Source organism: Pteronotus mesoamericanus, unplaced genomic scaffold (assembly GCF_021234165.1).
Source record: "Pteronotus mesoamericanus isolate MK-2021 breed Mesoamerican mustached bat unplaced genomic scaffold, CSHL_Meso_final contig_101, whole genome shotgun sequence".
Taxonomy (NCBI): Eukaryota; Metazoa; Chordata; class Mammalia; order Chiroptera; family Mormoopidae; genus Pteronotus; species Pteronotus mesoamericanus.
In genome coordinates this window covers 28219168-28289876 of record NW_026555001.1, presented here as the reverse complement: position 1 = coordinate 28289876, position 70709 = coordinate 28219168, and positions in this window count along the sequence as shown.

Genomic DNA, 70709 nt, shown 5'->3' with positions numbered 1-70709 from the left:
TCAAAACAACAACAAAATAAGTGCCCTTCGGCAAGGGCAGCACAATCCTACCTTGCAAACCCTGCCCCTCCAGGACACCGGGCCGGGCGACTGTCCTCTGGAGAGGCCGCACCTCCTGCCCGGCCGCGGCGGCTCGCTTCCTGAAGGAGGGCGGTGGACCGCGGGCCCTTCCCTGAGCCAAGGGCGCGTCCGTCCGGGCGCTACCTGGGCCTCTGCTCAGAGGGTGTCCAGCGGAGTTGAAAACAATGCTGCCACTTGATACACTTGGCTCACCAAAAGCCTTTTGAAAATGCGACTTCCATAGGAGTTCCAAAACTGGTGAGCGCGGGAGTTGCCCAAGTCCCGGGGACTTTCATTTTTAGCGGAGCCCCAACCCACAATGCCACGAGGGGCCCCACACAACTGCTCCTTCTCGTCCGCACCCTGGATTTCGCAGAGGTAGACACTTCGCTCCTCTCCTAGGAAGACGCACTGTCCGCTGTGCCGCGGTCGCAGACCTATGTCCAGTTGAGCGTCATCAGACAAGCCCGGACGACGCTGACGAGAACGAGAGAGTAATGCTGAAAGCAACAGAGCGGCAACGCTGCGGGTTCAGGTACGATGTCACTCGCGGTCTGGAGTGAGCGGAGCTTGCAGGCGCTGGTCTGAGGTGCAATGTCGTGTCTGCAGGCGACTCCCCCAGAGCCCCAGTTGTGAAGAGGGTTCCACCCCTCACACGTTCCGGAAGCTGGACCTTAGAGGAAGCCCCGGGTAGCAGGGTGCGGGGAGCGCCCCGGAGTGTACCACACAGGCCGCCGCTGCGCCCACCACAAGCCAGACGCACACAGCCTGAGGGCGGCTCCTCGTCCAAACCACGGCTCAAGCGGAAAGGAGGAAAAGAGGAAGAACTCACGGACACAGACAGCAGTGTGGTGGGCTGTGAGGGGGAGCGGGGATGGGGATAAACGGTGGTGGAAAAATACAATAAAAAATAAATAGAAATTACAAAAAAGAAAACCATGGCTCTACGCTAAGGAGCCATGACGTGGAAGACGAGCCGCCAGCCCACGCCTGCGGAGTCCAGAGCTCAGCACACAGCGACCTGGGTCTCAGCCAGGGCTCTGCGCAGCGGCCAGCGGCCCTGGACACCCCGCACGCCCTGCATTGCCTCGGGTGCTGAGGACCAACGAGTCCCGCCCGCGTGGAAGTCAAGGCCGTGGCCCGGGCGTCTTTATCTCTCCCGTAAAACCCCTTCAACTTTCTCTCTGTTTCTTGTTTCTTCTTCATTTCCTTCTATCTTGGGGACTTTGTTTCTACTCCAAAGAATAATAATCGTCAATACTCTTGTCATCTAAGCTAACGTTTCCTGAGCGCTTACTTTGTGCCAGACTCCGTCCTAAAAGCCTCGAGGGTGTTGGCGCGTGTAACCCTCACCATAAACCGAGGGACTCTTTCAGGGTCATTTCAGCCGATCATACGTGTTGCTTCCTGTGTGAGTCCTGGAGAAGCCAAGTGGCCGCTCCCAGTCACACAAGGAGGCCCTGGAGCTGCGCTTCCCACCTGACAACCTGCCTTCAGAGCGTGTCTCGTAAGGACAGCCGCCCCCTCTGCCCATTGCCTCATCGTCCCGACCCAAACGTGTCACACGTGCGTTAGGCCTGCATTCGACAGGAATCCCAGCCTCTCTGGCCCACAGAGCTTTTCAGGTGCGTCCTAAGGCCCGGCCTTTCTCCCGGCCTCTGCCATCGTGGCTGGTTCCCGGAACGGCGAGAGACTCCTTCGTGCGTCGCTCAAGGCTGACTTTCCACGACCCGCGATCAAGCTACCACCCGTGTCTTTGTGAACTGTCACAATGATCAGGGGAGTTTTCAGGCAAATTTGGCTCCTGGCAGCTTTCAAGTGCAGTGAGCCATTTAATATGGACATGACTGTTGCTCACGCTGTAATTTGAATTTTGAGGACGCCTGACAAGTCTTGCGCATCCTGGCCGGGACGCATGCTCTCCGATGGGCAGAAGGAACTTCTGGGATCCCAATGGCTCGCTTCCTGTTGCACAGAGAGGCTTTGCCTTCTCTTTATGGGCAGGCAGGGAGTCCTGACCACGATCTGGAAAGCCTTCGGTCCTTGGGAGCTTCAAATCCAGCGCCACTGAAAAGGGGAAAACGTTGTCCAGATCCACCTACTCCAGGGAGTTGGCTCATGGGTGTGAGAACCATTTCAGAGAAAAACTGGGAATCAATATAGAGAACCACATTTAGGCAACTAGGCTTTGTAGCAACAAACCAGATCCCTGGACAGGCTTAAGTGGAGTGCAGGCTGAAGAGGTGGCCCGGCCCGGCCCCCCAACTCCCCTCCCCCACACACATTCTGCACAGCTCTTTCTTCTGGGTGCCCGCAACCCCGTCGTCCAGCCACGGCCGGAACAGCAGCAGCAGCAGGACTCGACCAGCGCACAGGCTCGCCCGCTCCGCCCCCAACATCCTTAGCTGCTGACGTACTTGTCCATCACTAGCGGGTGGCTGACATCTGGGAGAATTCTGTCAGGCGGCCTTGGGGTGCGCATGGGAACAAAGAGCCACACGTCCCTCTGTGTTGGAGGGGGACTGTCTGCTGTGCCGAGCTGCCCTTCCTGCGGCGTGTCACCTGCACAGGCCTCACCGGGGCTGCTGTTCTCCAGGGTTTAACGTCGCGCGTTGCCCTGCCATTCATCCTGGACTAATTCCTAAGGCCTCTGAAGACAAATGGCAGACCCGGGACTTCTTCCTATTATTCACAATGCCCAGCAGAAAGCTTATTTCGGTAGATTTGTCTTGAAAGCTGCGTGGCAGAGTAGGAAGTGCGTGGCCACATGGGCTCGCACCCTGGACCTGGCTGAGGACGGGCATCGTGAGTAAGCCTCTTGCTTCTCTAGTCTTAGTGTAAAACTTTCAGATGGTAGAGCAGGAAATGAAGAGGGAAGGAGGAGAGCATGTCAGGTGGACATTGAAACTGGTAGACCCAGAAATCTGCGTTTGAGTCGCTTGTCTACAACCTTCTGTCCTCAAAAAGAAGGGTTTAATCCCTCAGAACCGCATTTTCTCCAGTTTCAGAACAGAAATGTTGACCGCATTTACGTCGCAAGGCTCTCCGAGGATTACATGAGGAAACGTGTCGAACGGACTCAGCACCAAGCCAGCACCTAGGACATTGGCGCGTCATCGACAGTAGCTGTCCTGAGACCTTTGAGATGTGAGCGCCAAGAAGCAGTCCCCTAAGCAGCGTTGGTCAGATGGCTTCCTGACTCCGGATGCTGCCCCTTCTTGGGGATGGGTTTAGGGAAAAAAAAAAATTAAACAAATCAATTAACAAACATCAACCTACACTTTCCACGCCGGACAGCGCCGGACAGCAGGCCAGTGAGGGATCGAAGAATGAGCCGTGGGCCTCCCACTTCAGGAGATAATTTAATTAAGAAGATAAGGCAACACATGAAAACTGGGATAAAAATTCAGAGTATTAGCGGATTCTCAATGGGCACCGTGTGCTCTGCGCCTGACAGGCGCGCAGAAGGAGGCTGCTTCCCCACAGAGACGGCTACGGGAAGCGCGCCAGGGAAGGGGAGGGCCCAGCTCCGATCGTCACCACCCCGCCTCTCAGGGCGAGGGGGACCTTCTCCTCCTGCCACCTCATGGAAACAAATGGAAACAAAGCAACCCCTTCTCCCGGACGCCCCCACCTCACCAGAATTCCACGTGGGGGCCTTTTGCTATCATCCTCTTCCCTTCACCTGCCACATCCATTCGGTCCTGAACCTTCAACGCCCAGACCTGGAACCGCTCAAATCTGGGTCTTCGAGGCCACCGGTCAGAGCCGGCCGCCTGGCCGCCTGGCCGCCTGGCCAGTGTCTGCAGCCACCTCCCGACATGCAGAGCAACAGCTGTGTTCCGGCCGCTGCCTGGCCCCGCTGCCGGGCCTTGCCCCAGCGCCTCCGCGGCTCCCGGCGCGTGGCCTGCTTCTGCCAGCGCTGACCCTGCCGTCTGCTTAGGGGCAGGTAGAAGATGCCTCATGCTCAGCACCCCACGCAGCGTTGCCAATTCTGGAAACGCTTGGCGAAGACCCACCGGCCCACTGAGGTGCTTCCCCTCCGGGCTATTCTAGCTCCCTGCACCGAGTTCCATTCTTCCTCGTAACTGTTCCGACAGTGTCTCTGCATTTCTCTCAACTTGTCCCTCTTTTTCCTTAGATGACAAACCATGAGTTTGGTAATCTTGGACGCTTTCTTAAGTGTTATTTTTTTTTTTCTACTTCCAATACATTTCTAGCTCAATGTTAGTGTTGAACGATGCGTAATGTGGAACCGGCTGTGCCGACTTGGAGACACCTCTGCAAGGACAAGGCCTAGGTAGAGGGCCTGGTAAAGCCGTCCCCCTCGATGGTGGCTGGAAGCCTCGCTGCTACCCATCGATGACCGGTCCTGGGACTGAGAGTCTTACCGCCTGGAGGATCCACCCTCACAGTCCCGAATGTCCAGGGAACGCGGTGCCTCATCCTTCCTGGGCTGCTACTGGGAAGAAGGCAGCTTGTCTGCATCGCTAACCCCCACTGAACGCTCGCCTCTCCACTTCCGCGCCCCAGCCCCCCTGAAAGCCCTCGTCCTAGCGTGGGGTCCCAGCTGTGCGCCCACCCTTGGCACTGTTGACGTTCTCATGGCGGAGAGGGAGCGTGCCCGAGCAGAGCACGGAGATGGCTTAAACATTCCTCTCTCCTTTCCCACCCCATAAAGAATATTCTCTGTAAACAGTCTCCAGCCACAGAGCACAGCGCGGCCGCTTCAGCGCGGCCCAAGTGAAGAGAGCATAGCCTTTGAAAGCAATCTGTGTTGCAGGGCGAATGTAAACCAACAGCCACTCCCTGGGAACAAATGATTTCTTTAGTGTTTTTTAATATCAGTTTGATGAGATCTGGCGTCTACACAGGCCTGGTGCCGTGCCATTTGCCACATCATCTCCCTGCCTGTCCCCCGGCCCACCCGTCCGCCCGTTCACGTGTGCGCGGCGCAGGCCGGGGAGCCGGGGTCTGCTGCGCGTCCACCAGTCCGTGTCTGTTCCCAACAACATCTGAATACAAATGTGCTGAAATCCGATGCCGTGCCCGTGTTCCCCGTATCAGCCTCCGCCCCGTGAGGCCTTGGCGGGGGTCCTGTGGGGCCGTGTTTAGTGTTTAACCCCCCGAGTCCTGACTTCCCTCCGCACAGGAAGCCCCTCGCAGAGCGGCTGGAAACGCAGAGCAGGAGGCCCCCTGCATGGCACAGAGAGACACATCACCAGCATGCTGGGGGCGGGGAGGACGGGGCAGGGGCGGGGCAGCCCTGGGGGACAGAAGCCAACCTCAGGACCCCCGGGCGGTCGAGCCGACGTCACCTCAGAGACGGCGTGCCGCGACGCACCGGGTGCCCGCGCCGGGCCAGCAGGTCTGGGCCGCGGCCCCAGGGTCTGCTTTCCTAGTAGCTTCCAGGTGAAGCCCCCACAACATGTCACACAGCCGTCCGGCTGGCCTGCTGTTTCCTGAATTCGGTGATCATTTGATCAGCCGATGGAGGTATGTATCCGCCCAGAAGGACAAAGTAGACTTTTTTCCTGGAGTTTTAGCAGCCAACGCACGTGGCTGACCAAATTTGGGAAACACGGAAGACGGAAGCCCGAAGGAGAAGGCAATCGCTGCATAGTGAACGGAGACTTGAACAGCTTCCCCAGTAAGTGCCTCTGCCCGCGACCTGTCCCAGGAGAAGGAAACGCCCGGGACAGAGACCGGAGCACTGTCCAGAAGCTCAAAGAGGTTTCAGAAAACCGGTTCTCACCGAAGTGGATACTTCAGAGTCGGCGCCCAGGGAGCGTCCGGGACGACCAAGGACGGTCCAGGAGGAGAGGAAGTGTCCCGCTGTGTGGCGAGGGCAACGAGAGAAGGCGGGCCACTGGCAGGGAACCCCGGCACTGCGTCAGGGGCCCCTCCCCCTCCTCCTGCCTTTGGAGGCCGTATCCACGAAGACTCCCGCTGCCGGTTTGGAAGTCCTGCTCTGCAGGCCAGGAACCCGGTAGCGGCTCTGTGGCCTCTGCCAGCGCTGCCCTCCCGCCTGACCACGGCCTTCCAGAACCTTCCCCAGGGCCCACGGCGCATCTCCACCTGTGGTCGTGTGGATTGCCACCGGCCTGAACACAGCGGGGGCCCTGCCCCGGAGCTCAGCCAGGGACAGAGGCGAAAACCTACCTGTTGTCCTCGCTGCTGTCGGTGACCCACTTGCCAGGTGTCCTTCTCTGGACAATGGGATACGGCCCTGTGAGGGGCACGAGCCTCAGAACCCGGGGGGCGGACGGCCGAGCCCTCCACGCCGGGGCCCGCATGTTGGTGCGACCGCGAGTAAATTCAATGGGCAATCTGTGCGCCTCTGTGTCCTTTGGGGGAATTCCTTAAAGGACCTAAGAAACATAAAAGTCCCAATATTTATTAAAAAAAAAAAAAAAGGAGAACTATAGAAACAATGCACCCAACGTGGAGATCACCTGTTAGGAAATAATCACCAGTTATGATGCGCCTTGTAGAGGGAGCTGAGTGCACTCCGCGGGCCCTTTGTGAGCTGCCGAGAGCAAGGCGTGCGCAGCGGCCCAGCCACACCGTGTCCCCGGCCCTGTCCCCAGACAACGCCCGCAGAGGGGAACCTTCCTCAGCCAGGACTTGGCATTTGGATAAAGAGCATCAAAAGCGCTCGGTGTCTGAGAAATTTCTGACAATTTGGCCTAATTCAGAATAATTAGCTTTGTGCATAAAACATATCAATAACGCTATTTTATTGGCAGGAGAAACCTGTGCCCATACCTAGATAATCTAAATATAGGGAATGGCTCAGTATATCCCGATGCATTAAGCGTATGAAGCCATTGAGAAATGCAGCGTGGGAGAAAGGAGGGAACGTATTTTGGTTTAAATAAATTGAATTTTAAAAAAATCTTAAATGGGGTGTGCAGCAACGTGGAGCTGCTCACATGGTTAAGCGGGAAAAGAAGACCGTAAGTTGAAAAAGCGTAACGTTAGTACCTTAAATCCCCATAGCAAAGTGGAGCCTGAAAGGAATATATAAAATGCTCCCTCCGGGGTCCAATGACGAGAGTAACACCTGTGTTCTGGGGCTGCTGTAGAAAGTATAGATTCGCCTTACAGGGAGCCCAGCACGCTGCTCACTAAATTATCTGCATTCTTAAATACAATCAATGGTAATCACGTTAAGCCCCATAATTAACAGCTGTAGTGAATGCTGGAATGAGGGGGTTTTCCTGTTTTCTCTGGGCGTAGTTTTTGTCTGACAGGGTCATCGCACGGTGGCTTTAGAAACAGAGATGTCATTCATTTCGCTTTTGCAAATGTCTGTGGTTGGACCCCTCTGATCTCCCCTTGTCCCGCCCTCCTGAGGCGGGATCCTCAGGACCTGGACAAGCACCCTGTCTCCGGCTTCAGCCCTCGTCCCCTGGCGCCCGCAGGGTTAATGCGGGCCCTGCTGCTCCCAGACAAGCTGGGATTCGCTCTCCCCAGCCAATCCCCAGACACAGAGCCCAGCATTAAAGGAATGGGGGTGGGGCGTGGGCAGGGCCGCCTTTCCCTGCTTTTCAACAGAAAAATGAGACAAGAAAGCGGCATCTCCTTTTGAAAAACACAAACGCCAAATGCTAGGCCTTCCCCCACCCCCCGCCCCCGCCCCCAAGGAGCTGGAGGTGTTCGATTAGGATTGCACACAGTTCATTGTTGTCTCAAGCAGGGAACTGTTTGCTGGGCCCGCGGGCGCGGCTCCATCCAGCTGCGGAGCAGCGGCCCGGCCACCCCTGCCGGTGGAACGCGTGGTGGCCCACTGCACAGGAGGCCCCTTCCCTCCCCACGCCCCGGCTCCTAGGACGACGTCAGTTTGCACTCCCAGCTGCGTGTCCCATGCAAAGCTGTGTGCAGACGCTGGGAGGGCAGAGGAGAGTCTGGTCTCTGCCGCTCTCCCCCCTCGGCACACTCCCGCCCCGTCTGCTTCTCTCTCTCCCCCTCAGGTCTCTGATCTGGGTAGGGTTTCCGGAAGCCCTGCCCACGATGCCCTGGGCTGTGCATATGCATCTCGTTGGGTTTGTTTATATTTTTCCGTCTTGTGAAATAAATACAGGGTCTGGGAGCCACCTCTACTTTGCTGCAGAGAGAAGGCCTTGAATTCCTACTTGGAACAGAGCTTGTTATAATTGGGAAAAGAGTCTCCTCCCTGAGGCGCTTGGAGTCAATTAATTGGGTTTTTTGAAATGTTAATAGGGAAAAAATTTTTTTTGACCTTTATGGGGCTTTTTCAGGGAGTGATTCAAGAAAATTGCTGGGCTATTAACCAAACCAATTCTGGGGCCGCAGAGCCCCCGAGAGCGGAGGAGCTCGGGAGAGGCCGAAATGCAGAACGTGGACGATTCATTAATCATATCAGGAAAATGTCACTTGACTACCAGACGGCCTGTGTGTGTGGCAGGGGTGGAGAGGGCGAGACAGGGAGCGGGAGGTGGTGATGAGGGTGTTACAATATTGTCCTTTGGGGACGAGAGAGGCTGTCACCATGATTTTGTAAATCTTGTAAACTTGAAAATATGTAAACGGGGAACTAAATGCAGCAAGAACGTATTTATAGAAACCAACGCCCTCAGCTTTATGAATTCAAAGAGAAAAAAAGAAAGAAAACTAATTAAAAACCGAAGTTAAGGAAAGAGCGCTGGGGAATGGAGACCTGGGAGGTTCAGCATAAGGCTGGTTTCGGTGTTCCCAGCCCCCGGAGAAGCCTTCAGGGGTTTAAAGGTGGAGCGGAGCGGTTGGCGGATTCACATCAGCAGACCCCTGCTGTTTCATTTTAGCCTCGACTCTGACAGAGGATGAAAGTATTTTCTAATTCTCTTCGTGCTGTAAACTTTCATGAGGACGCTGAGCACGGATCTCCTTTCCCGCGATGGACGCACACACGCGCACACGCGCGTGCGCCCCAGGAACAAAGGCAGCCGGCCTCACGTTCGTGTCCGTGTTCCCCGCAAAGCGCCAGCTCCTGCTCTGGGACTCGGAAAGCCGACGGCCAGAGCTGAACGGAACACGCTGCAGCGCCGGTGCCGCGCGGGCCTGCTGAGCACACTCCCGTGGGGGCAGGCGGCTGCAGATGCCCAGCGCTTGACTCCACCGCAAGGAAGCCTCCCATTCACCTCCCGCAGCCCGGAAAGGGGGAGGCTGGGTCGGTGAGCTATGCTAGGAATAAGCAGAGAGGCCCTGTTTATCCACGAGGGGTTTCCATCTGTGAGAATGTCCATCACGGGTAAGGAAGCTGCATGCCTGCCCCCCGAACACAGCCCAGCCTTCACGGTGCGGCTCCGCCTGGCCCCTGGCCCCGCGGCCCTGCGGCAGCAGGTCGGCAGCGCCGAACAGTGGACGGCCCCGTTGGCGGGGCTCTGGCGCTGACGTCCGGACAGGGACGGAGCTCTGGGGAGCGCCCACGCTGAGTGGGTTCGGAGGAAGACCCTCTTAGGTGCATTTCTGGAACGGGACAAAATGGACATGAGAGAGGCACGGATGAGCTAAAATCTGAATTCTCACGCCTACAAGAAAACGGCGGCGAACATCACAGTGAACGGCCCGGGAGGAAAGCTGCTCCCGCTGAGATCAGAACCAGTGGGGGCCGCTCCTCCCGCCCTTCCTTCCCGGCGTCTTGCTGGGAGCCCCATCCAGTGCAACAAAGTAGGAAAAGGAAAGAAAGGGCACACAGGTCGAGAAGCAAGAAACTGCCGCTGTTCACAGACGACGCGATTGCGTAGGCGAGGAACCTGAAAGAACCGAGACAGCAACCTTGGAACGAACAAGCCGTTTTAGCGGGTGCAGGGTCGCCGCTCAGTGGACCAAAGGTAAGACGTTTTCCTAAACGCCGGCCATGAACACGTGGAATTTGAAATTAAAAAATGTAATACTATGTAGCAGCTAAAATATTAGGTATTTAGATATGCATTTCACTAAATACGTACACAATTTATATGATGAAAAGGACAAAAGTCTAATGAAAGAAATCAGAAAACTAAATAAAAGGAGAGCTATTCCATGTTCATGGATAGGAAGATTCAATATTGTCAAGACGTCAGTTCTTCTCAACTTGATTTATAGATTCAGTGCAATCCCATTCGAACCCCAATGAGTTGTTTTGTGAGTCTAAATAAACTGATTCTAAAGTTTATATAGAGAAGCAAGAGAACCTGAATAGCCAACACAATATTATAGGAGAAGAACAAAACCAGGGCACTGGCTTACTGTACAGTTACACTGATCAAGTCTGTGCTGATGAAGGAACAGACAAGCACATCAATGGAACGGAACAGAGAGCCCAGCAAAATCACAGTTTATGAAAGAAATCATCGATAAGCTGGACTTCATTAAAATTAAAAACGCCGGCTCTGCTCTGTGAAAGGAGTTGTCAAGAGACTGGGAAGAGAAGCCACAGCCTGGGAAAAAATATTTGCAGAAGACCCCTCTGATACAGACGGTCACCCGAACCGTACAGGAAACTCTTCAAACAAGAAAACGAACAAGCCAATTAAGAAATGAACCAACTATATGGACACCTCATCAAATACATACAAATGGCAAATAAGCATATGAAGAAAAAAATCCCACCTCACAGACCATCAGAAAAATGCAAATTAAAACAACAAGGCACCGCTATGCCCTCAAAAAACGGCCGGCGCACAGCCCAGAGCAGATGCTGGCCAAGACGTGAGCCGCAGGACCGCTCTCGTGGCTGGTGGGGAGGCGCCGCGGTGTTTCCTCCCGGAAAGACGCGTCTCACCGAGCTACACGCAGCCTTACCGCCTGATCCAGCAATCACGCTCACTTGTATTTCAAATGAGTTGAAAACTTATAAGATAGCCACGTAAAAATCGGCGCATGACCGTTTATAGTGGCTTCGGCTGTAACTGCCCACACTTGAAAGCAACCGAGATGTCCTTCAATGGGCGATGGGCAGACAAGTACATACGGATAAGGGAGCATCCCGCAGCGCTGGAAAGAAATGACATCTCCAGCCACAGGGCCGCCGCCGCTCCCGAGCCTGGGCCGGCAGCTCAGGGAAACCTCTGCCACACGCAGAAGCACAAGGCACACCGCAGACCCCACGCAGCGCTAGCGGGGGAGTGTGCATGTACGGGTGTGTGAACGTGCGTGTGTGACCATGAGTGAGTGTATGTGTGCGAGCGAATATGAGCGCGTCAGAGTATGAGTGTGCGTGTGAGTGCGGAAGGGGAAGGAACTGAGAGCGCACAGCCCCTCACGTGCCGGAGAAGCGCAAACCCCAGGCAACGTGTGAGGAGGGGGCCCCACGGGGCAGGGCCACGTGCAGATCAGCCCCGAGCACGTGGTCACAGAATGTTCCGGGGAGGAGAGGCTTGTGCCCGTGCGTGGGAACCATGGCCACGGATGAAGGAGGGAAGGCCTTCAAGGTGTGACCCTTGGAAGCCGCCCAGCGGTGAGTCCAGCTCCCCGCAGCGGCCTGTTGCCCTAACAGAAATGCCCAGAATGTTTGCACAAAAGCGCTAGAGAAAGCAGTTGCATAAAAATGGGGTCTGGATCCTTGTTCACCAAGGAAGATGCCAGTATGAGTGGAATTCCCAGGCGCAGGCCCGGGTGCAGAGTCGGTCCCGCTTGGGGAACAGAGAAGCCTTTGCCAAGCCGGGGTCGGCTTAGCGCCCGGTGGCTCCAGGAGAGACCCAGTCAGGACATAAAGGGGCGTCTGTTGGGCGTAAGGCGGCGTGGCCTCGGTGGCGGGGCAGGAAGGTCAGCCTGCACCGGCCATGCCGCCCGCCTGGGAGGCCGTGAAGCCGAACCCAGCTACAACCGTGCCTTTTGTCAAACCTCTGTGGCCACGTCACAAAGACTAATTCTTCAGAAGAGCTGACCCCAGCCTGCGTGGCTGTAGCTAAGCCCTGATGAAAGAAATATAACAATGAAGGAAAAAAGTGCTTTTATTAAAACAAAAAAGAGCAGCGCACAGCGGCTCTAGCGCCCAGGGGAACTGTGGGGGCTCTTCCCTCCCCCCTGCTCGCCCCGCACCCGTACCTCCTCCGCCTCTTCCTCCTCCTTCACCGTCTCCCCTCCCCCGAGCGGAGCAGGTCCCGAGTCGCAGGCTCTCTGTGGCGGCCGCGGGCTTCGCTGCCCTCCTGGGGCGAGCTGCGGGCAGAAACACTGAGCCTTGGTTTTTATTGATCCTGAAAATTTCCAACACCAAAGAACAAGATGTGGCAGTAAGAAGAGCAGGTGGGAGCGTGGAGTGGTTCTAACTTGATGCCAAAAGAGCTGGGGAGCTACCGGGGTAACCGATTCTCCGGGCCCCTGCCACGTGCCACACGTCACCGTGAACTCGCGGGACTTAGTCTGATGCCGTCTCGTCCGCCGGCCCATCGCCCTCAACAACAGCCTTAGGGCTGAGGCCCGGGCACTAATGGCCAGGCCAGGGAGCCCCTCCCAGGGCCCGGGACCCAGACACAGCCAAAGGAGACACATGCACACACGCGAACACGCACACACGAGCACCCAGAAAGGCCGCAGGTTTCCTCGCGTGGGCCCCCACGCCCTCCCAACAGCAAGCGCCCGCATGTCGCGAGGTGCGGGAGCGACTGAGGCTGTCCTCGCAGTCCTCGCTGGGCACACGCAGCCGGGCGGCTGACACGCGGCTCACACGACTCTCTCGGGAAGTCACACAGGCGTTGTCACCCGCACGAGGCAGAGGGGGACGGGCAGGGTCCAAAGAGTCTGACGTGCCCGAGGCCATGGACGGCAGGCGGAAGAGCCGACACCCGCCTTCTGGGGTCGGGGGCGGCGTGACCCCAGCCAGGCCGGGGGCCAGCGACGCAGGGGTGCCCCCAGGCCCTGGGGCCGTGTGCCCCACGTACGGCTGCTTTCACAGCGAAGCACCCCGTACTCCAGGCTTTGGGGGCGCGCCCAGCCGGGCCAAAGTCAAAACTCAGTTCACAAGGCCTCAGCCTCTCACGGACGCCCGTTAGCGGCCGCCAGGTCTCGGAGGCGGGTCGGAGGAAGACAGGGAAGATCCCCGTCACGTCTGGGCCGGGCGCGCCTGCGAGCAGCGTCGGAAGTGCCTGGGACGCAGCGACGACACTCAGAAAGATCCAGACGGGCTCGAGGGGTGGGCTGAACGCACCTCCTGCCGCGGAAAACGCAGGGACGGGACGTGAACTCAGAAAGGCAACGGCGTCAATGCAGGGCGGTGGGAAGAGAGGTCATCGGAGGTCCTTACCAGCAGCCAGGAGGGAGGCTGGCGGGAGCTTGCGGCGCGAGCTGCGGGTCAGAAAGGGGCCTCGGGAACCGCGGAAAGGGGCGCTGGGTGAGGCGCACGCGGGGTCCCCCCTCACTGCTGGACACAGGAGAGCTGTCGACGAACTGAAACGTGGAGGAGAAAACCCCGGGGAGCCGGGCCGCGTTTGGGGAATAGGTGACGGATCCGTTGCTGTTTCTCCCAAGGTAAAAAGACGTAACGGATGGGACTGAGTAAATGTTTTCGGGTGCCTGAGGAGGATCTAACGGTCCTCAGACGCAGACGCTGACCAGCGAGAGCACCCGGCTCCCGGCGGCAGCGGAGGCCGGGCCGGGAGCCTGCGCCCGTGACCGGGGGTCCTGGCGCATGAGAAGGGGAGATGGGCCGTCCACGACCGCCCTCTCAGCGCCCGTCTCAGAGGGGGAGGGCTCCCGGAGGCCGCCGGCGGCCAGAGGTCTCGGGAAGCGAGGAAGAGGGGACCTCTGTCCCGGAAGTTTTTAAAAGCAAAGGACAACCACCCAACAGTGCCGGTCGAACTGAGCTGAGCACAGGCACGTTTTTCAGCCAGAAAAGCAATTCCGCCTTAACTGCTGCCCACCAACCGCGACCCTCCTGTGGCCCACAGCTCCGCGGGCGACCGAGCCTTGTGACTCCCTGCACACAGCGATTTTCACGCCGACCAGGCAGGGCCCGGGGGCTGCGTGTCGGCCCCCTGCCTCCGCACCGGCGTCTGGATTCCCACGGAGCACGCTCCGAAATGCGCGGGCCTGCAGACCCTCTCCTTACGGTCGCCCGAAGCCGCGGAAAACGCGATCGAATGTTACCTCTTCGCATTCCACGCCTGTGCGTGTGTGCGGTGCTGGTAGAGGACGGCCCTGTTCTCAGCTGCGCCAGAGAGCAGTGCAGAAGCTGTGGCCAGCATGACAAACAGGGGCCGCCAAGTTTTCGCCGTTGTGTGTGGAGCATGCGTGTGCATGTGTATACGTGTGTGCGTTCAGGTGTGCACCCAGGAGCAGGCGCACTGCTTTGCCACGGCGCTAGTCATTAGGCAGGGGAGCTTCAAGGTCTGCTAGGACACGTAATGGCTTTCAAACCTTTCTGACATTAAAATGTTCTATAATCACCTTCCATTAGCAAAGCCAGGGAAAGCCTGCCTTTGCTGTAAAGCACAGGACCCATTTGCCTTCCTGTCCCCCGCCCATCCCCTCCCATAATGTCCTTGTGCCTAAAATATTCCAGACCTTCGAGCTCTGACAGAAGGAAATTAGTGGAGGTATTTTTTGTTGCTGCTGTTAGAGAAACGTTCCAGTTTTCACGGCAGACCGTGATGGGGAAAGAGCTGAGTTTTCCATAAATACAGTTGACCTTTAAGACTAAAGAGAAGGGGAAGCGGTAGTGTCTGCTCAGCTCCCTTCGCCGGTAAGGACCCTGCACCCATTCCCTCTCCCCCACGCCCAAGTGCTCGGAGATCTCGAATTCCTTCTGCCCCGCAGACGGGCAAGGGGGCCGCATGCGGGAGAAGCTCGCAGAGCCAGGCACGCTTCTCACGGGCACCGGGCAGCTGGGGCTGGACACGAGAGCCGCCTGCAGGGGCCGGAGAGACAGTCCCGGAGGGAAGAGCGCCAAGGTCGTCTGAGCGGAAAGACCAGAGAGACAGCCCGTCTTGGCCAACCTTGTCGTGCCCCAGCTCAAAGCTCTGGGAAGCCTTTCCATCAACCTGCCCTGGCTGTGTTGCTGGTTACGGAGTACACTCTCTGGGAAAAAAGTCAGCGAACAAATACGTTTGTGAAGGTTGCAAACCACACCCCATGTTTTCTATGATAAATGCATTTTTAAAACTTTTGCAGGAGGTCAAAGAACCACGGAGTAAAGTAAACATTAGATGTTAACCCCATGTTTTCCAGCTGACCCTGCGATTCTGCTTATGCTATTACATCAGTATTTATTTGAATTGGTATTGCAATAAACACACTTTTGGAAAGTTTGGGTTACAGAAAAATTCCAAATGCTTTATAAAGATCTGGTTTCTACCGTGAAACTTCATTTCCTATGAGGTTCTATTATTCCCTATGTAAGGAGCTCCGCTGGTAATGTGCCTTCTGCCTGGGACCACAGAACATCAGACTGGAACCTGGTATGTCCCTGTGCAGGAATCTTGTCCTAGTCTTTCTCAACTAACAGCTACGGCCTGTTTACTTCTTACACTCAGAGAGGCGAGCTTACACAGGTCGCAAGGCAGGGAGATGCGTTCCACAGCCGGCTTGTCTGCCTGCAGCCTCCTCGAGCTCCCAGCGCGCCTGCGCCCACCTAAGGATGGAGCCAAAGGTCCAAGTTACCTCCATCGCCTCTCAAGACAGGGCCCTGCAGGGGGCCCTCAGGGTGGCCTTTGCTAGAGACGGGAGCCCTGGAATGTTCCAGAGGGCAGTGCAGAGCGCGGTGATGGCCTGGCGGCCTGGAAAGGGAGCCGAGTGCCCGTTACCCCGCTGCCGAGAGCCGTGCGCCTCCAGACCCAGGCCAGGCCCGCTGGCCGCGAGGGAGCCGGCATCATGTTGCTAACGGCTGCGGAGTGGGCCGCGTGGCGGGGAGCGGCTCCTGCGCCCTGGAATTGTAGCCCAGGGACCCCGAAGTGGAGATTCCAGGGAGCCGCGCTTGGGCTCCAAAGCAACAGAGTCCAGGAGATGATGGACGTGTGGTGACCTCCAGCCTCCAGGTGCGTGAAGCCAAGGTGGGCGACGGGTCTCCTCCCGGCGGTGGAGCCTGCAGACCAGGGCCCCGCAGGTGGGGCGGGGACGCCGCGAACCTGTCACGGAAGGGGAGCCGAGAGCCTTTGCTCCGGAGGCCGGGCGCCCCGGGCCCTCTGCGCAGCGGGGCCGGCACGTCAGAGAGAGGAAGCACATCCCTGTCCTCCTGGAGGCCACGCTGCGGCTCTGTGGGGTCACACACGTTTATTCTCAGCCAAGAAACGCTTCCTCTGGTCCTGGCAGCAGAGCCTGTGGAGGTGGCTTTTTAAAGAAGTGCTCCTGGGAAAACCCGGCAAGGCAGAAGGGAGGGGCGGGGGAAGAGGCCAGGGGCGGAGCCACCTCAGGAGAGGCAGCAGCCTCGGCCCAGCCCCGGGGGACCCAGCTTGGGGGCACCTACCTTCCCCGCTCGGGTTCCTGGGGCTCTGTGGCCGCCGGTGTCTGGCTAAAGGCTGCCGGGCGCTCTGCGGCGGGCGGAGCAGGGCAGGAGCCTCCAGGAGCTGACGCGGGAGCCGGCGGGTCAAGCGCCCCGTGAAGCGGCGCGGGGACCGCAGAATGGGGGGAAAGGGTGGCCCAGGGGGTCGGGCTGAGTGCCACCAACGTGGGCGGCAAGGACGGTCCCAGTGGGAAGGGCCCTTCGGGCAGGATCTCACTGCCTGTTGCAATGTGGCTGCACCCCCACACAGAGCCACTGTCAGTGTCCCCGCTCCCGAAGTCAGGCTGCGGAGACGCAGGAGCCGGGGTAGCTTCCCCGAGCACACAGGGAGCACACGCAGGGCAGGGACCCAACGCCGGGCAGCAGGGCTCCGGAGCTTTGCCCGGCCACGTGCCTCGCTGCCGGGACAAATCCCCGAGACAAATGAAACAAGGCACGCGAAGCGTTCAGCACACATCCGGTACCTCCACTCCCTTAATAAAATAAAAGCCATTGTCAGTTTCAAACAGACAGGGTTCCAGACGCTGGCGGAAGAAGCCTCGGCACCCCAAGGGCGTTCCACTCCTGTGTTCCTCCATTTCCCGGTCACTCGAGGGTCCCGGGTCCCGACCGGGCACTGCCGCTGGAGCGCGAGGCCAGCTGCACGCTGCGCCCACGGAGCGTGGTGCTCCTCCAGGCCTCCTCCCACCTCAGCTCTGACGTGGGCAGGAAGGCGAAGTACAGCAAGGCCTGAAGAAGGCGTGAATGGACGAGCGTTAGGCGGAACGATCCATGTAAAGGGGCGGGAGTAATGTGGAAGCTATGTAGTCATGCAGCGCGGGGCCAGGAAATCCAGCGCTATTTCATCCCTCTGCGAACTCCTCTCTCGGGGGAAAGGCTAATTAAGGCAATGAAGACTTTATTTCAGTTTTTCCTGAGCTGCGCAGCCCAAGACCTTGGCACCACGGCAGGACGACAGAGACGAAGGGAAAACGGACATCAGAAGGGCTGTCACGTGGGAGACTTGCCTGATGTTCACCAGGAGAGGTGAACAGGAGAAAAAATTAGCCAAAGACGTTAGCAAAAGGGTGAGTAGCTCCGGACCGCTTTGCACGTTAGCAAATGGAGAATGCGTTAGATTCGACTGCATCCAGGCAGAGGCAAAAGGGACTCCTTGGCAATTAACCTGTCGGGCGGGTTGTGTGCGCAGACGAACCGCGAGGTCACCGCCAATTCTAAAAGTGTGGGTGTGTTTCCTTCGTCTTCGAGCGTACTAGCTCTTTTTTCCAGTCTTCCCAGCGCCCCTCACATGCAGCGCTGCTGGATTCGCAAGGAGGGCTCTGGGCGGGCGGACGGGGGCCCAGAGGTCATCCGGCCCAAGTCGCCCCCCATCTGGTGCCATGTGGGCCAACTGCTCTGCTCGCAGATCACCCTCGGGAAGGATGGGATTTTACTGCCGCTGGTAGGTAAGCAACGAGCTGCTGAGCAGGAAGACCCTGGGTTTTCCTTTCGCTGTCAGAACTATAAAAGCTCCGTATACCTTGTGGTCTTAGCACATGTGCTCTCTCTCCGTGCGGATCCTGACGACGTTCTCCACGTGCTCGCGCGCCCCTCCGGGGCTTTGCCCGGCTGTTCTTCCTGCTCACGAGGCCCTCAGGCCAGCCCCCTGCGGCTGAACTCTGACTTTTCCTCAAAACTCAGCTCAGGGGCTGCGTCCCTCAGGGACACCCCCGGCCCCCTCCCCACCCCGCCACGTCCTGTTCTAACCTCTCTCCTGGGTTCTCTCAGCACCTGCACGGCCGCTGCCGGACCACCGTCTCCCCGGTTATACTTCTCTGCCTGCCTGTCCCCCCACCAGCCTGCTGCGGGCCCTTTGACCTCTGCTACTCTGGCCCTCAGCTCATCGTGGGTACAGATACACGCGTGTCCACAGAGCACGTGCTGAGCCCTGCCCCTCCCGCGCTTCCTAATGTCAGCTCGCAGCACAGCAGCTGTGGGGACTGTGGGAATCTGCCGCGCTGCCCAGGGATGGATGACACGCCCCCAAGGAAAGGCCGTGCTTCCGTGCGGCGTTCTGAGAACCACGGCAACGCGCAGGTGTTTGAGGAGGGGGCCACGTCACATGGGCCATGAAGCGCGAACCCCGGCTATGGGACCGCTTACGATTTTGCGACGCCATTGTGGTGGTTTATGTATAATTTGCTGAGCACCTGGTCTACGTCAAGCCCGGGACAGAAGCCTGTCCCAGCGGACGACTGTCTCCTCCTGAGGCAGCTCTGTGGGTCCAGGCCTCCCAGGGTCTGTGGCTGGCGGGAGCTCTGTCCCCATTTCCAGGAGACACGAGAGCACAGCGACATCCTGTTGAATTGCTCAACTTGAACAATCTCAGAAAACAACCCTAACGGTGCACGGAGGCCCTTCTATTGTCTCGGTTCGCTAGTTGTAAGTAGGTTTCAATATGCATTTAATCAAAATGCCCAGCTGCATTCCGTTAGCGATGCGGCCCACAGCGGGCCCTTTCCTCCCTGCTAAGGAAATGCGGGAGAGGCTTCGCGAGAATTTGCAGAAACGAAAAGCCCCCAGAATCAGCAGTTGTGACATAAATTTTAACACTGTCTTTCTCGTAACAAAGGCGGCTAATAAACAAGAGACGAGGTTGAGGGGGAAGACAGGCAACAGGCCATCAGACGTCACCGGCCCTGGTTCCCGTGGGTCCAGGGTCACTGCAAACCCTTGGCGCTGACTCCGAAGGTCAGTGTGATAGCAGGCAGTCACTGTCCCCACAGAAGCAGCAAGAGTCCCGGGCAGACTTTAAGTCTTGGAGCCAGACGAGCGAGGTAGACGGCCTTGGAAATTCATCAATGGTCTCGAGGCATCATCACCTTCGTCTTTGACACATAGGATATGTTTTGGATTAAATTGTGTCCCTGAAACATTTACAGAGTGACATCCTAATCACACGCTGAGGGTCCCCAGTTTCTCAGAATGTGGTCTCACTCGGAAGAAGGCTCATCCTTGGTGGGATTACTTAAAAGGAGGTCGCACTGTGGCAGGTGGGCCTGCAGTCCAGCCCGGCCGGTAACCTTATAAAGAGCGGGAATCGGGCACATGTGCACCCAGAGAGACGCTGTGTGAGCAGGAAGACCGTGACCGGGCAATGTGTCCCCAAGCCAAGGACCCGAGGAGTTTCCGGGATTACCAGCAGGCCACCAGAGGCTTCGGAACGGGTGTGAAACTGAGCCCCTCACGGCCTCAGCAGGAGCCAGGCCTGCCGACACCTCGGTCTTGGACTTCCGGCCTCCAGGGCTGCGAGGGAATGCATTTCTGTTGTTCAAGCCCCCGCTGGTCCCGCTCGTGACATTTTGTCACAGCCGCCCGCAGCCCGCGGGAACTCACGCAGGGCTAGGCCAAGGGCTGCGCGGAGCGCTGTCTGCGGGAGCCTCAAGCTCTGGACCTGGGCCACAGCAGGCGGTCACAAGGGCCGGGCCCTGTGTCCCCCTTCCCGCCGAGACACGGCTCCCATGCGGGGAACCGAGCCGCTGAGAGGAATGCAGCAGGAATAAGCCGAGGGTTGACACGTGCATTAAATCTGTCGATTATTCTGCAAGTGTGGGCCGACTCCGCTCCAAGGAGTGTGTCTGCAGAAACTCAGAACACAAACGCAAAAGAACACATGCATCCCCATGCCCATTGCAGCGTTACGATAATGAAGCTACGGGAGCCACTCAAAGGCCCATCAGTAGGTCAGGAGGTATAAAAGCTGTGGTGCATACCAGGTCTTTCCGTAAGGTGATCAGCCAGGGGCTGTGGAAAATAGAGACATTTATTGAAGAAGGTACAAGGTACAAGAAACATTGTCCATAGGACAGGGACGCCTCCGTCCCCTTCAAAGGAGGCACCTTGGGAACCTCACACAGGTCTCCCAGTTGCCATAACTGCTCAGTTGTATTTTCCTGAATTTCATTGACGGCCTGAAATCTCTTCCCTTTCAAAGGGGATTTTCATTTTGGGAAAAGCCAGAAGTCCCAGGGCGCCAAATCTGGGCTGTAGGGGGGCGGAGTCACTCGGGTGACTTGAGGTTTCACAAAAAAACCCTGTATGAGACGTGATACGTGAGCAGGCGTGTTGTCCTGATGAAGCTGCCAGTCCCCAGGTGCCCAGAGCTGTGGCCTCTGAGTCACCCGAGTAGTTTCCTCGGAGGGATGTTCAGTCTTAACATAAAATCAGAGGCAGATCCGTGGCTCTACTCGCTCAGTCATTTTGAACGCAATGGCCACGCAGCGTGCAGGCTCACTGCACGGCGCCCGCCGCCCCCACTGACGAATGCCGTGAACGCGTCATTGTTCACGCACGCACATTCCAGTCCGCTCTCCTTGGCTGCCAGGTCACACCCACGTCACACGGATTGTTCTCCGGGCCCCGACCTCAGGGGAGACATTGTCGTCGGGTGGACGCGGGACCCCGCCCCAGCGCCGCAGGCTCTGGGCTCCTTTTCCAGGAAATACAAGCGACTGTGCCCATCGACCGTTGCAGATGCTGCAAAGGAACAAACGTCGGCCTGAAACGAGCCGCCCGTCCCACTGGGTCGCACTGATGTGGCCTCATGGTAGCACAAGTGACAAGACATTTCTTCACCTTTACTCAGGGCCGCGAATGCCGGGCGCCGGACCAGGCGCCCCTGGCGCATCTCCCCACCCCGAGATGCGGCCCCTCAGTCAGAGACTGGCGCTGAGTTACAGAGGAAGCGCCCGAGGCGCGGAGGGGCTGAGCCATCTGCCGCGGCCGCACAGCTAGTAGGTGACGCGCTGGCATTTGAAGCGCCGCAGGACTTGCCGGCGGTGCTGGAGAGGGGTGAGAGGAGGTTCCCCGAGCGGTAGAGTCTCAGAAGGCCAATTACTTTCAACTCGCAGGTAGCGGTGACCCGAGCCGTTCAGAGAGAGGTGGCTTTTGTCAGAACAGCCACCGAGGAGGCACGGAGGGACAGGCCCGTGCCCTGAGGCCAGCTCTGCCATGGCGAGCCGTACACATGCCATGTGTACGGCTCGCTGATGCGCAAGCACGTCCCCACCCGCTGCTGTCACACCAACCGGGCCAACCCCCTGTCGGCGATGCTGTTCAGAGGCCCCCGGGACTGACCGTGCAGCGGGAGGTGCAGATGGGCAGCAGAGTCGGCCGACCTGCCCAGCCCTCCCGGCCGGGGCCTTGGGAGACCACGAGCTAGTCCTGCACGTGCTGCGCAGGCAGGAGCAGGGGGCAAGCAGGCGGTGGCCTCGCCACGGCGGGGAGGGACAGTGCCCTCGGAGGCCACAGGCCTGAGAGTGGGAGGGCCCGGGGGGCCCGCCGCCGACCCCTTCTGCTCCCAGTGAGCAGAGCGAGAGGACAACCTGCCAGTGCCTTCCTTCCCGAACCTCAGACGACGTGTTACAGCCCTGGAGGCTGGCCTGGGGACAGACACACGCTATATGCTCGCCACATGTTGGAATGAACAGGCGAAAGGAGGAACGACAGGTGTCGTAAGGAGCAGCCCCTCTGTGCTAGTCGCAGCTTGGACCGTTTCCAGCCTTTCTCTCCCGCGTTTCTCAGAAATACCCTGCGAGGGTGTCACTCAGCGTCCAGAAGGCAGCCTGCGGGCAGCGGACTCACCCCAGGGATCGCGATCGCAAGCCTCTGAGAGCCACAGTGGGCCCGGGCCAAAGCCACTGCGTTCTGTCCCCTCTGCTGCTCCTCTGCAGGTGACAGGCTCAGTTCCAGGGGCACCCCGCTCTGGAGGGGCAGTTCCCCCAGAAGGACCCCCAGAGTCGGCAGCTGGATATGAGGCCGCGGGAAAGACAGGAGCCCACCTGGAAGAAAACACGTTCCTCCTAAAGACACGCCTCCACTCCATTCGGGGCCGACGCGGCAGCCCGGACCCTCGCGGCATCAGAGAGCCCCGCGTCATTCCTCCTGCCCCTCCCGCGACGGCCCATCAACAGGCCATAGCTGCAAAGACTCGCTGAAACGCCACGCACCAGCTGGCTGGAGGGTCCCTCGTCACCTGCAGCCACCGGCCAGCATTCTGTCCAAGACAGAAGCAGACGTGTCTGCTTGCATGATGGAGGAGGCTGCGGTTCTCATCCTTAAGCCTTTGCCAAGTCCCTGCGGGTCCCCGTAAGATGAAGAACAAAGCTTTCCACATTTTGTCCCGCAAGAGTCAGATCGGTCTTCGGCAGGTCTTCGAAGGTCGATCACGTGGAGATCGGGAGGCTGCGGCGTCTCGGCCCGGCAATGACCCGTCAGAGCGTCACAGGGGAGGGGCTGGCCCAGGGAGGTGCGACCGCGGCCGCCGCCAGGACTCTAGGCGTTCAGGGGGTGGTCAAGCGGCCTTACTGTCACGTGGGGCCGAGGCACCGCATTTCAGAAATGTGTCGTTGAGTGCTAGGGACACAGAGGCCCTCAGAAGCAATCTAGTCCAGTTCCCGTATCATCGCACGTGAGGAAAAACGGAAGTGTCCCGTCCGAGACATCGGTCGACAGATCCTGGCCTGCCGTGTTCCTGAGGGACCTGGGGCAAAGGGGTACCCTCCCTAGGCCCCGGTCCCTTCGGCGGTCCGGTGGAGGCGCACGCAGCGCTCGCTCCCAGGCCCGGCTCGGCCCCTGGTGTGCGGGGGAGCATAGCACACCTATGCGGGCGCGTCCTGCCTGCGGGAGCCTGCCCAGCACGTAGCGCACGCGCAGAAAGGTGGCCATGAAGGTCGCTGAGCACGTCCCTGGGCCGAGACCGGGACCTGAAGCGGGCTCCTGCCGCAGCGCCCCTCGCCTGGCGCGCTGAGAGCAGAGGAAAGTGGGCTAGCCGCAGGTCAAGGGCACGCAGCTGGGAGAGATTACGCTTTCCTTTGCCTGGGGTATACTTGACCTGCGACCCTCTGTTCTTCTGAGATGAGAGAAACACCCAAGTCAAATGTTTCCTGGTCCCGGCTCCACCCTCCCGGGGGCACCCGTGGGCCGAGCCGAGCACCTCGGCTAATTCATCCCAGGTGTCCGCTGCCACGGCCTCGCCGCGCCTGCTCGTAATCAAAGCCCGACTCCCAAGCCAGAGTGAGCTCCCCAAAGGTCAAGAAGAAATCAGACACTCACGGGGAAGGCCAAGATGACACGTCTATCCTGCACACAACCTTCCCCCTCTTGGTGACAAACCGCACCCTACCTTTCACACACGCTTCGGCCCCTGCCGTGGCTTGGCTTTCCAGGGCTCGCAGCGCGGGCCTGGGCCGCCGGCAACCACCCCGCACCCCAACCGTGAGCCAGACTCGGCGGCTCCGCCTCAGGGTCTGCAAGCTGTTAGCCCTCTGGTCTCCTCAGCGCCTCCGCCCTCTGCCAGGACCCCGGCGCAGGCCCGTCTGTCTGAAACCAGAATCCCCTCCGCCATGCCCCTCCCTCCCCTCCCCTAATCACGGCCACCTGGAGGGTCGGGGCCGCTCCGAGCGCTGATCGCAGGCGGCGCTGCCCCGCGGCTGGGGCCGGACGCCGCCTCCCTCCACAAGCCCTTCTCAGGTTCGACGTCCCCCAAAGTCACAAGCCCTGGTCCGCCACAGGGAAGCTCCCCATGGCGCGTGGCGTGAAGGCTTCCCCTTCACCACCTGACACGGTTCATTTGTCTTCAGGCAGAGCCATGAAGACACGAGGACAGAGCTCCCCCACCGCACCCCACGCAAACACACACACGTACACGCACGCACCCACTCTAACCCCGGGTGTGGTCTTAAGTCTTAATCCTCATAGCCAGCTGGTCTGAAGATGTCAGAGAACCAAAATATTCAGTGGAGTGTGGTCGAATCCAAACTTTGTCTCCCTTGCTTCGGTTGGCCAAATAACAACAACATCATCAAAACAGGCATTTTTGTGAGCGTAAGGGGCCATTATAATATTAATAAGACAATGGGCATACACTGCTACCTTCTCAGAAAAAAAGAGTGTCCACTCAGACACATTGTAGTGCAGGGTGCATCCGAGGTAAGTTTCCAGAAATGTGTAAGGAAAAAATACTGAGGAAATTTGTGGAAAATGGGCGTTTAAGCAGACACGGCGATCCCGGGCTGTCCACACTGTGGAGTGGGAGGGGCGGACCCACCGATGCCCTGGGAGGGAGCCCCGTTCAGCAGCCCCGGGCTGCCGCCCCTGGGGGCGGGGCATAGAAGACGACCGGTTGGGTCGTAAAACATTAGCAGACACGGATACTGTAAACTGGCTCATCCTGTGCTCATGTAACCAGGAGGCACCCGTGGACACTGAGCTTCTCCACCTTCAGGAGGGGTGGCTCTTGTAGGAGCCTGGGAGAGGCCCGTCGCAATGGCCGAGGACCTCGGCTCGTCTGCATTTCCGACACGGGGCCACTGGGAGTTTGGGGACCCCACGGCTCACGTGGGAGAGCAGAGGGGACTCGTAAGAAGCCCTCGGGAGAGCGCTGGCGTTCTGCAGTGACAAACATCATGAGGCAGGTGGTGGCAATGACAAAAATACTGCTCCGCTCCTCCCGAGGCAGCGACGGGGGCCCTCCGGGGGGTGGGGGCGGAGAAGACACCGGCCATCGCAGTAACGGCCAAAACAGCCTGGACTGTGTGAGCGGAGAAAACTGCTGCGGCCAAAGAGCCATCGTCTGGCCCGCCGCGGGGGCGTGCGTGTGGGCCGCGTCCACACGCATTGTGTTGAGGGGCGTCCAGATGTCGAGAACACCAGCAAGAACTCGTGTGGGGCGGGGCTGTGTGCACTCCGCCCAGAGTCCAGGTGTCCGTACTGATAGGACGAAACAGACAGAGGGCAGGAAGGGGGAGCTCCGCCCTCCGGGAGCCGCCCAACCCCAGGTGGAGAAGTGATGAAGCGAGCGCGTGGCCACGTGGCAACCACCCCGGGGATAACTGAGTCACTGGAGGGGGCTTCTAGCAAAGGTTTGATGAGGGACGTAATTTCAAAGTGCCTGACCGATATATAGGCCCGTGTCGCAGAGAAAGAGAGTTGTGGCTCTGTGCTGAGGGACGTGGCAAACAGCACCTTCTCTGAGTGTGCGCGGGGACGTTGTCAGGGCTGGGACAGCGACCGCTTCGCGCCTCTGATGGACTGATTTCGACCCGTATGGACTGTGGGTCCTCACCACATGCGATGGTTCTATCATCTGTCACCGTCATTGTTCCTCGGTGGTTCGATGTTCAAATCACCTCATATTGGGCCAGCTGGCGTCCCCTTGGAGCCGAGCCCTGGGCCGCTGGACACGCGTCCTTGTTCTCTGAGCGCTCCCTGGCCTTCCGACACCAGGCGTGTTTTGGAAGATGCCAGGCACAGCACCTCTCTTGTTCCTGCATGGCAGCGAAGCCCAGCCAAATGCGGGCTAACCAGATCTGTTTTAGCATTTATCCACGAGAAAGGGTCTGAATCCTAGGGAACGCTGCGTGTGGGGAGCCTTGCAGTTTATCCATTACCACCTCTCATCGTCCGGTCAGGAACAGGGAGCAGGAAGGGCATGTCCAAAGCCCAGCTTTCCAGAAGGATCCCATGTTGTAAAAGCCGCGTGGAAGGGGCCAGCCGGGCAGCGTCTGGAGGGACTCCGGCGCAAGGGAACACAGCGTTAAACGCAGCCGTGTTCGCCAGCGGAGGCTGCGGCGCTTGGCTCCTGGGCCCGACCACAATAGGCCAATAAAGCATTTTTATTACAACATGCAGAACCGATTTGCCAGCCATCCCCACATTTACAGATGGCCATTAATTTTTTTTTCCTAACATAATGCATTCCACTCGCCAAAAAAAAAAAAAAAAAAAATTCTTGCTCGTCATAAATTGTGAGTGTAGAGAGGCAGATTACAGCTGAACACTGAGAAATAAATGCTTCTGATTATTCCCTCATTTATTATTTCTTGCAGGACTTGAGCGTGTCTTACAGAATATCTTTGAAGGCACCGTGAGTTCCTTGACGAGGCTCCCGAACCTGCTGGGTACTTTTCCCCCCCGCTGCCAAGCGGTGAGGGAAGGCCGCAGAACTTGAGGGCTGCAGGACCTGGTCGCCAACCTCCTTGAACTTGGCTCATCCCCAGTGTCTCCAGCCTCCAAGGAAGATAGACAGTTAAGGATCCAGGATTTTCATATTGAAAATGACTGCGTTGTAGGGACTTCTGGAAGACAACTATTCCAACGGAGACAGCTTTTATGTACTAGAAAGTGATCAAAACGTAGAAGGGAGCTTTCCAAGGAAACCTCGTGGGAAATGTCGCATCAGGGACACGATCTCCGAGGCGGACAACGGTCTGTGCGCTCCGTTTCGCGAGGGGAGGAGAAAGTAAGACAGAAAACGCCTCCTGCACCCCCGGCACACTTTGCTAACTGAACAGCGGGCATCGCTGCGGAAATTAACAGGATATTAGACTTTCTGTCCCTCATTGGACCAAATCAGGTGACCAAGGAATGCCTGCGAGGTCCCAGGGATGCAAGAAAGACCAGTAAGACGCGTCTCTGATTAAGAGAAAGTGGCTGTTCCACACGCGGCCCGAGTGAAGGGCGCCGTTGCTGGAGCCAGGGAGGGAGAACAGAGCGCAGACACAGGCCCTGGGAGGCGAGGCCCGGGCCCTGTCCCTGAGCGGGGCTCTGCGACGCGGCTGTGCATCAGCGTACGGGCAGGGCCGGTTTCCCTCCGAATGTCCTGGCCTTCAAGGGGGACGCAGGGTGTTTTGAAGTCTCTGTGCCCGAGCTGCCTTGTGGGAGCGGGAGAGGCCCCCTCCGGGGGCCCGGGCCTCGGGCACAGCTTTCCACTGCACCCCCAGGGGCTGGGCCCGGCTTTGCTTCATTCGTGTAAAACCATGTATTAAGCTTTTTAAACTATACCAGGGCAGGAAAGGAAGAGACACTGAACACGTCGTGCGTGGATCCTGCCTTCAAAGCGGGTTTGCAGCTTATTAGGGAAGTCGGTCCTTAGAAAACACAAGGACAGAGCTGGAAACTGATGTGAGACATCAGAGGGCAGGGGGGTCGTTTTTTTCCAACGTCAGAGAAGGCTCCACAAATGTGGTAGCTTGTGTGTCAGACCCGAGGGCCTCGAGGCAGGATCAGGCTTCACATCCACGGGGAAGACAAGTGAGTTACGGTGCGACGCTCCTGGCCTGGGGGGGTATGGGAAGAGTGGGACGGGGAGGGGGGCCGTGACCTCGGGGACAGTGCACAGGACAGCCTGTCGGGCCGGCGGCAGGGCCCTCCGCGCCGTCCCAGGGGGCCCCGCAGGGAGGCCCCGCCTCCGTTCTCTCCCGAGGAGCCAAAAGGCGGTCGGCCCAGGGCCCCCATGGGGCAAAGAACTGAGACAACATCGCAGCAGGCGAGCGGGGTTCCTAATTGTGACCCCCACGTTTTAAGACATTTTTCACAGTGAACGCCTTGTCAGGAGTTGCTCCAAAGGGAGTATGTGAAATAGATGAAGCAGAAAATTACCCAAACTCTGCATCAGCAGGAGAATGGGCCAGATTTTAATAGATTTGGCTAAAGGAGCAAAACTAAATGATAACAGATATGTTCTAAATACACACTAAATACAAAACTCTTTCTATGAGAAAACACAGATTCTGTGATACTTAGTCCATTTTTTCATGTCAGAAAATATCTTTTAATACTTTTAATATGCCAACAGGTATTGTGTCGGGTGTTGGGAATCCAGAACGAGTAAGACAAAACCCTTTCTCTAACTAGCGACAGTTGAATGGGGGCCAATGTGACGTTTAAAATGTCAGCCTAGGGGGCTGGGGGCTGCGGGGAGGGAGCGGTGTTCCCTCCTCAGCCTCCACTCCCCCCGCAAGCGCGTCCGGGAGATTGATACAAGGCTACGAACCATGTTGTTTGTTCTTCAAACATTTTCAGAAACCTCACCGCGTCCTGCCCCGGGGCAGTGACTGCGTAGGTTTTCGTCCGAGAGGCCCTCTCTTCGCGGCCCTTAGGGAGCGGTGGCTGGGAGCCTGCGGGCCGCTGGGAGCCAGAGTCAGACCAAACCAGAGCGGCTTCCCCGTGCAGGCTCCAAGGCGGCACGTGCTCCGGACGGGCAGCGTCCCCCCGCCCCCGAGCCGTCACGGCCAAAGGAAAAGCAAGGTTGGCTCCTGAGGACTGGGGCGGAGGCCGGGACAGGGGGCCGTCAAGCGTCTAGACTGAGCCCAGCACATCCTAAGGGCTGGAGGCGGCGAGGCGGCTGTCACTGTGAGAATGAGTATTTGTCACCGAGGGGGCGCCGTCTGAGGACCTCTCCAATGATCTCGAGACAGGGTATGGGGTTACCGAAGCGGCACGGACGTTTCTGCTGGAGCATAACCTAGAAGCCTGCCAGCACGTGGTGCTCAGGAAGCAAGACCTGCACACACGCACATGCGCACACGCGCGCTCACGTGGGGCGGGGGCTGCCGCGGTCAGGGATGCAGGCGCCCTGACCCGGAGTCCAGCCCGGTTTGCAGCCCGAGTCCGGGGGGGCTGCGCCTCTCAGGCAGCGTCCTGCTTGGCCCAGTTGGGGCGACAGAGGGGCCTGCACCCCAGAAGGAAGAAGCTCAACTTCTAGAGTGACACCTGTTCATTGGTAACTTCTAAATACAGCAACCGGAGAGAGATGCACGGCTCAGAAACTGGATCTCCTTTCTCCTACGAAACCCAGGAACTCCAAAGTCTTTAAAGAGAACAGCTTTAAAGAAAGAGCTTCTATGTGGAAATGCAAATCCCGAGGTCTATTCAACAAGGACACGGTGATCCTGATGCTAAAACTGAATAGGAAGAATATTTGTTGGTAAGTTTCTAGACATGAGAAAAATACATCAGGGAAGTAGGGAGAAAATGCCCATCCCCTTGTTTGGGAGGCCACACGTGCGCTGCTGTCTGTTCATCACGCGGCACGGTGCCCAGTCCGCGTGCTTCCGAGTCTGCGCTGACGGGCGTTACGTTAAAATCTACGGGGGTGGCACAAAACTTCAGTCCCTTCCGTAACGCACAGGGGCGGTGAGTGCTCGCATATATGAACACGCCCGTGAGCCACGTGTGTACAGGCCGCTCTGCGGCGCCAGCTTCCCGGAGGTCACACGCCTAGAAGGGGACGGAGTTGCCGTGTTCGGCTGCGGGCCAACCGAACGCCAGAGCTGACGCTCTGCGCCTTCACTCATCGCCGTCCCACGCGTGATATGCTCTGCCACTCCCCCGTCGCGCCACACTTCATACCACGTCCTGCCCCAGGCCCCGGCACGTAGCAGGGATTCACTGCCTTTTCATTAAATGATCGCGTGAACCAGGGCAGGGTTAGGCATCGGGATCTCCACTCGCGCTTGCCGTGAGCCGTTCTCCGCGTCTGCCCGGCGCCCCCGGCGGCAGCACAGCACTCAGAGCCCCCAGCACTCTGCGAAGAGTCCTCTAGCAGAAGAATGTCCCAAAATATCAAAGCCCCTTTACTTTTCTCACCCCATGCTGAGCAGACACCCGGCCTTTGTGTTCCTGCGCCTAGAAGCCTGTGGGGGAGGGGCAGCAAGCAAGTGGCCAGGACGGCGGCCGCCGCCGCATCCCGCCCACGCGGGGCCTGTGGCCGCTGTGCCCTCAGGACCCGGAGGGGAGATGGGGCTCCCATCCCGTCAGCCAACGAACTGCAGTGCCAAGAAGGGAGCTGGGTCTGGACGTCGGGGGTCCTCAAGCGTTCCCGACCCCAAGCACAGCTCAGAGCCACAGCCCTGAGCTGCCCGGCTGTAAGGAAGCGGGAGGCCTGGGACAGTCAAGGTGCTCATGGTCGCCAGGACGGACCCCAGGATATGATGGCTGCCGTGTCCTTATGCAGTCCAAAGAAAGTGGGGGACCCCCCCCCCCGCCCCGTCATCCCTAACATTCAGCCTAGCGGGATCAGAGATTCAGCGAATTTATTCCAAGCACCGGGTCGATGGACGCTGTGAGCTCAAAGCTCTGGTCTGGCGGTCGTGGAGCTCACTGAAGGGGGCTCGCACCTCGGAAAGGGAGCAAAACGGGGAGTCTCCAGGGCTGGCTCCGCGGCAGGAAGGGTGTCAGCCGCCCCTCCCCTGGGTGAGAAGGGGCTCGGTCGCCCAGGAAAATGCCCCTGTGCTGTGGGCAGCTCAGGGTGGAGCCCCAGGCCAAGGCCCCAGGGCCCGGGGAAGGCCCAAGCGTGTCAGCGGCCCAGGCCCGTCACGGGGGCTCCGGGTCAGGGGCCAGGACTCTCAGGCCAGGGCGTGTCGGGGGCTCCTGCCCGCTGAGACCCACGATTGGCGTCTTGGACACCCCAGGCCTTCGCGGTATTGGCAAGAGGGCCGGTCGTGGCTGTTTCACGTCCCAGCGTCATGACGTCACAGGGACGTAGCGTCCGGCTCAACACGTTTAAAGGAAACATCGTCACGTGGTATTCCTTGCCCAGCCCGTTTGATGGGTCAGGACTGGCCCCCACTGCCGTGCGGTGAGATTGGGTACCTGCCGTGGGGCTCCGCAGGGCTATGGGGGGCCTGTGAGGCCGGCGGCGGGTATTTACGGGGCGCTCTACAGTTTACAGGGCAATCACCGCCGCGCGGGGGCGGAGCCCTGCGCTGTCACGGGGCGGGGGGTGGGGTGGGGGGGCGGGGCTGCGATCGATGCCTCGGCCAGGAGGCCGGGGCTCATTCTGGCAGCGTGGCCGCGCGAGGCAGCCCCGCTGTAGGAAAACGCCTTTCATTAAGAATCACCGCTGCAAGGGGCAGTGCTCCTGACTGGCAAAACTTTCGTGAAGTCCGTCGTAAAAATGAGTACATACATAATACAGGTATATTTAACCCCACGGAAGGGCTGTCTGTTGCGCGCCCATCCGCGGCTTCCGAGGTCTGCGCTGCTGGCTTGGGAGTTCCTGCTGGGCCGTGGCTCGCCGCGCTCAGGGCGGCCACACGCGAGGAGGGCCTGGCGCCAGCGTCCCCGGAGCTGGCCCGACTCCCCTGAATAGGCGCCGGGGTCAGCCCAGAAGGGGGCAAGCTGACACCCTCGGCGGGCACGCCCCTCTCCTCCAGTCCTCCTTTGTCCCCCGCTGCCACCAAGACGTTCGCTAACGACGTAGCAGGAAAGAGAGTAAGAGAGTTTGGCATCACCAGTAAATCAGACACGCGTACAAGTCAGGGGAGGGGATACAGTGCTTAGTTACAGACGCTGGGTGACCAAGAGGGGCCCGAGTCACAGGGACGGGCGAGAAGCCGTGTGAGAGGCAGCTCTCCGTGAGGAAGACCTGGGGGCAAGAATTCCACTTCTGCCGCTCCGGCCTCTTCTTGTACAAGGCGCCGAGCAGGTGCCTGTGCGGCCCCCTGACCGGGGTCCCTCCCCAGTAACCGGAAGGCGCTCGGCGCCCCGTGGTTTAAAGAGCGGCCTACGTTCAGTCCCGTGTTGCCCCGTCGCCGCTCCTGGCGATCGTCTCGGTTTCGTTGGTGAAGAGAGCAAGGCTCGGAGCCGTTACCTGCCACGCTAGGGAGGGCGGAGGCGCCGCGTCCGACCTGCCGGGGGCCCCGGGTCCCGCCCTTTCCTCCCGCCGAGCGGGTCGGGGCCTGCGTTGTCCCAGGAGCTGCGCCTGTGCAGGGAGGAGCGAGGCGAGGGGCCGGGGCGGATCCTTCGCGCTCTGCATCTTTCCGTGCAAGCCCCGCAGTCTCCCGACTCGCGTGGCCCTGCTGCTCTGGACCTACCGCCGTGTCAACCCACTTGTCTTCAGGCCAAAGAGATCAGTCAAAACATGGCGGGGAACTCAGGTGCCTTTGGATGCCGGAACTCACTCGGCACCTTGCTCCGCCGCCTCGCCCTGCCCTCTGTCTGCAGCCGCCGCGGCTCCCCGGGCGGGGGCAGCGACTGGGACCAGCGACTGGGACCGGCTGCGCACTCAGGAGCCGCGCCTGAGAACGAGGTCGGACTTCAGAGGCGGCGGGTTTCTCCGCCACGTGGTGGCGTCAGAAGGGGCCGCAGCCGGCGATGCGCTCACGTGGAGCCGGCCCGTGACACCTCTCGCTGGCGACTCCACAGGCTGTGGACGGGCGGAAGCCAGGTTGGAAACACAGGGGGCAGCAAATCCAAGTCCCACCTAGACGGGCTGTGACACCCTAGGGGCGCTCATTCCTGAGGATTCTTGTTTTCAACAATGTCCTATGCAGGGAACGGAACCAAGTCAGACTGCAAGGCTCCACTGAACGCTGTTTTCTAAGCATCTAGTTCCCACCAGCCCTGGACCAAAAACAAACAAACAAACAAAAATGCCGAGCCCGGAGTGCTGGCATGTTCATTCCGACTAAAGCCACAGGAAGGTGGCAGAATCTGGTTGTCTTTTAAACTAAATCCTTAATAATAATAAAAATAATACATCCAAGAACTCTGCAATGTCTAATAATTCTCTGAAAGTCTCTCAAAATACTGGCAAGAAACGTATGCCTTTTCAAAAGGTCTAAAAGGCCAGCAGCTCTCTGGATGCCGCTGGATTGCTGCTGAGCGAGGGGTGCGGAGGACAGGCCTCGCGTCTCTGCCCGCGACGCTGCCGCCTGGGAGCCACGGTCAGCAAGGTCGCGCGGGAAGAGCCGAGGGACAGCAACCACCCCGAGGAGGAGCCCGCCCTCTGCCCCGGCGCCCCGCCCCATGGCACCCCGGCCCACATCGCCTGGGCCTGAAGGCGGCTCAAGGTGGAGCAGCTGCTGAGGCTCGGTACCTTCCGGGCTCTGCGAGGGGCGCGCGGCTCGGAAGCGGGGAAGCAGCGAGCGGTCCCTCGCGGCTCCGTGGCGTGGTGCTCCTGCTCTATCAGCCTCTAAGAGGAAATCACGACTTTGTGTATTCCGTGTACCACGCGCTACATCATTCCATGTTTGCAAAATGTAACATTTCTTCATTAGAAATCAGGATGACACGTGGCCCCCACTGGCCTGACCAACTGGTGGGAATCTTCCAGGGCAAGGAAAACTTAAAATTTTCCTGTATATCCCCTAAAACAATGAAAATAAATTTAAAAAGAAACTGAAAATGTCAACAATTTCAAGTATTGGCGAGGACATGGAGCAAATGGAATTCCCATACATGGCTGGTGGGGCTTCAAAATGGTAGAAACTCTTCGGAAAATAGTTCGACAGTTTCATATGAAATTTCCTGTATGCTTATTCTATGACCTGATAGCACCAAGAAAAGCATCAGTGTCCCTCTGCAGGAGCGCATGTGAAGCAGCATACCAGCTCCCTCCGTAACTGCTAGAAGACTGGCCGCGGCCCAGGCATTCACCAACCGTTGCAGAGATGAGTCAGCTGCGGTACGGTCACACCATAGAGCATTCCCGCCGTGAAAGGGAGTAAATTCCTAAAGCCCGCACAAACATGAATATTTAAAACATTACCCTGAATTAAAGAAAAAAAGTTACAGAACCGTTCACACTGTATGACTTCACTTCCGTGAAATTCTAAGAAAACCAAAACTAACATGTGACAAAAAGCAGGTCAAGGACGGCCAGGGCCAAGGTCGGGGGGAGCTTGACTGCCAAGGGGTGGCGTGACCTTTCGGGGGATGGGACATGTCAACTGTGGCGGCCGTGTGTTCGTGCGTCTAAGCCCATGGAACTGTGCACTGAGACGGTGCGCTTGCTTATAAATTACAGCTCAAAGAGGTTTTGGAAACTGCGTCCTCAGCGCCCCGAAGGGCTCTGCGGTGGCCCCGAGGCGTGCCGGCGAGTCCCCAACGTGTCCCCCTCGCTGCACCCCCGGGCCTCTCCGCTGCCATTGCTGCCCACTGCATCCTGGCCTCTGCTTGGCAGGCTGTGACCACCCCCCACAGGCGACTTCTGCTGCTTTGTCACCCTACACATGAGCAGAGCCCCCTCCTCCATGGCTCAGCTGAGACCGGGCACCCACTTCCAATAAGGCGCGTGGGTAATGGAGATCAATCCGGGGCACAACTGAAAGACGCTGCGGGAAGCTGCTCCTCCCACAGCCTGCGATGTCTCGTGTGTGGCTCCTCGGTTCCATCTAAACAGCCGGACAAAGGTGGCCCTGTGCTGTTGGGAATGCCCTCAAGGCTCTCTGTGGCTCAGGGTCCTGCGACCCGTCCGCCGGCCCCAAGGAGAGGAAATTCCTCCTCGAGCCCCGCGTCCCCTCCCCCACCCTCGCTCTCCCCCCTGGGCACGGCCAGCTGCAAGACTGACATCGATCACTCAGGACCGGAAAGGTCACCCTGATCTTCAGGAGGAAGTGGACCAATGTGTTGTCTGATCTACAAACCGAGTGAGACAATGTCAGCAGGTTACGTCCCAAAGCCTGGGTCGTTCAGTCTGAACTCAGATTCCACAGTGCGGCCACCAAGCCGTGCTTCCTCAGCACACACACAAGGAGGGTTAGACGGCCGCGCGCCTCTGGGAAGCGAATGTTTTGTTCAGTAACACACGCGAGGTGCGTGCTCACGAGCACGCCTGCACACGCACAATCTCCCAAAGAAAAGCAAGATTATTCTCGCACAGAAAAATCTAAATCTGGGGTTCAAAAACAATGAAGTTCTCGAGCTATAGTTCACTCCAATGCCAGCAGATCCAAGTTCCCTTAGTTAACAAGAGCCAGGGCGAGAGGAAGACAGGCACAAGGACGGGGCGGTGGAGACGGCACACGGGGCCGGGAATCCCGGGCGAGGACGCGCGCTGCAAGCGGCGGGCGTGCGACTTGGGCGAGTCTCTGGCATGAGTGTGACCGTGAACATAGATGCAGGGGACCTGGAGGGCCCAGGAGAGGAAGGCAGACAGGCTGTTAGAGAGGCGTGTGTGGACGGACAGACAGACAGGTGGCTATAGATACATACATAGATACACAGAAAGACTGATAGAGAGGGGTATATACATATAGACAGACAGATGTAGACATATACACATGGAGAGACAGCTGGATATGTGTATACTTAGACACATGGATATAGATATTGACAGATAGATGATGATGATGATAGAAAGATAGATAGATAGATAAATTTAAATTTCTTTGAAAGATTTCCCGACTCCCCAGAAAATATGTCGGCTGATCCTGAGTGGCAGATTCCAGCGTGGGCACCGTGGCTGCAGCGAACCTTTTTAATGTGGGAAATGAAGACCTTTGTCTCAGTTCCACTAAAGGGAAGCCATTGGGCACTTCCATCCCCACGAGGAACGTGAACCGCTCAAGGGTGTCTTCATGGCGGGGCCAAGGCAGACCAAGCTGCTACGCCAGCAGCCGCCGGAAGCTTAGGGACGGCCAGGGATGCGCGGTGTCTCTGCAGGGGCGTCCGACGTTTTCTTCCTCGAGGCCAAGGAAAGAGGCCTGGGAAGAAAAGTGACATCTGCTGTCGCCCTGCTCAATGACAGGCACTTTGCGTGTCTGTGATATGTAGCAACATGTGCATTTTCATACAACTTTGGACGATAGCAACAGGAGTTGGCAACCAGCAATGGGATGCCATCGTATACACCACCGAAGACACAGGCGGGACCTAGAAACCTTACGTGAAACTCTCATAGCTTCCATATTCCCAGAGAGATTTATTTTGTGTGATTTTTTAAATTAGTGTCTGTTTTTCTCATTAAACTGTAAACGCCATTAGGAAACTGGTCAGATCCGGATTTCGCTCACAACCGAGTCCCCAGCTCCCAGCACACAGACTTTTGCACAGCGAAGACTCTGTAAATCATTGCTAAGTAAATGGATAGATAAATTGCTGATTTTCCCCACATTGGCTCTACCGATAGCCATTGATCTTTCTCAGTTTGAGAAAAACATTATCAAATTCTTTTCTGCAGACACAGAAGGCAGCATGTTAACGCCAACACCTGAAAACTCAACGGTGGAGTTGTGAGCAGGATCTAAAAATACTTTCAACATCACAGCTTCATCAGACGAATGTTAGTCTCTGTACAAACTCTGTCTGTAGGCCCAGGGCAAAGCAACATGGTCTCAGTTGTCAAGTCGCACCTGTAGCTGAAACGAAAGTGGAACACACCCTGACAGCGAGCCGTGGCTGGGTCTCCGTCCTGGTTACGCCGTGTCTCCTGGGACAGCGAGAGCTTTCCAGAACATAAGCACCAATGCCGATGCCAGCGCTAGCACACCACTACCCGCTTGACAGAGGGTGGCAATATGCACTCGTCTCATGAAGAAAATCTCGCAATGTTTAGAAGAGATGAAGGGCAGTGACACAGGATCGAAAGACAAAACGAGCGCCACCGCTTCTTTTATGTCCTCGAACCTGTGGCGGCTGGCGACGGTCAGGACTCTCTCCACCCGGCCCCAGGAGACAGAAGCTCCGCCCTACCTGCAAAAAGCCCAGTTCAGTGCAGGGGGAAGGTCCAACAGCAGGAGAGGCCAGTCAAGGAGACCCGAGACCGTTGCCGCCACCCTCAGACCTGCTCCTAAAGCGGGGGTGTCTTGCCAAGACCAGCAGGCCGCTGTGTCAGCCCCCAGCTCTGCAGTTGTAGCTTAGAGATTTTCCTAGCAGGGGTGGGGGCTGAAACAGCCCAACATAACAGGAAGACCCAGAAGTTCTCCCAAAGAAGTTGCCTTTATGCAAGACAAAGTGCGTCTCAAAAAATAATGGAGATTTTGATGACAAGCAATTAAGAAGCCAGTTGCTTCATGAAAGCAAAGAGTTAACCATCATCCAACTGGTCTACCAGAGAGAAGGAGCTATGAAGGGCTCTCTGGATGTCAGCACAAACCCCAAGTTCCAGCCTCCAAAAGAGCCCCGCCACGGAGCCCAGGTTCTATCCAATCAGGCCGCAGAGCATTTTATGCCGTGGGGCATTGTGGGAAGCATTAACCAGCCAGCAATCGGTGGAGCCTAAGAGCTGGGCGCAATGTCAAAAGTGGCAGAGAGGGAGAGAGGCGGTTACAGGGAGCCCGCCCACACCGGTGTCACTTCTGGGAGAATGTCCCCAAGCCCAGGGCTGATGCCACGGTGGAGTGACCTCAGAGGCTTCATTCTGTCAGGGATAGATTTCACCAGAAGTGTCTCTCCAGGCTGGACAGACACATAAGCAAATGGCAGTGACAATTCCAGAGGTGATTGGAGGAGGGGAGTTCTGTGTCCAATGTTGGTAAAATGTAATGTCTAAAATGCCTGCTTTTTAGTTTAAAAAAATGAGGTAAGCAACGAAACAGGGTGAGCATGACCCAAATGGCCCCCTGGGAAGCCGTGCTGCCGGCGGGTCATGTAGCGGGCGCTGATGCCCTCTGTGACCCCGAGGGCCTGGGGGCACAGAGCCTGTACCTTCAGACACGCCGGGGGCCTCGCAATGTTCTGGGCTCAGCCACCCGTGTGTTCCGGCTCCACAGTTCTTGCTTAGTCTAGTGTCTGTTTTCTAAATGCAAACAGTGTTGGGAGGGCGGGGCGTGGAGAGAGAGAGAGACAACGCATCGCACGAGAGAGACCTGGCCATCGCTTTTACCTTCTCCCTTGTAAGACACCTGCTGGATATTTGTAAACTTGTGCCCCAAATCCTGATCCTAATCTGAACGCTATTTGGCTTTCCAAGGGCCGTGATCCTGACTTCGTACTACCATCCATTCCACGCACTCGAGGCCCAGCGCCTCCACGAGCCCGCCATGCGCTCCACATTGCTCCAGCAGGACAGGGACACTGTTGTTTGATGAGGGGGAATTAGGCAACGAGGATTATAGAGATTTACCACAGGTGTCGAAATAAGGATACACGTGTCTGGCTGTCATTCCTTGTTCATCACGCGCATCTTCCTAGTCATCTAACCATACATCACGCCCTTGTGCGTTGGCGACGCCAGGGCTCAGCATGTTCAGGGACCTCCCAGTGCTGCCTGTCCTGTTGTGATGAGGCTGCTGCTCCTTGTGTCCATTTTAAAATCCCCTGCTCGGCTCAAGCTGCCAGGTGCCAAGCGCCTGTGCTGAGGATGCCGCTTCCGGCTGCTCTGTGAGTGCGGATCCCTCTCCTTACAGACCGCAGGCCGTCTCTCCCACCTCTTGGGACATGGGGCCGCCAGCCTCTGCTAAGGCTCTGGCTCAGGTGTCTGTCACCATCTCAGAAAACACACTTGTGTGACCCAGACCTCGCTGCCACCCCTTGATCCACCTCAATTCCAACAGGTTGTGAACCCCAGCCACGCACGGTCTTGCTGCGGGCGGATCTGGACCCTCCGTGGAGCTGAGTGAACTGCAACAATGGCTAACACACACAGCAGAGCAACTTCAACCACAAACACAGTTCCATTTAACTGGTTCCCGCATGAGGCCAGCACCCTGAGTGCCTCGATTACCTCTCAGACACAAGAGAACACGTTAGGTGGAGCCACTGCGCGGGGTTCCGTCAGACCAATGGCAGTGAGGATCCTGCCTGCACCGGTGCCTCACCGGAGAGAGGCGGCCACTGCGTGTCACAAAGAGGTACTCCCAGGGGCCAGAAGGTACCAGAATTGCAACAGAGACATTTCAGATGGAGAGGAAGGACTTCGGACACGAACTTCAGCACTTTCTTACTGAAGCTGGAAAATGATGCTTCCGAAAGAAGCAAGGGGTCCGTCAACCGGCTAGTGACAAGGTGGGCTTAGTACCCATCCCTTACCAGCGCTCCCTTGAGCCCTCCCCTGCCCGGGGCCTTCTGCCGCCCACTCAGCGCCCACGGTTGGTCGGGATCTAAGTGCCCCGCCAGCTGGAGAGCCTGGGATGGCTGCTCCCTTCCCGTGGAACAAGCGTGCTCCCCAGTAATCGTGGGAGTCCTGCGCAGCCTGCCCCCCGCCGCCGGGTGCTGGCCTCCGGCCGCCCCTTCCGGGAGCCAGAGCGCAGCTCTAAGCCCCCGACCGCCGGTGCGCGTTGCCGTCCCTCACCTGATGGGTCTTTCCCTTTCCATCTTTTCCCTTTTCACGTCGCCCAGCACCCCACGCCCCATTCACTGTGCGCAAGTCTTCCCGCTTGTCTAGGCTGTTAACCGCTTTGTCCAGGGGGAAAATCAGATTTGCACTCTGTCTGTGCTGGAATCAAGAATGTATCCAAAAACTTGTGTGGGGACCAATGCTAGCATTTAAAGCCTTGGTAAGGTAAAGACACAGCCTGCTATAAATCCAGAAATATCTTGGGGCGGGGAGAGCAGCAAAAAAGTTTTAGTGGCCCAAAGGTATGGGTTATTCTTGCTACAGGAGTCCCCATGGAAAGTTTTTAATAAAAACATTTAAACATACATGGGGTGCTTCGAGTTTACGATTCTAGCATGGTCCATGGGAAAGAAGACCATTGAGGAAAACTGAATGACAGCTTTCTCATCAAAAAGGCTCCTCTGCCGTCTCATCTGTAGCAACGTTGCCAGTGGACCGAAATGTTAGATGTTCTATCCGCTTATCTGGAGATTTCACTCCTGGGCTCCATGACCCTGACCTCTCAGACCCCTCGCTCATGGAAACATCAGGGCTAATAGTATGGCCTCGTCCAAAGCAGTTTAGAAATCAGTGACGAATGGAAAGACCCCAGGATTAGGGGACAGATCTGAATTCTGCAATAGACATGAGTACATTTCTCGTCTTTGGAGGTTTAGAGTTCAATCCATAGAATAAGGCTGATTGATTCCCTGCCGCCTATGTTACAGAGACGTTAATTTGAAGATAAGATCAAATGGAAAAAGTCACATGAGAAACTAATGCAATATGTAATCAAATTCTGGGGAGTTTTATTTTTATTCTCCTCTTTAAAAAAATACTAGTGATTCCAATTATATTGAGGGAAGCAGAGGTTGACTTTTCAAATCTTCAAACTACAGATGAACTAAGTAAATTTTGTTGGCGTGTAACATGTTTTCTTTGAAGCCAGAAAATAATCTGTTATCATTGTTTCCTTTGTCTGTTCCTTATGGCATATAAAGTCAGTGGGTGACATTTAAAAGTCACATTAAAATCTATGTGAAAATATCGCATGTGCAGTACAGGGGCCATGTGAAGGCGATGCTTTCCTCGGCACCGCTACTTAAGGAGGAAGGGAAGAGTCAAGATAATCTCTTTTTAACATTTAAAAAAAGAAAAAAGCAAGAACTCCCTCAATGTGACCTCACCAGGCACCTTTAGTTAAAATAATAAGGGCGGCTGTGCAAAGTGCCACCCCAGACACTCCCAGGCGCCCGTCCGGGGAGGACATCCATCCGCCTGGCGCGGGAAGCCCCGGGTGCCGCCAACCGGCGGCCGGGGACGCACGTCCGCGTCCTGAGGCTCGCACGTCTCCCAGACGCATTCAGCTGCTCTCACCCGACTGTCTGCTGTGCTTCTCAATTTCACATTTAATGATCTCACGATTAGATACAGATACTGGGCTGTGTGGATCCTTTGTTGACAGCTAATTCAGAAACTGAGAGTAGTCGTTTTGGCCAAACCACAGGACCCACTGCCCTCGCAGGATGGAAATTCACAGACTCGGTCCTTAGGATTCTTCCTGCTGTATTCACATTAGAAACACTCCACGAAACAACACTGATCAGTAAATAGAATGCGAACCAACAAAAAAATGAAGGAAGAAAAGAGTTAATGCCATCAGAATGCTGCTGATTAAAATGAAAGACTAAATGAAAGTGATTTTCCGAAGTCTGTATTTTAAACATAAAGAGATCTTCAAAATTCCCCTCTGAGATTCTTATAGAACATTAGCACATCCTCTTGAAGGTTAAAGTGTAGTCTTTGAAAACTTAATCCCAAGAAGAGAACATTGTGCCTCAAAAAAAAAAAAAAAACAGCACTTTAAGATGCTGTTTCCTTGGGCATGAAATTGTATTCTTCATGAGCTAAAATAAAAGATAATAAAGGTATGATTGCATAAAGTTGCCCCAAAACATCATGAGTCAATTATTAGTTTTCTTAGAGTTCACATGTATATTTGAGATCAGTCTAGGATGGAGTAAATTAACAAACTCTAAATACACGCTGAGGTTTCCAACAGAAACGTCGCCATGTTTTTATGGATCTGTCGCTACATTGGGTTTACACGTCTCTGCACACGTCAGTGGGACGTGACCTGCTGCACCTGACAAAGCGCTCGTGGCCCATCTGCCCCGGGAGAGCGGAAGGCCGGCCCTGCCCCCGCCCCCGCCCCCGGCAGGCCCCGCGCCCAGCGGAAGGTTCACTCGGATCCACGGGCCTGGCCAGGGTGCCCGCTGTGTCCAAGCCGGCGGTGGAGGGACACCAGGAACCAGAGCTTTATTCCTAAGGTCCCTTTGCTCAGAAATGTGCGGGCCAGACGTCATCTATGTCAAAATAAGAGATGAAGGCATAGCCCATGTGTGGGCCATGGGTGTTGGAAATAAGAACAAGGGTCAGGGGTCAAGGAATGATCAAGAAGAGCCAGAGTTGGGCTTTGAAAAACCATCCTCTGAATCAGTTTAAACTTCACTAGTCGTGCACATGGGCAGTGGGGAGCCGTGTGTACAAGGGGGTACATGTGCGTGGAAACACCATGGTCAGGGGAGACGGGTGCGAGGAGACCCAGGGAAGGAAAAAATAATAATAATAGTCCCCCGTCTCTCAGGGGTCAAACTCCAGCCACAGGCCTAGGTCCCACGGTGGAAGCAACCAGAAGGCCCGGCGACGCGAAAGGCAGTACAGGTCTTGCTGAGCAGCCCCCACGTTTCATAAGTGACAGTGGGGAGAGAGAGGGAAAGGAGAACGTTTGGGGGTTACTAAGACTTCTGAAGTAGGAACAAGAGGATCCGGGGCTTTCCAGGTAAGAAACGAATATGCCATCTGGTTTCCTTTTCCGGAAGCTTCCCTAGTTGAGAGTCGCGTGAATTCACTGGGTGTAAACCGTGCCTGTTGGGCGGGTCGGTGGATCCGTGATTCCGGAGATGACCTGCCCCCCAGGGGAGACGCTGCCGGCCCGATCGGGCCCCTCCAGCCAGGCGGACTCTGCGAGGAGGCAGGGCCTTTGGACACTGGCCCAGAGGACAGTTCGGGGGGCCGTCCCCCCCCGCCGCCGCTTACTTCTCCCTCTCAGGCCGTAACCCCCACAGCTTGGGGCGCTGTCTCACTACGGGATTCTGACGCTGCCGCGGGTGTCTCACGCGTTTTAGTTGGCTTCCCTTTATAATTTATGACAAAACAGCCTGTCCCAGGTTCTAGCATCTCAGTGGCAGGTTCCTGGGTCCTGACCGAAGGTGGAAGAGGTGACAATTCTGTGTCTTTCATTCGCTTGTGCAAACGCTCATCAACTTCCAGACTGAGGACGCCGGGATCGCCTGCAGGGCTTAATTAAAAAGTTTCCCCGCCCCTCCTGCCACTCACATCTACTGGGGATGGTTCCCACCAGATCGTGTAAGGCTCCCAGGTGCTTCTGATCAGCAAAGCATCGGAAATACCAAATTAGAGGACCCTAACCATAGGGTACCTACTGAAATGCATTAGCAATGATCACTTTAAGGATAATTAACGGCTCCATGATCATTAGATAAAGGGACGAAACCAGAGTGTGCGATCCTGAAGGGATTCGGTGCCAGGGCCACACAGCCTGTGTGAGGCAGGCCCGCCCCCGCCAAGCATCCACAGGGGTCGAACTCCAGGGTGTAGCTTGGGTTCTTGCTTTTTCTCAAGGGTCTCAGGCCAGGAGCTCTGGCATCGGCTGGGAGCTTGTTGGAAATGCTTGGTCACCTTCGGAGGAGAACCTGCGCCGTGACCGATGGCCGGGTAGGCCGTTTGAAGAGCCTTAAGACAGCGGTTCCCCCTGGGATGACTCTCTGGCACAACTGAGGCCAGCTCTGAGGTGGCAGTGTCAGGCTCCCTCCCCAGCACGTTCTGTCAGGTTCTCGGGGGAGCCTGGGTGTCCGTGTTTTGAAGCCGGCAGTTAGTCCTGTCTTGTAACAACCCCATTTCTATTGAAGAAGAGACAACACCTCTCGAGCTGTGCACTGGCAGGTCGGTGGGTCCCTCCTTCCAAGAATCTGAAACCGGAGTTGCCAAGCATCGCCTTGCCCCACACGCGGGCAGGGGACGCACCTGTGTCTCTGCCGGCCTGCGCGGACACGGGCCAGCTCCTGGGGGCCTTCTGCTACCCCCGAGGTCAGGGGGAAGCTTTGGCCGCCATCAAAGTCAGACAAGCTGCCGCCGAGGAGTTCGAACGCCCCTTCTGCATCAGTGACGCTCACCGGTCACTGACTTGGGGTCTGTCTCATTGGCCCGGGGATGAAATTTACGGAAGAATAAAGCGAATAGATTATTTTCATGTCTCTAATCTTAGATCATTAATGATGTTTTTAATTTAGAGGGACAAGGAGTATTTCATTTGCAACCAACTTTTTCCTCATATTCCAATATAAGCATATTTTAAAAATCAAAAATTAATCATCATAGAATTCGATTGTCTTGAGTCTTATAAAATTCAAGGTCACAGGATGCGTTCAGCCCCCTAAAGCAGGATGTTCAATCGATCAACTCTAATTTCCCAAATGTAGGTGAGGTTCTACGAGGGTGCAGCTTAGGTGACATGGAGCCTTAGAATGTCAGAGAGTCACTCTAAGACGTTGATCTTTATAGTTTCCTCCTACGAATCCCTGTCAGAAGATGAAGAATTCAGAGAAAAGGGCTTCCTTGGGTTTCAGAGACCCTTCGCGGTCCCCTCTGCTGACCGTCCCTGTCGCGTGCCTCTCTGCACTCGCTCTTAAGGAGCCCGAGGGAGCCTCAAAATTGTCATTCACTTGAAACTATCGTAACCTTCCCATACCTCCTAACACTCATCCAATTAGCTCTAACTTACAGAGCATATTTACATCTATTACCATATTTAATCCTCGTAATATCCTCTGGGTCATTATTGCCTTTTAATTCACAGATGAGGGCATTGGAACTATCTTAAAATTTCATGTGCACAGAGGGATCTGCAGGAGTTACTGCTCCGAGACCACGGAGGAGGCGAAGCTCCCTTCACGTCTGCACCGGGGCCTGGTCCACCCCGGAGGCCGGGGGCGGGCTCCGCAGGCGGGCGGGCCAGGAAGCTCCGTCGGGGCAGAGTTGGCGGCAGGGCCCAGAGCTCGCAGTGTCCAGGGTGATGGAACATTGTTTTTAACTTTGAGTTAACAATTTTAAACAGCAAATGCCACCTGTAGAATGACACACGGAGTAATTCAGAGGATGAACATTTTAGGGCGTGGAATGTTGGAAACAAGGAAAAAGAGCTCTGAGACAGAAGATCCCTCTCAAGCCTCACGAGTGGGCTGGTCCCTCCCCTGCCTCTCTGTCCTCATGTGGGACCGGAGGGCTCCACTGGACACGTCACTCCCGTCCTTGGCAGTTCGGAAAGCCACGGTTGTGGGCGAGCCGCTGCGGAGGAAAAGTCTCCACGCGAAACGCTCCAGGAAGAGACGAGGTGCGCAAAGTGCGCTGTGGTTCGCGACGCAGCAGAAGCGCCAGGTGCGCGCCCTCCGCGTGAGGCTCCATGAGTCGCCGTCAGCGGCTCCAGCTGCCGCAGCCGCAGCCGGCAGCCGCCTCGCTGCGGACACCAACCCTGCGTGCGCTCGGCTCAAAGCGCAGCGATGGCCCGCCTGGATCCCCTCCGTTTGTTGGTGTCACGGTCGTGACCGCTGGGTACCGAGCTATCTGTGACCGTGACTGGGCGCAGAACGAAACTGCGCGGGCAGGGATCGTTTTCTTTTTCTGCTTGTGTCGTTGTGTGATTCATCTTTGCAGTCCTCTGCGGAGCTCGCCCAGGCCTCCTTCTGGCAGGGCCCACTGAGCGCGTGCTGAGCCTGAGTCCCCTGCTAAACAGGAGGAGGACAGCGGGCGCACTTCTCTCAGCCCCAAAGCCGGGAGTAGGAGCGGAGCCCGAGCACAGCCGCGCAAGGAGAGCTGTCCTTTACAGCGCAGCGGCAGGACACCACTCGGAGGTCAGGCCTTCCCGGATCCGTGCGGGTGTGACCGCAGCCCAGCAGGGCTGCGCCGTTAGCCGCACGCCGCACCCGCCCCTATCGCCTTGCCTTCGTCAGGAGTTAGGTCACCCGCTCTGCCCCGGAAATCATTTGAGTGTGTGACCCAAGTCTAGGAAGCAGTCAGAGCCAGGAAAAGATTCTCTATAATATCTGTCTTCGAACAGTTTGTGTTGACAAGCAATGTTGTTTTTAAAACACATTTACGCAAATACAATGCACTTCTAGAAGAAGCATCAGGGGTTTGTGTATGCGTCTTCCTGCACGTAACTGCCCACAGGGGAACGATCGCTTATCAGCAGAGGATGAGAAATGGGGGCGAGTCTGCATCGACTGCTGCAGAGCACCTGTGAAAACGTACGACCGGTTCTCTCACACGGGGTCCTTGAGTTCTGCCCTTGGCTTTCTCGGGTTAGACAGATCTTAGAAGCAGCTTTGGCCGAGAGGGGATGAGCCTTCCCTAGGTGTGCCTAATGCTGTCTTTGTAAAAGTCCGCCTCGGGGCAGTTCTTGAATCTCTTGGAGTCTCAGCTTCCTCATGTCAGCCAGGGAAATAATAGGCACCTCGCAGGGCCACTGTAAGAATTCAAGGACTATTGTTTAGGGGCCGCGTACACGGTCTCAGGCCCCACACCAAGCGTCCGCACGTACTGAGCGCCTGCACTGGATGCTCAGCGCCCTGCCAGCATCCTGCCCGGGGCGGGGTGGGCGGCTGGGTCGCAGTGAGGGGGGCGGAGACCCGACGCACACTGTCCACGCACAGAGCGCTCCGGCGTGGTGACTGTCCCTTCTCTCCAACCCCTTCCTGCTGCTTCATCTGCTACGTCATCAGAAGTTGCACAGCAGGTTCCGCAATTCTACAACAAGGTAGAAATTGCATGTGCGATTTCCACAAAGGCAAGATGTCCACAAACATTGTCGAATCCATTCTTCGTTGCATTTCCAGCGATGGGCCCAGCCCCAGTGACTTCGGTGCCTGTCTAGCAAAGACCAGGACTTCGTTAATGACTGTCACCGCGGCGGGCGAGCTGGTGCTTTCGCGGCAGCGGTCCGAGGTCAGGGCGACTCGGTGACGCTCAGCAGACTGCCTCACTCATCCAGGGCTTCCAAACACAGAAATGCTCTCGTACTGTACTTGCACGAACCATAGACACTGTCTCCTTCTATGCCCAAACATACTCTTGAAATTAACTCCTTCTGCTGAAAATTTTATAACATGTATTAGACGTGCTCCTTCTGTGAATTAGAACCTCGCTGCTAACGATTTGACCTTTCCTTGCCAGACGAGGGTAATGACGCAGCTTTTTGTCATTTGCTTTGGAGAATTTGTATTTTTCCCTCTTCAAATCATGTTCCAGGCTCTCCATCCATGTTTCATTAATGCACATGCCTCTATTGAACCCTCCCTTCACCCAGCCTTGAGGCAGCTGAGCTAACAGAGTGGACGCAGAACTGGGCGAGGATCTAGGGCTCCGTAAGAGGAGACAGGCCCGCCTCTCAGCCCTGCGGGTCCTTTGGGGGCCACGCACACAGCATGAGCACGAGACTCAGAGCGCTCCTGTCCTCACAAGGCAATGCAGCTGGTCCCCAGGTCCCTGCCAGCGCCCTAGACGGCCAGGACAGCCGGGTGAGTGACGGACAGGCGAAAGGGACTTGCTGCGCTTGCCTTCGCCTGCTCCTGCCCACGGAAGCAGGTGACTGGGATCCAGCAGCTCCGCTTACGTGTCTCTGCAGGCTCCGCACCCCTGTAATCATCCTTCAAAACAAGCGCCTGCACCTGAGCACTGGTCTAGACAAGTGATGTTGACAGGGTGTCATTCTTGTGCCTCCGGCGCATCCACCGGTGACGATCACCCTTCTGAGGAGGAGGACGCGGCAGGGCCCAGACGTCTGCTCGTGCCCACGGGGCCACGGCGCCCCCCGCAGGCCGGCCCTTCTCCTGCAAACCCGCAGCGGGCGGAGGCTCTTGGCTTAGAATGAGGATGGTTGGGAACAAGCCCCAATGGCTGGGCCGTAACAGGGGACTCCAGCGAGTCCCGATGAAAGTCACGGGGTCACGTCTGAGGGTCTAGGACCATAACTAAGGCGACCAGAAGGCAGACACCGGGCTGAGGAGCCTGCCGACGTGCTAGGGAGTGATGTCACCAAGTCAGTCTCTCAGACACACAGGTTGCAGAGGACCCAGGGGTGCCCAAAAGCCCTGTGGGCACGTTCCTGCGGGGCACGGGGGGGTCGGGACCCTGGGAAGGAGCTCCAGGGACGGCCACGCGCTCTGCAGGCGCTCACACCCGGGACAGCTGGACGGTGGCCGGCCATTCCGCTGAGGCTTAACCAAGGGACAGGCCCCTTCGGGACACTATTTTAGAGAGCCAGTGGGAACTTCCTTTGTGGAATTATTGTTAGGAAATCTGGTATTTTTTTTCTTGTTCGCTCTCAAAACTGCACCTGTCCTCCGCTTCCTGGTCCTGCCTCTGTCCCCCGGGGAGGAGGTGTGGGCAGCAGGTGGGACAGTCCCTCTGTCTCACCTGGGATCCCTGGCGCGCGTCTCACAGGAACTGAGTGAAGAGCTGGGGATGGGGGTGGGCGCTCCAGATGTCGCTTCCGAGAGGACACCGAGAGCGGCCCCAGAGCCGGCGGCGCTGACAGCGTGCCCCCGCCGGCACAGGCAGGGCATCAGGCAGCGCTTACCGTCAGGACCACGGCATCCGGTCTATTCGGTTCAACAGTCCCATTTTAAAAGAATCGGGCACTCGATTCAGATGAGGAAGGAGCCGGCCCCTGGTTCCCTGTCCCCAACCCCACGGTCTTTGGGAGGCGTTGGCACTCGGAATGGCAGGCGGGCTATTTATGACGTTTCCTTCAGCCAACGAGAGCTCGCAGAGCGCCCAGCTCAGAGAGAGCTTGTTCTGCGAGGAGGAGTCTCCTGCGCACCCACCACCGCAGCTCCCGCTCCCTCCAGCCGCTCCCTCCCGCGTTTGCTACAATGTTATTCTAGACCCTGGTTGGGCACCTGGTGAAGCCAGCTGGCGGTGCTCAAGGGTGGGGGCGGGGCACAGTCAGAACGCTGGTCCGTCTCTGAGAAGTAGGGACCCAGGAAGGTCAACATGCGGCTTTTGTTCAGCCGCACACTGAATGAGACAGGAGAGAGGACATCTGACGCCCTAGTGGTTGAACCCCCAGGGTTCAGGGCCGGGCCATGCGAGGTTCCGGCATCTCTGCGGTGCTGAATCCGCACCCTACACGGCGCATGGGCGCTTGCTTCCGAACAGCCCCCTGGACACAAACAAACAGCTTGTGTCTCCGCCCATCCTGCTCTGGGCCTGTCCACCAAAGCACCGTGTGTTCGCCGTGCTGCCTTTGAGCTCGGCCGGCTCGCCTCCGCCAGGCCCGCGCCCCGCGCCTCCCCTTTTCCTCCCAAGGTTTGCGACGGCCCCCGTTGCCCAAGGAGCCGCGAGTGTGCCTGGTCCAGGCAGCATTCGAGCCACGGTGCTGTCCTCCTTCCATCACGGTCCCCACGGTCCTTGCCGGGCCACATTCACGAAGCTCCTTACAGAGAAAAACAGCTGGCTGCCCCCTCCCACACCCCGCCCCAGACCGTCTCCTCTGGGAGGCGTTCACCCGCTTCCCGCACCCAGCCCGGGGCCCGGGCCCTCCACCAGGGACCTCGCCCTTGTCCTGGGTGGCGCCCGCCTCACGCCCGGCGCTGAAGGTGGGGCTGAGTCCTGCTAAGGGACGGATTCGCCGACCTCCAAACATCCGTGACATGCGGGGTCACTGCGTTGTTGGTTCAATGGGGAGCCGCCGACCCACTAAAACTTGGGGAGGTAGAAGACCCCCAAAGGGACCATATACATCTGTCTTCTTTGATTCTAGAATCTCCTTGACAATTCATTGTTCTGGGCTAAACACTAGAGTGGGAAGAGCAGTGAGCTAGAAGCCAGGGGACTCTGGTCCCAGGGCCTTGGCTCGCCGCATCCCTGGCCGTGGGGACAGCACTGATGTCGCCGGGCCTCAGCTTTTTTTGTGCGGGTATTGGGACTAAAACCCTTTTGCTTCCGCAGACCACTTCCGGCGCACAAGTGACCGCCAGGCTGTCCCTACGCGGCCTTTCTTAAACGCGGTGGGCTGGACGCAAGCGCGCCATTTCCAAGCCTTCCCGGGGGCCAGGTGGGGTTCCCTTGAGCTCACGCTGTGAGACGGGAATGTAATTTTCACAGGTACAGATACATGTTTGAGAACCAGGGGAGCAACATGTTAACGCTGGCTTTCTCTTGACCCTCACGGCCTGCGCTGAAGGGGCGACGACAGGGTTCACACCGTGGAAGGTCGGCGCTTCCTTTCGGGGAAATGCTCTGCTGGCCTCTGGTTATGCAAAGAGTTTGCGTAGCTGAGCCGCGTGCAGGGAGAGACGGAAGCAGGAGAGAGAGGCTGCCACGCGCCACCCGTCCACCGGGCGTCCTCCCCGGAGGGGGGAATGAGGGGTCGCGTCGTGGCAGCGACTTCCTTTAGGTCCTCAGTTGTTCTTCCTTCTTCCTCTGGTAGATCTAAGAGAAGGAGGGTGAGGAGCCTGGGACTAGGGACAGAGCAAAACCAGGGGATCTGCTCTGAAGAAGAAGAGAGCCAAGCAGTAGCCCAGTGGTCAGGGCGGTGGTCCGCCGCTGGGGACCCCCGAGAGAAGAGCGAAGTTGACAGATTTTTTAAAAACGTTTGCCTGCCGGCTACGAAGCACAGCTGCGCCCGCCAGAGCAGCGTCTTGGCTCTGCTGTGCAGCGTGAGCGGAGGGCCTGGGTCCCGGCCAAGGCGGGGCAGAGCGGTGAGCAGGGAGTCCTCCCTTCCTGCCAGCTGTCCCCGAGGCGCCTGGAGAAGAGGACGGTCGTCACTGTGTCCCAGCAGTGTGCTAGGAGGGGACTGGGGAAAGCATGCGGGAGCGCAGCACGGACTGTACGTGCAGAGGGTCTGTGATGGGACAGATCTGCCGAACGCAGAGCCCCGGGCTTCGGGAACCTCAGTCGTTTTCAGAAAAACCAGGGCAGGGAGCCCAGTGAAAGCGGGACCCCCAGGGCCGGACGCAGCGCAGAGGTCTCACTGAACTAGGTGCATCAGAGCAGGCCTGGCCAGCTGGCGAACCCGGAGCCACTTTGCATGTCCAGGGTGGAAGCCCCGTGTGCACGTGATGCACGATGATCCGAAGGAAAACCAAGGGCGGCTTTGGGCCCGGCAGCTTAGAGAACACTGCTTAAACCGCGGGACTCGGTTTCCCCGCCATGAGCTCTCGCAGGGCTCCCGTGAGGGGCGGGATGTCTGCCCAGCGCTCAGACACGTGCCGTCCATGGTAGCCGGTGTGGGGCGACTTGACGCACAGACATCGCTCCCCACGCCAGCTGCGGCCGGGAGGGACATCATCAGGTGCGCACACTGAGTCCCACTTACGCCCGAAACACAGGCTCACGGAGGCCGTGACCGCCACCCCGCACGGTGTGGAGGGCCATCGGCAGTTGCTGTGGAACAGCAGGGCCCTTGGCACACGAGCTGGCGATTTATTTCTGGGCTCCTGGGGCTGATGGCTTCCACTGATAAATCCCACCGAGTTCAAATCCTAGTCACTTCCAGATAATGCCTAAGAAATGAGGTTGTCGTGGCAACATGGGTGGGAGGCTCACATGCCCTCTTAGACCCTGGCTGGGGGGCTCAGGGGGCGGTCTACTTCCCACGCTTTCTTTTTCCTTCTGGAATTTTCCTCTCCTTCCAGCACTCAAAGGCCCCTTTGCTGGGGCCTCAGGGGGGCAGAGCTTGCCTTTCTAGGTCGGTCAAATAGTGCTCCACGGTGGTAATTAGAAAGCTAATATATATTTTTTATATTTGGAAATTTCACATTGGAAAATTCTATGCATCCGAAAGCTTGAGGTAATGACTATTTTTTAATCTAATAAGCGGTTTGAGGTAAACATAGGGATAATTTTCAGGCATATTTCCCTTGGTTAATGAGGGATATCAATTCTATACGATTGTAAATAAAACCCTTTCATTATCTTGTGCAAGGCTGCATTTTAAACGTCAAGCACCTAAGACACGCTTCGCACACCTGAGCACGCTCCCCTGAACTCAGCTGGGGCACATTCTTCAGATTCCTCTGTGTGCCATGCTCGCTTGTGCTGTTGTAGGGTTCGCGACACCCCAGGCTATGTGAGCTGTGACTCCGCGTCAAGGGGGAAACTGCGCTATGGTGAGACCTTCCGGAGAGGCGAGCAGCTCAGGCGAAGGCGAAAGAAGCGCTTTCACACGCTGTCCCAGCACGTTTCGGACAATTTTGTTTCCAAAGAGCCCAGGTGTTAAACGCCAGAACGGAGCTGGGGGCTTTTACAAGGCGGGCAGACCTCAGAATTTGCCTACTGAATGCTGGGCAGGGGGGAGGGTCAGCAAAGACAGCGTAATTGCCAGTCGGTCCTGACGTTCGCGCGATCTTTCTGCTTTCAGACACCACTTAGGGCTTTATCGAAGAAAAGGGCTTCTTCATGGGAACTACATTATTAATATTTCCAAGGGTATCAAATGGCCCGAAGCCCCTATTGACATGTTCACGCGCCGATTGCCTGGAAATGCATTTAAAATGAAAATCATTAGACTCTGTCAGCCTTTTTATAAAGATCAAGCCCAGCTGAGAAACAATGGTGGGGAAAATGTTATTGCCTGATTGTAAACATGTTAGAAAGTATTTTTAAACATCACCATTAGCTTAATTTTGGAAACAGCAAGATACGAAGGTATTGCTATTATCTCTGTTCTACAAATGAGGAGAGTAGATTTCATGAATGTTTGGAGGATTTCCAAATTCACAGAGCCAATAAATGGCAGGCCCAGAGCTGAATGTTCTTTGGTTGTATTAATTTTTCCCTTGAACTTGGCCGAGAAGCTAACATCTGCTAGAGAGGCCCCCTTCTTTGCTAAGGGACAAGGTCCTAATGACACAGCAGACAGATATGTCAACCCAGAAACTGCCCCAATGTGTGATGAGCGCTGCAGAAGAAGAGCCGCCCGCCCCAGGAGGCCAGGGACGGCTCCAGGGCGCGCGGTATCGGGGACCCGTGGGCGGGGCACACACGGCCGAAGGCAGGGCCTCCTGTGCTCGGGGTCGGCGCGGCCTGCGGCCGGGGGAGCACGGACATGAGGTTCCAGGGCCACAGGAGGGAGCTGACGCCCGAGAGGAAGGCAGTGGGGGGCGGGGCGGGGGCGCCTTTCGGTGTCTGATTGTCGTCCTCTGTGGTCTCCTTCCTCGGGGGGCTTTGTGGATCTCTGCTCACACTTGACACACCTAAAGTGGCTTGTCTCATTTTTCATTTTAAACCTATCAACTCCTCTGGGATCCAATACACTTTACCCATCTATTCGCCAAGGACTGAGGGGCCTCGTGTTCTCAGCAAATACATAAAATGTAATTAAATACATAACAAAAGGGGCGGTGGCCCTTTTAAGTCCCCCCAAACATTGGGGGAGCCGCAGTGTGCGAGCGCCATGCAAACAGGGGACGCAGTCATCGGGAGGGTCGTCCTCCACCAGCCCCCTTCCTGTGAGGGCGAGTTTGGTGTGATTTTTGGAGATGCCCGAACGCCGCCCAGGACAAAGAAAGGCAAGTGAAGGCCGCGTCCAGGTCAACATGGCCCATTGGGTCTAAAACGACGCAGCCTCTGAAGTAGAGGCGGGCGTCCCCTGGAGACAGGAGGGAGCGGGCGGGGACCGGAACGCGTGACGCCCCCCCAGCTTTCTACCCAGACCCGCCCCGGAGGAGGGGCAGGTCTACCTTCCGCGGGCTGGCGAGGGCGGAGTCCCGCTCGTCTCGTGACGCCGTCGACCTTCCTCCCGCCCTGCCCCGCGCCGCGGCGCAGCACGCAGGCGCCCGCCTCTCCCGAGAGCTCGGCCGGCCCCCGCCGGCCGCCAGGCCCCGGGGCCGCCAGCCCGATTCTGCCGGCTGCCTCTGTGCCCGCCCCGACTCGCGGTCCAGCCGCCGTGCCGTCTCCCTTCACTGCGCCTGCCGTGGGGTCCCCCGCCTTCGCCTCGTCACAGTCTCTGCTGGGAGCGGCCCTCCATGGTTTTCCCCGCGTGCAGAACCCCTTGGATTTTACGTCCGAGACCACGCGCCCCTCCGTCCACACTGTCGTGGCTCTGCCCTCCCTGAACGGCAGCTCCGTCCTGGGCGCCGCGGCCGGGCCGGGTTCTCCCCACACAGCCCCGCGCTGCCCCCGCGCAGGCCTCTCCGCGTCTTGTCTCCCCTGTGACGTCAGGCGCTTCCGCGCGGGGGCCCCGTGGCATGGCCGTCTCTTGAGTTCTAGCTCAAGCCGCGCCTGACAATAACAAGAGTCCATTGAGTGAAAATAAACATGTGATGTCGAACTGTTTGCGCTCAGATTCAGGCCTTGTATTCTGTACCCAGTACAGTTGTTGTTGAAGAAGCAAGTACGGTATTAAAAATTAATATATACCCGAGTGGAACCAACGCTAGGCCTCCCACGGCTGAGAGGACGTCACTGGTGGTGATCACATTTGCTGTGTGTGTGTGTGTGTGTGTGTGTGAGTGTGTGCGCGCGTGCGTGTGTGCATATGGTCTTTTTGATGTAGTGATTATTCCCGAGGCCATTTTCTCCCCTTGGTCACTTTTTAGTTTAATAAAAACATCCTGGTCACATTGCATGTTTTTTATGTTCATGTTCTTTTGTGTAATAAGCTGGATGCCGCTTCACCTCGCTCCAGAAGCACAGGAGACAATTGGACTGAATCTCAAAATTGGCAACTTCTACAAACCTGATCTCTTCCCTCCCTTTTCAAATCAGAGGCCTAAATTTTACAGGGTTTTTTTTTTTTTTTAAATCACTTTGTGTTCGTGTTTGTAGATTTACTTCTGACTGCGATCGTCATTATGTTTTGTAAGTATCGTCAGAGGCTTTCGGCACAGACGTTTCCCACGTGCCCCACGCAGGCGGGGGCTCCCCGTCATCAACAGCACTCGCCAGAAGGGTGCGCTCATTACCAGTGGCCCCTGTTGTGGCACCACAATCACCCAGAGGCCACACGTAATCTACCTTAGGGTCGCTCTTGGGGCGGCACGCTCTACACGTCTTGACAAATGTGTGCTGACCTGCATCCCCACGCAGACGTCCCACGGGGCGTCCTACGCCCTAGCGACCCTCTGGGCTGTGCCCCTCACCTCTCCAGCCACCCCCGGCGGCCACCGACCCTTTCACCGTCCCCATAGCTTTGCCTGCTCCAGGATGGTATAGAGTTGGAATCACAGACCACGGAACCTTTACGAGCTGGCTTCTTTCACTCGGTGATTTGCATCGCAGGTTCTTCCATGTCTTCCCATGACTTGCTAGGCCACTCCTCCTCAGCGCTGAATAATAGTCCCCCGTCTGGACGGAGCACAGTTCATCCATCACCTGCTGAGGGACGTCTTGGTTGCTGCCAAGCTCTGGCGATCAGGAGCAACGCTGCTGGAAACATCACGTCTGTGTGCAGGTTTTTCTGCAGACAGAAGCTGGCAGCCCCTCTGGGAGCCGGGCTGCTCGGTCCACGGTGGGAGTCGGTTCCGTTGTGCAGGAGGCCACCGAGCTGCCTTCCGCGGTGGCCGCAGGCCTTCGCATGCCCCCAGCGACGGGGCGAGGGGTCCCAGCCGCCCGCGTCCTCGCCAGTGGCGGGGCCTGTCCGCGTGCTTCCGGGTGTGGGACACACAGGCCCGGTGGGAGCCCGGCGCTCTCTGGGTCTCAGATTTCTCCCACGAGCGCCTTCCCAGGAGTGAGCTCATTGGGACAAAAGGCTTGGATGGCTTTCAGGTTTTAAATAGCTGGCGGCAGGGGCTGGGTTGGGTCCCCATGTATTGGGGTGTCGAGGCCCTCACCGGGCCGCTCCAGCCCTTAGTTTTAACAGCCAAGCGCTTAGCTCCGAGGATCTGCCACCGCTGACCCGGCTCGCAGGCGGCCCCCCACCCCGGCCCCCGCCGCGCCCCCGCCGGCCTTGCGGCCTGGCCCCGTCGCCCGGCGAAGGGCTGAGGGGGTGCGTGTCCCGCACGCGGGCCGTCAGAGCCTGCCCCTGGGCTTTGATACTGGTGACGCACTTGAGATTCGGTGTCTCGGCTAAAAAAAAAAAAAATGCACATGCTCAATACGGGCATATACATCTTTATAAAGTGGACATTGCTATAAACATATAATATAGATAGAAACATCGCAATAACGCAAAACAGAACATAAAGGGAAAAGGAATTAAATGGCTGAAACCCAAACGCTTTTGCGCTGGGTTCCGCCAGGCCACTCAGGGTCCTTACGGCCCCTCCTTTCCAGGGGCCCTGAAACCACGGGTGTGTGTGAGTGCACACACACGTAACACATGTATTTATGCACACGCACGTCTCTAGGTATGTATGTGCATGCATGTATATGCAAAGTTGTGTGTTGTGTGCGTAGGTACATGCATGTGTGTGTATATTTTACATACGTGTACATCTATTTTTCATCCAAAGCCTTCCTACCATATCAGCACAAATGAAATGCTACTAACAGTGATTAGCCAAAGGGACACTGTGGCCCCCGGGACGCCCTGTGGGACATCCGGGTCCTGCGGTCCCCTCCCGGGACTCTCAGGTTTTATGGAGTCACGTAGGGGGCGTAAAACAAACAGACAAACAAAGCCCAGTCTGTTGCCCACAGTGACTGAGGGGAAAATCAAAATCTCGCGATCAATAGACTTTTTTCACATTTTATAAGGTGGAAAAAAAAAGCATTGTCATAATTCGCTCCTTGAACGAATATGACTCTTCAAGGTGTTAAATTACCCTTCGTTCTTCAGAGCAAATATGGCATTCCCTTGTTTTCAAATGTATGCGTAGCCTATTTTCATATTTGTTTTGTCAAGTTCTCCTTTTAAGTTGCCTTCCGAAGCTTGCTCAGCCCCTTCCCTGGGGGGCGCAGAGCCGATCCTGGGGCGGTGGGCGAGGAGCCTGGGGTTCTGGGCACAAGCAAAGGAGGGTCCGTGCCGTTGTTACCGTGGTGGTTAACTAGTTATTCATTAGCCATGGAGCTGGATGAACTGGGGGCGGGAGCCTGGCTGCTGCTCCCGGAGGCTGCGGCCTCCCGCCCCAGGGGACGCGGCCCAGGCTCCTCCCAGGGGTTCGGGCTCCTCCCTCCCTGCCCGGCACCAGATACCAGATTGGGCGGGGGGAGGGGGGGGCGGCCCAGGGAGAGCTGCTTAACCAAAGAGGCCTTGCCGTCTGACTAGGGGGTGGGCCAATCAAAATCCTGCAAAAGCTTGGGGAGCGGATTGGTCATTTTGAAGAAGCACCTCGTTTACCCCAAACCCAAGCCCATGGAATCCCAGGGGAACGGAGAAGCGCTCTCTCTGGGACACACGCTCGCTCCGCACACTCACGTGTTCTCTCTCTCTCTCGCCCAGGAGCACGCGACCGTGAGGGTCTCGCCGCTCCCAGGGCCCGCGGCTGCCGGCCTGGGCTCCCAAGGACTGAGCCTTAACAGGACGCAGAGACTCCGGAAGCCGGCCTTTGTGTGGGCCTCGCTGAGGACACGGCTGGACTTTCCCACGGCAGGACAGAGGGAGGCGGGACACTGGAACCCAGGGGCAGAGGTGCACCCGAATGAACCTCGTCACATCACCCTCTCCCGTGCGTGGGTTCTTGGCACTCCCCCCGCGCTCCGGTGGCAGAGCCGGATTTCCCCCAGTGACACTGTCGCCCCAGACCTCACTGGCGTCACCGCCCACGCGTCCGCCTTGCATCACACTCGTGAGAAAACGGCACCGTTGTAAGGGAGCGCGTGGCGGCGGGGCCGCTCCTCCGCGTCACTGGCCGCCCGCCCCCCTCTGCTGAGACACACCGATGTGAGCCGTGCCCGCGCCCCGCCCCCCGTGCCCCGACAGGGTGGCGTCTTCTGATGCGCCCGAACGGCCGGCCCTCGAGCTGCGGGGCCCGTCTGGGTTCCCCGTGGGCACAGGAGGGTGTCTCTGGAGCTTCCCGCCCTCGCCACTGTGCCCTGGGGCTCCTCCTTCGGGAGCCGTCAGTGTTCAGCGACGCCGAGCCACCCACCTGCCTGGGGGTGCCTGCTTCCGAGCCCAGGGCAGCGTGGCGGAGCTGCAGGTTCTCGGCGAGGACGCGCGGGCCGTGGTCGCAGCCCGGCTCCATCGCCGCATCCTCCCGCCCACGGTTGGGGGCAAACACTGTGCCCCTGTTAGGGCTTTATTTTCACAGCTGACAGAAGGGGCGGTGGCCTGTGTCCTTCCTCTGTCACAGGACGGGTGAGAGTCTCGAGAGGGAAGAAGAGGAGGTGAACTCTGTGTAACTGAGAGCACAGGCCCCCCCACCCCCGCCGGGCGGTCTCTGTGTCCGGCTCCCATGGGGCCCTCTAGGCCCTGATGGTAGAAGGAACACAACGCTCCCCAGCCTCTCCCATAGGGGCCCCTGAGCCGCACAACGGCCAACCTGCGTGCGTTGCAACCTCTGATGCGTTAGCTACCTGGGGACGTGTGCTTTCTTATTGGTGTGTTGCTCTGTGGTCACCTGGCTTGGTGATTCCTGTCCTGAACAATTTCTCAACTGGAGATCATAGATAGTCTCCCCTCGGCTGTTCCATTCTGTTCCTGACACAGCTCTGTGCGCAGGCTGGACTTCAATCAGTACTTTTTGATTAAGGGAAAGGCTTTATTTCCCTCAGTTCCAATCCTACCCAAATAATAAATGACTCCAGACCGCAGACACCAGAAAGCCCCTGATTAATGGAATTACACATCCCTCTCCATCCAGCATCTGGAGGCTGATGGCAATATGCATAATGACATGTCACATGCTTCAAATGCCATGGGGACGTCCTGGGAAGATTATTTATTGCCTGAGGCAGGACTCGGCAGGGAGGGCTGGCGAGCCGCGTCCCCGTTCTCTGGGGATGGGTCCTGTGTGCAGTGACTCGGCCGACGCCTTTTTCCCTGGCCGGCTGGCTTCTTCTCTGTTATTACACATCTTTTATTCGGCTTATTACTTACAAAGTAATTCAGATTCAATCAGATGGGCTTGGGCCATGTGAATGAACTGGGTGAGTGAGGATTTTCCCTAAACACGCGACGCGCCGGGGAGCGAAGAATGCGCCGCAACGTGTGCCACGGGGCCGGCGGAGGGCCAGGGGCCAGGAGCCAGAACTGCTGTCTGCTCCGCGGCTGGGCTGTCTGCCAGTGCGGTGGCCTCAGGCAAGGTTCCGCCTCAGCGTCCTCTCCGTGCAGTGAGAAATGGCTTCACGGTGCTGTTGTGAAGATTTGAGGGGACAGATGTCGGGTGCCCAGCCTGGGGTCTGGCCGAGGCGGGTGCCCCCACATTTCTCCTAGATTCTCAGAGAAATCGGAAAACGGTCCCTTCTAGTTCAGGGGACATGTGACCGTCAAGTGAAACAATTCCTGGACAAGGTTTTACGTCGTTTTGCAGCTCCCATTATATGTCCAGGCAGAACGCTTGTTAAAACAAAACAAAACAAAAAACCAAACTTTATTCAGTTGAGCAAAAACATTTAGAGCATCTTCTGCCCAGGCACGAGGACAGGTTCAGGAAATTCCAACCTACCTGCATACAGCCTGGCCTGTGAGGCGCTCACCGCTCACCTGTGTACGCAGGTGCCCCTGCAAATAACACGGTTAGAAAAGCAAGTGTCACGTCAACACGTGAACACGGCACTGCGGAAACTCAGATGAGGGACAGCCTCTCACCCGGCCCGGGCTCGTGGGAGGCTGCTTCCTGCAGAGAGAACAGCTTGTCAGACTCCCGAGGGAGGCACGAGACTGACCAAGATTAACACAGTCACGGGGAGGTGGCCTGGGGTTCCAGAGAAAGGGGACAAAGCGAACACAGCACAGGGCCGTGAGATAGTGCACGGGTGTGTGCACGCAGGAAACCACAATTTAGTAGGCACCCAAGTGCAGAACGTGGGGTGGGCTGCTGCAGCAGGGATAGGACCAAGCCAGGCACGTGACCCCGAGGGCAACAGGGACCACTGCGTGGTTTTACATCAGTTTGCATTTTAGAAAGGTTATGCTGGATACAGTTTGGGGAGGTAATTTAGGGGCAAGGAGAAGGACAGGAAAACGTCGCCTGAGCGGGGCGTGGTCTGAGTGTCTGTTGCCCAGCACAGGAGGAGGGGGCGGGGGAGGGCAGTGCGGGGAGGAAGGGGACCGTCCGGCAGGCGGCAGCTCTCTGGGCGCTGCAGGCAGGGCGGGGGCGGGGGCAGGCTCGCAGGGCCCATGGGTGCACGTGTGTGTGTCCCACGGCGCCCGAACTCGCGGGTCGGCTGGGACAATGTGGCGCTATGCCAGCCTTGAAGGCCTGAGGACACTCCAGCCTTTGCAGCGGGAGGGCGCGCGGCCTCGGTCCGCGGGGGGCGTGCGTGCGGCCAGCGCGCTACCGCGCGCGCCCCGCGTGCCGCCGCACTACCGCGGACAACGGATCGCCTGCGGCACGTTTTGCAAACGTCCCGGGCGCGCTCCAGGGGCCGTCATCAGCTCATTCTCAAAACAGGGAAGCTCTCGGACGTCTGTTCCGGGGTGAGATGAAGCCGCTGTTGAAGGCGCTCTGCCTGGGCCTTACTGGCTTTCCAGACGCCCCAGCACTGCGGCCCAGGTTCCGCCAGCCCTCCTGGCAGACAGCAGGCGGCGAAGGCCGAGAAGCACCCAGACTCCACGGAGGCCCTTCTGTTCCAGGACGATGTGAGGATGCCCAGAGGACACGCCCCGTGAAGCGTGTTTCCAGGGAGGAGGGACTGGGGCCCGTGCCGCGGGCAGCCTTGGGTGCGCTTTGAAGGGCGTCGGAGCCCTGCCTGACTTCAGGTGCCGAGCGGGGCTTTTGAAGGGAAGAGACAGAAGCAAGAGGGAATGCACAGCCTCCACCAAGAGCTGGGGACACTGACAGGCACAGCCAAAGGCCACGGCCCTGCGCCCTGGACTGCGGTTCTCCACCTCCTGTTTCTCTCTGACTCCGGTCTCCTCGACCTCCTCTTTGCTGGAGCTCTTCAGATTCTCAGGCCACCCAAAACTAATGTCCGTTCTCTCTTACTTCCTAGCACGAACGCGTTCATCTTTAAATACCGTGTTTTTGTCATTTCCAAAGCTTTGGGGTGGGAGGGAGTTCGGCCATGGGCAGACACGTGCTATCGCCCCGACCCCCTGCACGGCCACAGGTGTTCTGTGTTGACACAGGTGTGCGCGACCCGAAGGCCAGGTAGGAGCCCAGAGGTGGGGCTCGTGGGGTAACTTCCGACGTGTGGAGGTACCTGGCGGCGCCCGAGCAGAGCCTCGGTCCCAAACTTTGATCGTTGCGGTAACAAAGCTTGTCAGGTGTAGCCTGAGCCGCGGGAGCGACCGCAGCTGTCAGAGCAACAAGTGGCTCCGGAAAAAGCGGCGAACCTGCCTTCGCAAAACCCACGCTTTCCCTTTGTTGCTGTTTTTTTTTTTTTCATTTGCTTTTAGTTCTACAGCTTTTGTAGCCCAGATGATTTTGAAAGTCAGTGGAAGTTGTGCAAAATGGTTAGCATTTTAAAAATGTCAACGTATGTGTTTGCGATTGTGTGGTTAGCAGTTAGCTCTAGCCCATAAATTCAGCTACACCCCGGGTTTCTTTATCTTAGTGTTAGGGTGGAGGTGGTTAAAAACTAATATTAACATTGCCCTAAACACGATCTTAAGCAAGAGCATTTACATTTTTAAATTAATAGGGGTAATGACCCCGACCCCCTCAGAAGGCGACGGCCGCGCTGCCCGGGCGGGGGCGCTGCGAGCAGCTCCCAGCGGAGGGTCTGCTGACCGGGCCGCCCGCCTCCCTCGGCCCGGCTGGGCTGCCCCCGTGCAGACACCCCGGGGCTCCCCAGGAAAGTGCGCCACCGTCCACAACCTTACCTCTGAAGCCAGAAGGTACGGGCCCACCTGCGATTTTCCAGACTTGATGACAAAGCAGTAGAGAAAGAAAAGGAAGGAAGGAAGCAAAAGAGGAAGCTTTCTATGTGGAGGCAAATGGCTGATGACTACTCTGAATTTCAAAGGGCAGCTCTGACATGAATGACCTAGGAGCCCAGCCGCTCAGCTCACCAGGCAGGAATGAAAGAGGACTAGGTGTCCCCTGGAAAGCTACCGGTCACTACATTTCTCTGCAGGGAGCGTGATCTGCCGGGGAAGGCGCTGGGGAGACGCAGTGGCCCTGGGGCGCCCCGTGACAGCCCGCAGCGCCCGCTCCTGCTCGGCCACCGAGGAGGGTCACCTGCGGACGCCCGTGGGGCCTCACGTTTTCTCCTCTTCACGCTCCAGGCTCTGACGCTCGCCTGGCGCTGCTTTCGCTTGGCGTCGCTTTTGCTCTGCGCAGCTGGGCTCCGCACCCCCTCTGCCCCTCGTGTGAGCGCTCCCGCGGACCCTGGTGGGCACCCAGAACCACGTTTGGGGGAAATGCTTTGGGGGCTTCTGTGTGAAATCAGAAACGAAAAGAAGGGAGGGAGGGAGAAAAGGGGAAGGGAGGAGGGACGGGAGACGTCTGGCAGAAGGCCAGGTGGGGAGAGAAAGGGAGGCAGGTGCTACCCACCCCCCTGGCTGCAGCCCCCCTAAGCCAGCGCTCCATCGGCCGCAGCTGCCTCGCCAGCCCTCGCCCCGAATCCTGGGACCCAGGCCTAACGTGCAGATAAGGAGAACGAGGTGTCAAGAGAGGAACTGACGTGCCTAAGGTCACGCAGTCAAAAGGCAAGGAGCCAAGATTTGAGCTCGTGGCTATTTCTGGCTTCAAGTCTGATGGCATTTCTAGAAGAATTCAGAGCCAATTTAGCAGACGTATCTCAGCTGTCAGGGGCTTGCAGCGTGTGGAAATGTCTCCATCCAGCACAGCAGCCCGGACAGCAAAGCCTCTCCCCACCAGCAATTACGATTTCAGACCCGCGCCGCTTCAGCTACGGTAGCTAATTAGATCAAGACAGGAACCCTGACCCACGGCAGAGTTCAGACCGGCTAATTAGATTAAGATCGATATAAAATCTTCCTTAGACAAAGGAGCAATTGGACATTTCTGGCAGAGAAGTCTGCAGGTTGAGTCAATAAGATAAGGACAAAAAACACATGTTAAAGATGTTTCTGTGCCAGAACCCTTTCCCGCTCCCTTTAATGAAGGGGGCGCGGCGCCGCCTCGGGAAGGCGCTTGGAGCTGCCTGCGGAGGCCAGAGCCCCGGCCAGAGGCGCGGCCCCGGGCACGCGGAGAGCACGTGTCCTCAGGCGCGTGGCACATGGACAAGTCCCGTGGCTTGTCGAGGGACAAGTCCTGAGTCGCCCACGTGCTTTGACATGAACTCACCTCTTGACCTTATCGCTTCTGAGTTCCAGAGCCCTCGTCTACAAGTCCAGATTTTGGACGAGTGGATTTTAAACTTTGAGGGTTGTACTTTGCATTGAAGTTCCAGGGGACACTATGGCGTGGATCGCTGCGGCGGCGGGCGGGGGGTCTCATTCACACACACGACGTCGGCGCACCCACGGCCCACCCTGAGCTCCCGGTCAGGGCCACGTGCCCCCGGGGCCCAGGGCTCCCCGGACGGACGGGGCTGGTTCCGAGGCCACCGTCACGCACACGGAGCATGTCGGCCTCCCAGGCAGCACGTCACTCGTAAGGGAGAGTCCTCGTGTCCCGTTCTACTCTTCGCTCTTAGGAAAGCTGCCTAGTGACTGTGAAGAAGTAATGCAAAAACAGAGTAGGTAAGACACGTGCCGAAAGGTATAGTTGATGTTTGTACATGCATTATTGATTTCCAGTTACAAGGTTTTTTAGACTTCTTCAACGTGTAATTCCCAAGCCAGCCAAAGAAAATAGTAGAATAAGGCCTGTGAAAGAATTTAGTAAAATAAAACAGAAACGGGAGATAGAGGGTAGATTGGCAATATCAGAAAAGTTTATTTTTCTTTCCGTCTTCCTGAATAGCTTACTTGATGGAAATGGACCTCAAACCAGGGGAAAAAGCCCTCAAAGGCGTGCACAGCTGGAAAGCTGGAGTGAATTCAGCGTGTGAGGTGTGTTCTCTGAATGCCAAGTTCCAGTGATGGCAACATTTTTAATTACAGGATGACTCAGTGAAGGGGGCGTGGCAATCAGCCCATAATTCAAGGCGGCACGGACTCCCCACGTCCCGCCGCCCCCGGTGGGGGCGCCGGGCTCGCACCGGACCCCGGGCGGCACAGGCACCGGGCGATCCGGGGGGAACCGAGCGGGTGCCTGGCCGGGCGGCCGAATCGTCCGCCTGGGAAGACCGAGTGTCGATGGAAGGACAATGGTCCCAGTAGCAGCTGCCGAGACTGGGGCCCTGGCTCGGGAAGGGACAGCAGAGGAGGGAGAGCAGGACGGAGACAGCAGGGACAGGCCACGGGGGACAGCCCCAGAAGAGACGTGACCTTCTTCTGAAGAGCAGGCGGCGGCCGCCGAGGACGAGCTTGGAGCCTGTCGGGAGGACCGAGCGACGGAGGTCGCGCCGCGGGGAGCGGAGGGGGGTCCGACTGTTTCATCAGAACGTCCCAGCGCCATATGCTGGTCTCGGGTGATCGTCCCCCGTGGCCTGATATGAAATATCTTGCACATTTTTTGCAAGATCATATTTTTAACCAAGATAAGTGCAAACCAGATGGTTTGCCCCCAAGCCCTCCGTAACTAGACGCTCTTACATTTCCAGTTAACCCACGAGGGCCCGGGAGGCCCCGGCTGTAAGGACACGGCGGGCTGCTCGTCAGCCGCTGGGGGCACGCACGCGGGCGGGCGGCAGAACGCCGTGCCCAGCCACGCACCGCAGGACGTCCTTCCTGAGATAAAACGTGAGCTGCGGCTTTTACCTTCTGATCTACGCCCCCTTGCAAAGCTCACCCTGAAGCGCAAGTCCTACGACAGGCGACAGGCGTCCGCTAGGCATTTTTCTACAAACCTCCGCTGTCTAAATCCTAACACCCCCCACCCCGCCCCCGGGGCTGGGCTCTGGCAGGTCACGTGACCCGCAACCAACCGAGGGGGCGGGTCTTCAAAGGTGAAGAACGTGAAGTGAAAACTGACTTTATATTTAAAGAAGAAGAAGAAATCCTAAGAAAGGTTTCGCAAGACACGTTCGTACTTCCAACGCAGGTTTAATGGGACGAAACTGCCTTTGGTGGTTCAGAAAGGGCTGCGCACAGGCGCCTCGCTAACAGGGAGACGGCACGCTGGCAGGGACGCGCGGCGGGACTCCGAGGCGGCCGCGTCGCCTGGTCCTGCTCCACGCCGGGAGCGCCAGGCACGTGCCGAAGACTATTTCAACGGTGCCACCCGTTCCCCTCTTAGCTCCCGAGTGAGAACCTAAACCCTTTAGCGACAAACATCCCTGAGGCTACGTCTCACCTTCGACGTTCTTTTCACGCTGAGCTTGCGGTTCCCCTGAGGTGACAAAACATGGGACCAGGCGAGGGGGAGCCTCGGGGGACACGGAGGCGGCACCGGGCCTCGCTCACCTCTTGGCTGTTGCGCTGCGGTGGGCGGGCAGGTCCTCGTGGGGACCTCCCTGGCTCCAAGAGCCTCTGGGGGCACGGTGTCGGCGGCTGGGGCGGGCAGTCCCGGCAGCGTGGTCGCCCAGTGCAGCACGGGCGTCTCACAGGTGCGCCCCCCCCCCGACCCGAGCAGCCACCCACAGGTGCGCAAGTCCCCTTCCCCCCAAGGAGACCCGGCCCTGAGGAATGCAAGTGGCTTCCCCAGGGTCACACGGCCCGCGCAGGCCCAGCTGGGATGGGGACCCGTCAGTCCTACGCGATGCCGAAGTCGTGTGCTCCCCCGCCGCGCCTCACCTCGGCCGGAAGCACCCGCGCCACCCGCTCGGGGCAGCTTGACCCTCGTAGGGCGCGCGTCTTTCTGTGTTTCAGGTTCGCTCAGCGGCGTGCGGGACTTCAGTCAACACAGCACGTAGCACTAGGCTTTTTTCCTTATTTACGGCCTTGAGATACTTTCAGCATCTGTACCAGAGGGTGTTGGGTGGGTGAGCATTAATGAACCGCGGTCCACGTAGCTGAGCCCGAATAGGAAAAACCCAACACAGCCGACAGCGCTGCCTTTCCTGGGACGTGCCCTGTCGGTGACGGGCAGACACACGGCGAGCTCCAGGCTGCGGAGCCTCTTTCTTTCACTGTCGACTTGCACGGACGTGCTCCCTGCGTCACTGAGTGCTTAACAGGGGACCGGAAAACCGCCGCCGCGAACCGGCAGCTGTCACGCGACCCACACTCAGGGGACTCGCTGCAGGGAAGCCCCTCAGGTTCTGGTTCATGAGCCTCCCCGCTTCCCGGGCAGGGAAGCCGAGCTCGGTGACGGGACACAGCCTGGCCGCGGCTGTGGCCTGGGTGTGACAAAGCCTCCCCGCCCGGCTCCGTGCAGCCTGTAAGCCGGGCGGCTCCGGACGGGGACGTGGAAGGGCAGTCTGCGACAGCCACTTCCTTCGTCTTTTCCGTACCGGTCTCCCAGAGCCGATCATCCGTTCCCAGTATTCCAACAGCACAAGCTGACTGCTGTAGGCGGAAGTCATCAATTAGGTTTTGATTGTTTTGTTGGCGCTGGGAGGAGATGGGCCCCCCACTGACCCCATCTGTCCTTGAACGCGGGTGTAAAAATCACTTGGTGGAGACGTCGTTCCCCGATTCAGAGATAAAAGGAAGGTTTGAAGCGCGCGATGTGGGTCCGTCCGGGGGGCTAACAGCACGTGCCTGCAGAGGGGGCAGGGCGGCTCCCGGGCTGCTGGCGTGATCGGCCGTGTCGTTCCGCTCCTCTACTTACTGTCGGCGCATCATTAGGACCATTAAAAACCAGTGTCTGCGAATAGCCCTGAAATTTTTGTCTTTCATTAGTGACTTACGATTATTATTCCTCAAGACCCCGTTTTCCCCGCAAAGGCAATGATTTCTCAGTCGGCATCAGGGTGCGATCCGTAGGGAATTCATCAGGGCTAAGGAAATACTAAACGCTGTTTCCGACCAACACATGCTATTGTCCGGGGCCGACTTTGATAATAATGGCCTTATTTATAGGAATATAAATAATACAACAGTGACACCAGGAATCTATGATCGTATAAATCTGTCGCAGATCAGTACAAATGAACATAGTTAAATGAAACCGAACTATAAACACATCCATGCATCAGCTGGTGATGGGAAAAAGTTTACAAAAAAAAAAGCGCGCAAGAAGGAGAGCAAAGGCCACAGCCGCAAACACGGAGGCAAACGTGGAGGTCCCACGGGCTGCTTGCCCTAAAGTAGGAGCTATTTTTTGCATTTGATTCTGTTGAAAATTCAAAATAACTTAAGGTAACATATTTAAATTGTGCTATATCTAGACTGCAATGAATATGTTTTTTAAAAGAAACGGATGCCGTGAGTGCTGTCACCTCAGACACGCACAGCAGTACGCGCGCCCTTGGGCAGCTGAAGGAGCCACACCCCTTACATTGTATTTTGTGATGCTCGTTGGGATAACCAAATGTATGATTTTACAAATAATCCCGTGCTTCAGTATTGCTGGCTTACGTGGGTAATGCTATTTTCTTTCCCTTTAAAAAAAAAACAACTTGCATTTGCTGTTTGAAATGAATGAAATTCATTTCCAGGAGTGTTCTTTCTATAAGCAAAGTCATCAGCCTACAGCAGCGGAACAAAGCCATCTTTGTAATTCTTTTCTCTTTTTTAGAATTCATTTTATTGATTACTCCAGGAAAAATGCTGAAATGGCTTTATACGGCAGAAGAGGGAGCGCGTCTATGGAACTTGCACGCAGATGAGGAGCTGGGTTGATCCCTTCAAACGCTCCCCACCCAGCAGGGCTTCCGGGAAAGCCTTCCTTCTAGACGGACAGGCGCAGGAGCAAGAAGGAGCCCCTGCGAGGACGGCAGCGGGTGGAGGGATGCGGCTGCGTCCTCCTCTGCGGTGCGCGCTCGCGCAGTGAGCAGGAGGCAGCAGCTTCCCCCGAAGTCTTCCGTGCCACCCCGCAGGTGCGTCATGTTGAATTTTTACTTGACATCCATGACAGCAGTACAAGATGTTTAAAAATTAAGTTACGATTTTTCCCAAGGTGGAAGTTACAATCCAGAGGCGACAGAGACTCATCCAGCCGGTAACTTCCCAGGGAGCCCGGTCGCTGTGGAGAATGAGTCAGAGATCTTCCGTCAAAATCTACCGTGTGCCCCGGGGATGTAATTTCGTTGGTGGTCGGCGGAGGCCTGGAGGCACTTTCAGTCGTGTAAAGCCATGTAAACGCATTAGAAAGTCAAACCCCCATAAGGGACTTCTGAGGTGCTCCGGCGGGACCCATGGGCGCTCTGCGCCCTCAGCCGGGAGCTAAGTCAAGGCCGACCACGTGGCTGCTCTGAGAACGGCAGCCGGCGGTGGGTGGGGGTGGCTGGGGATGAGCGCACCCCGAAGCAGGGACCCCTTTTCCCAGGCCGATGCTGGCATCGGACCGCTGCCCGGCAGGCCCGCGGACTTCAGCCCAGCGGGGCTGGGTCGTGTGTCTGCCCTACGGAACGCTAAGGTAACAAAGGTGTGCGAGGCTCTCAACTGGGTGTAGACTGACCCAGTAGCAGCAGGATATGGCGTGGAAGAAACTACCCATTCGCCTTTGGCACCGTCTGTGTTGAATTTCAGGTTCCGATGCATCTGAGTTTGAGCCAGACGCTCGCTAAGGAAGTAAACGTAAAAAGTGATGGCGTTTTTCCAGAATGTTCTTCCCCTCTTTCAAAGACTTTCAGAACATTGCCCTCATTAGGAAAGGCTCCAAGTAGCAAGCCCGAGTCCCCGTGTTTTCCCTGAGTAGCTTTTCCTCTCCCACAACAAAAGGGCCACCGTGGCAGACGGGGACGGCAAGTCCCGGTCCGAGAGTCCAGGTCCCACGCAGCCTCTGCCGGCCCATCGCAAACCTGCGCACAGAGCTCCACTGTTCCGCTCCATGCTGATCCTGTGCGTTTTCCACGCTGTGTGCAGCCCCTCCCGCTCCGTGATGGCGGGTGCTCTGGGCGCGCCGGGTGCACGGAGCGCCTTTAACCGGGCCCGCAAAGCCGTCTCTTTGGACCCTTCATCCTGTTCTTCATTAAGTCTGGTCCAATCTGTGAACTGATTCAGCGGCGCAGAGGCACCCCTACCTGGGCGCCTCACACCAGGAGCGTGAGCGGAAAAGAAGACACACTTCTCTTCTTAATGGAGAAATGACAGCTGTGTGTGCGCGCGGACAGGCGTGTGTTATATGTACTGCTAGGCTTTTAGAGGTCAGCCAGCTCTACAGCTCCCCTTCCTTCCTTCATTCCTCCCCCTGCGCACTAGGAAGCCAACCGTGTGTCAAGCAGAGTTCCAAGACATAAGGGTGGACTCTGTGTCTACGGGTCTTACACAGCTGAACCGCGAACCACCCAGGTTTGAACAGTGTGCGTCCACTTCTGGGCGGGGTTTTTCATCTTGTAAACAGAGGATGTAAACTCGCGATATAAACAAATACAGTACAGTACTGCACGCATATTTTCTCTTCCTCAGGATGTTCTGCATAACAGTTCTTTTTCTAGCTTACTTTATTGTGAGAATGCAGTACACAGAACATACAAAGTATGTGTTCATCACCTGTTTTTGTTATTATTAAGGCTTTTGTAAATATGCGCTATTAGTAGTTACATTTTGGGGGAGTTGCAAGTTATACGTGGATTTTCAATAGCACGAGGTTGGCGTCCCAACCCTTGCCTTGTTCGACGGCCAGCTGTCCTTCTAGGGAAAATGGGTAATTCACGAATACAACAGTAAATCCAGAGGGCCGACAAATAAAATAAGGGACCGTAGAGCAACTGTGGCTGGGGCAGGTGACAGGGGCCGGCCAGACAGCCGTCCAGAGGAACTTCTTGGCGACGGAGACTTTACACCTGAGAACTGGAAGAGAAAAGAGAGGAGGAGCTGGCCAGGCCCGGAGAACACCGCCTCTCCCGGCCGCAAGCCTGCACATGGAGGGGCCGGGACGCTGTGTGGGAGGCCAGGAGGGCGGGGGGGCGGGTGGCCAAGGAGACAGAGGCCCCCAGGCCCCGGGGAAGCATCAACTGTCACTCTGATCGCGGGGACGCCCCTGCAGGGCTGGGGTGCAGGAATCGGCCTCCTATGCTTCTTCGCATTTGAACAAATTATTTTATCCACTGTGTTCATGAGGGTAGGATTCGGAGCCCTGGAGTGAGCAAGTGTGGAAACAGTCAAAATAGGGAAACCAAATATTGGGATGGCCAAAAAGTCTGTTTGGTTTCTTCTGTAAAATAAAAAACACATTTTCACGTTCACCAATAACTTTATTGATTTGGATATCTTGAGCATGTTGGCTGCTCCCGCACGGTATAACACTGATTGTCGTCATTAATGTCTCCATTTGATTGCTATCGATTTCAGCTGGTCACCGGACCATTGAAATTGGAGCATCGTCCAGCGAGAAATAAAACCTCAGAAACCACTTTCAACACATCCGATCAGCCATAGCACCTTTTCCATATACTGCACAAATCCTTTTTTGCTTTTCAGTTGTGTTTCTGCCTTTCTTAAAATAATAAAGCATCATATGCCCAAAACGTGGCTTATTTTCTTCCACCCTCAGTATTAAAATGGCTACACAAAAATTGGCCAATTTAAGTTTGTTTAAATGCACGCTGCTCTGGCAGTGGTCACAATACAACCCAACAACACAACCTGATAGATAGCTGCAGTTGTCACGCACGAGATGACAGTGGCTTTGACTAGGATGGTAGCCGTAGAGACAGAACTAAATGTCCAATATGGGATTGATTTTGATGTGAAACTCGGAGGACTTGGTTTTGGACTAAAGATGATGGTGAAAAAAATTCTCAGGGTAATTTCCAACACCCACCCGGACATTGGCTACATGGTGACCTCAGAGACTCAAGGGGAGGTGACCGTGGAGGCTGCTGGGAACAGAAGCCTGGAGCTCCCGATGAGAACCAGAAATGGAGGTGGGGGGTCTATAGACGAGGACTCCCCGCGGCCCATTTAAGGTCGCAGTCTTGCATGAAATCACCAAAAGAAAGGCTAGAGAGGAAGCTCCAAGCCCAAGCAGGCGACTGCATCTTTCAGGAGGGGGAAGAGAGAACAAAGTGGCCGGGAGGTGGGAAAGAGCTTCCAAAAAGGGCCCGGACACTCTGGATGTCCGGACATTATGAAAAAATGAGAGCCCAGGGAGAAAGAAAATGCCATTATCCAAGTGGTGCAGAGAAGGCTTAAAGTATCCAAGGCTCTTGCATTGGCATCAGCTTTGTCCGCAGGACCATCAACGGTATTTTCATGTGGATCCTTCTTACCTCAGTTTCTTTTCAGAATCTCCTTTTAAAAGG